The sequence below is a fragment of the Nicotiana attenuata genome, chromosome 7 (assembly GCF_001879085.1).
Source record: "Nicotiana attenuata strain UT chromosome 7, NIATTr2, whole genome shotgun sequence".
Lineage (NCBI taxonomy): Eukaryota > Viridiplantae > Streptophyta > Magnoliopsida > Solanales > Solanaceae > Nicotiana > Nicotiana attenuata.
Window position 1 is genome coordinate 3098267 of NC_031995.1, and position 72089 is coordinate 3170355.

A 72089-nucleotide genomic window follows, 5' to 3' on the forward strand; every position below is an offset into this window, starting at 1 on the left:
TTCAGGAGCTCCTGGATAAGGGGTTCATTCGTCTGAGTGTGTCACTGTGGGGTGCTTCGGTTTTGTTTGTGAAGAAAAAGGATGGCACAATGAGAATGTGCATTGACTACAGGCAATTGAACAAGGTGACAGTGAAGAACAAGTATCCCGTGCCCCGTATTAATGATTTGTTTGACCAGCTCCAGGGGGCAAGGGTATTCTCCANGCATTTGGTCAGGTAACAATGACTGACCAGTCAGGTAACAATGTCTGACCAGTGGTAACAATGGCACTGTAACACGCGTTTGGTCAGGTAACAATGGCTGACCGGTCAGGTAACAATGGCTGACTTACTGGTTGAGTATGATTGATTTTTAACTATTTTCAAAAAGATTTTCTTCCTATGTTTCACTGGTTTCTACTGTTTATCTGATGTTGCTGCTTGAGATAGCATTATTTGTGCCCTTGTGGAATTTTATGTTCTCAGTCGTTATTTATTTTTATTACTCCCTGGGTCTGAGTACTCACATTACTTCCTGCACCATGTGTGCAGAGACAGGCACAGCTGAGTTCGTACCTGAGCGCTGATTTCCTTCCAGACCAGGCGGACTAGGAGAGACGAGGTAGCTGTCGACGTCCACAGCCCCGTTTCTTCCTTATCTTCTGCATATTTTATTCATCTTCAGACTATGTTTCCAGACTTGTAGTATTTTCATCAACTCGGTAGTAGCTCGTGACTTGTGACACCCCGATCATCGGGCTGAGTTTGGGGTGGTTTTTCCCCCGTTATGTTTCGTTTATTTCCGTACTTATGATTAATCAGTATCTACGGTTTAAACCTGTTATGCTAAGAAATTGTCAAAAGCAGTGTTGATTGTTCTGTTGGTTGGCCTTGTCTTCACGAGAGGCGCCATCACGACCGGGTGGGAATTGGGTCGTGACAACTGGGTCATATTCTGTTACCCGGTAATTAACCAATTACCCGTATAATTTAAAAATTGTCATAAATTACTTAAAATTCTACTTATTTTTAATATACTTTATACATTATACTACCCTGGTCATATGGTACCTTGTATGGTACTAGTTCATAATTATCGGGGGTTATCGCTCGACCCGTATTTTATCCCAAATTGGCCACTTGGACGAAAATTCGTTTTCTTCGACTTGATTCTCCTCTCACCTTCACAAATTTATTTATCGCTTGTTTGAAATAGCATAATGCTTATAATCTTCAAATAATCTTTTCCTTGGACTGATGTCATTTACCTTACGACAAATTCAACGTACAATACTACAGGGTGCAACATCGTCGTAATTTAATACTGCGAAGCGTAACATCATCGTAATGTAATACTGCAAGGCGTAACATCATCGTAATATAATACTACAGGACATAACATCATCGTAACATAATACTGCGGGATGTAATATCGACGTAATATTGTGGGGCGTAACATCATTCCCCCCTTTGGAACATTCGTCCTCGAATGTTGACTGATGCTCTTATCATTTTCATAACTTATAGCTCTTGTGAATACCTTAATACTCTCCTTTCCATTTAGGCCTCTTTCTCACGCCATGACTTGTGATCGAATTCCTTCCAATCTCGTAACTGTTGCTACCTTCTATCATGTAGCCTCTACGATACTGACCTTGTAAGTGTGCCTATGTGACTCTTCTCTCCTTTTTCCTCTTAGCTTTTAGTCAATCTCTAGGCCTTACTTTGTAAATATATATAAGGCTTAATAGGATGCCTCTCTGGGCATCTATAGGTGTACTGAAGTTCTTTGCTCGACACTTTGTAGAACTTGCGAATATGGCTATATCTTATTCCATAGACCTGGTTATCCATTCGTATGACTTTACTGCATCTACGTAGGTCATACTATACCATAATTCTTACTTTAATTTACCGTTACTGAGGTATGCTTACCAAACTCCCGGTTACTTTTGTTGCTTATCTTTTAGGTATAAATCTCAGTCCTTTGATGCTCCTTCATTACCGTTCGTCTTAAGAATGATGGCCTAATCTCATGTCATAGTTTGTAAATTGTATCTGTCCATTGTTAATTCACTTCAATGTTGATCTACAACCCTCCACTTGAAGACTTGAAACTTCTTACGTAATACATTGTCGCTAGGGCTTCTGTTGCATTGAGGAATATTTGAAGTGATTTCCATAATCGTATTTGATAGTGTCTCAATGTGATTCACCTTAAGGGGGGGTATCCTAATCTCGTGCCATCCGCGAAATCTTTTCTCCTTCTCTTTTTTTTTCTTTCTTCAAAATATTATTCAAATGAAGGCCCAAACGTCATCCTTTATCTGTCACAATGACACCCTCATTTTATTACCAGGTCAGCGCTCCATTTCTTCTAAATGCTACTAGTCTTAGATTCCTTTGAGCTCATTTAGGCTATACTGAGCTTTATATAATTCATAGAACCCATCAGCTTTCTCTCATTTTCGTGGGCTTAATCCCGAGGGATTATTAATTCTTGTCACCTTCTCGCTCGCCCTTTCTTATCCTTACTCCTGTCTTCCTACAACCTTGTCGCTCTACCATACTTTAGCTTGCGACCCATACATATCCATTTATACTACTCATACCCTCCTTCAACTTCCTTGCACCATATATTTCCTTATGTTATTCTGGAACATCAAGCAAAACATCAAATCGTCTCTAACTATTCTTTATTCTCTTAAATAGACCTCTTGGTACCTAAAAACCATAGGCTATAAGATACGTCACTGACAATGCCGCTATCATTCCTGGATACTGAATCCCAACGCTTCTAATCTTTTACCTGAAGTATGGACCACTCTCATCCTTCTATACTTGAGTAATTTGTATGTTGTTCACCTTTACCTTACTTACTTTAAAATATCACCTCACATCCTTCTATCTCTTTTTCATAACCTCCCTCCCACACAGGTACAAATCACATCCACCATTTGAAGCTCTATTATAATACTTGCACCTCTGGTGCCTATACAATCTGGTGGGAGCTCCATACTGAATTCTTATGAAGCTGGTATTTTTCTAACTGGCTTTACTGTAGAGCCATTATAGAATATGGTTCTTGTGCTATCTCTCTTGCACCTCTAATATTAAGAGTGATTCTGCTGTGTTCTTAACCATGATTCCCATAACTTTTGGGTCCAATAATCGGATTCCTGATTTGCTTCGGTGATGTAACTCTTTAGTTTCCTCCTTTTTCTAATCGGCCTTTATGTCGGCTTAAGTTATCTCCCAATCTGTGGTTCATGGTATTAGTTATTCTGTTTAGCCTTTCATGGGCACTGAGGAATATGCATGATACAATCCTTTAACAATTTAATCCTTCGTTTATGACATGGGCTTAATTCCTTATTTTAACGTATACCAGAATCTTCTACGGCTGTATATGCTGCATGTATAAAACTCTGAACCCTTAAGTTCATTCATAACGAAACCAACTTTGGATCATTGATCGAATAATTTCTTTCGTTCCATCTTAGCTTTCTTTCAACATAAGCTATTACTTTTCCTGGTCTTTCTGCCCCCTTGCTGCGTCCATACTTAGCTTATCTTAGTGCCCAACATGCCAGAGTTTTCGTGCAACTCATATGATCTCGAATTTTACTTTTAATTTTACTTCCCGTTCATTAGCCATGGTAGGTGCCACTTTCCTTTGGAGTGCTTACAATGTTGTTGCGAGACTGTTGTTACATGACCATTTCCTCTTTAGGTCGTTGTGCTTAGGTTGAAGCCTTCTTCCTTATTTCCTCAGCTTGTCTTTTCGTTGTAGTACTTAGGGAGAACCCTTGACTCTCGTAAATATGTGAGCTTATTACGGACCTTTTGATGTCCTTCCTTGCCCATAATCATCCATAGTTGCTGAACTCCGTGCCCTTGTGCTTGTAGGATTGCTTCTGAACTGATATTTTGGCTGCCTTCCCAGTGGCACTTTCTTTTATCCCCGTAACAGTCATACGGTACCTTTAACTACCCCGACTCCTATTTGAATATATCTCAAGTATTATAATGATATTATTGCGAGGCTGAATTCTCTATGTTGGGGTTTACTACATTTATCTTGCATGATCTGCTGATTTGTCTGTAACTTCTTATCTAGTCATGACTAGGCTCTTCTTGAATCGACTACTAACTACTTGTCGGCCCATTCTCATATCCATATTCCGCGTATTTCCTTGTATTAACTTACCTCACGTACTGGCTCCTTATCTATCAATGACATCTCGGGCAAGAACATTTTTTTTGATGTCGTGCTTACATAACATTCTGAAATCATAGTTTTTCTGTAACATTTGGATAAGTGCAATCTCATCCCTTTCTCATTTTTTTTATCGCATTCTTCCTTCATCATTCCATATTACTAAGACTTGAAGCTATGACGACCTGCCTATAGATGTTTTTCCTCTTCATCTTTGGCGTCCTTTCGCATCATCAATGACCCTTACTCGCCTTGTGGTAACACTTCTGTACCAAGGATAACAAAATTCCTCACTCGCGATGGTGACACTTAGTGTAACTGGCACATACAGTCCCTTAAGCTTAATTTTGCTCATATTGCTTGCTTTAAGGAAGCGTCTCCCTGAATGACCATTCTCTGAATTCATCATAGATCTTCTTCTGTTGTCCATTCTATTATTGCCGGAATGCGATCTGAAATTCTCACGATGCCGACTAGTATCAAATCACTCAGTCCCTAATTCATGTTTAGTTTATCTTGTTCACCAGTGCATACTGATTTCTATTTCTCTGGGGTCTAACTTTTCCTTCTGTTAATCACGTTAGATTCGCGAACTTATTTCTCGAAATGGGGATGTGACTGTATGGCCTATACTCTTTTGTTGTCTTAAGGCCCATCACCTTTCGTCTCTTTCTTCATTTGACTATAGGTTCTATAACACTCTACCGTTGTCATCCATGTATCACATCTCATTCATAATTCTTCCTTATCTATCTTCTCATTACTCTGCTAATATTTATGCCTATCCCTTTCTTGTGAAAACTTCAACACGATATTTTTTTGCTTTTAGCTCTCCTTGATTCATTTATCGGCTCTTCGGGTTGCTCAACATCCTCACTCTACTAGGGACGAGAGTCACACTAAGGTAATATTTATCCCTTCCATGCTTTCAATGCCTAACTTCTGAATTTTTTTTTGATCATGCTAGTATTCACATCTAATTGTAATATTCTAGAGTGCAACATTTGGGTGTCTCACAAGGAGATCTATTAGCACATTTGCAATATCCTTCGGCAATGTCAACTAACGCAAACAATTTATCCACCATTTTCGGTCACTCTAACCCCAGCCGGATCGTGATATTATGTCCTTCTATTAAACCAAATATGTTAGCTCCCATAGAGAATAACTTAGATCGGTATGGCCAATTATACATACCTCGCACCCTTCTTCACCTTGCTTCTTTTACTTGCTGAAACTTGTCTCTAACTTCCAATTCTGTTATTCCTTTTTACCGTAAGAGTAGATAAGTATTCTTTCCTTAAAGCTCCTTATCAAGAACCTTACACCTTTTAGTACACGCATGATCTGCTGAAGACCTCGCATTTACTCATCATAAGCAAGATGCAAAATCGAGTTCCTCTAACTCTACACTTTCACAGCTATATCTCTTATCGATCATCTTTCTGAACGTAGGCATCGTCTTATTATGAATAAAATAGAAGTTCGAAATTTGAATTCATATAAGTGAGCTCTACCACACGATCTAGAGTAAGAAGAAAGAGTGACAGTCCTAAATGCCCTGTAGCCTCATGCTTATAAGTGTGGTGCACGACACACCCATAAACAAGACTCTACTAGACACGGCTTGTAGATTCCCAAGGACAGAACTGCTCTGATACCACTTTTGTCACGACCCAAACAGATGGGCCACGATGAGCACCCGGTACCTTACTTAACCGAGTACCAACATAACGTATCTTTACATGTCATACTATCATAGATAACTGAGCCGGAAGGATGCCGTGAGATAAGTAAGATACAATATATAATACCAACTTATGGATAAGACGTAAGGGCCTATAAGACCAAAATAACCACTCGTATACTGAACCTAGGCCGACAAGGCCATACAATCTTTTACGTACATGACATCTGTCTAAAAGCCTCTAAGAATACATAATTTTTATAAAGGTCGGGACAGAGTCCCACCATAAAACAATACACGTCTAAAATCATACTAACCAAACGAGCAACTCCGAAGCAAATGGAGCGCACCAACATTTTTCGCTGAGCTGATAGCCTACTTGGAGGGCTCTCAATCTGTCTATCGGGAGCTGCGGGCATGAAACGCAGCGTCCCCAGGAAAAAGGAACGTCAGTACGAACAATGTACTGAGTATGTAAGGCACATAAATAAGTACATAACAGACATGGAAGAAATATAGAGTAAATGACTCAACCTGTAAGTCTGGATAACACTATAAATCATGAAATAATTATAGTGTCATGCATGTGTATGAATGTCATGTCGTGCATATGTACATGTTTCATAACATCATCAAGCCTCTGAGGGCATCCCATAATATCATCTCGGCCACTGTGGGCAAAATCATCAACATATACCAGCTGATCAGGTGGTGGTACGTATATAACGCCGTAACCTTTTTCCCATATATATATATATATATATATATATACATGTGTGTGTGTGTGTGTATAAACACGCGTATATAACACTATTTGATCATGGGTCAATTTACATGTATAAATGAATTAAATGCATGAAAATATCTTAATAATCTCAATATTCCTTTCGGATAAACTTTTGTCAACTTCGTATTATTCTCAGACCGATGAACAGATGATAAAATAATATGTCACATGGTGAATCAAGAACACAGAGACCCCTAGCATTTCTAAGAATAGAGTTGTTTATGAAAATTGTGCGTTTGCTCGTTTCTTCTGTATAACTTGGATCATGTCAAAAAAGAAAGAAGGGATAGCGTTAACATACCTGGAGTCAAGAAAAATCCATATGATGTTCTTGGAAAAGGTTCCACCGTACTCCTTTAGAATCGCAAAATTTTACGTTGCTAAGGTTCTAATAATTCTCGTTGGATTCTATTTCTTGGAAATGGTTGAAGAAATCGCGTTGCTAATGTTGTTGTTGCAATTTGTAGGAATTTTGTAAGAAGTCACGTTGCTATGTTTGCCAAAGCTTCACATCTGATATGTATTGAAAATGCTGGAAACATTACTAACTTTGCCAAAGTTTCACATCTGATTTGTATTGAAAATGTTGGAATTGATGTGTCTCATAATTGGCATTTTAGGTTGCCACCTAATCCAAATGACTAAGAGTCATTTGCTTAAGGTGTGGCTTGTTGCCATGTGGGGGTGGGGGATTTTAGTCTTTATCCAAACTTATTAGTTAATTAGGCAATAATTAATCAATTATCCACATAATTAAGAATTATCTTAAATTACTTAAAATACTCTTATTTTTAATGTACTTTATACATCATACTGTCACGGTCATATGGTACCTTGTATGGTACCTTGTGTTGGGTCATATGGTACCTTGTATGGTATTATGGCGTTTTACAAAAGCATAGTTTCTAAGTCGTGGGTGAAAAACTGAAGTTAGATTTTCTAATACAAATAGCATCTTTAGGAACAACCATAAATTGTATGTGAGTTGAATTTTCACTGCTCTTCCATGATTATAAGGGCAATTTATTAGTATTAACATTCTAATAGTGAGAGTTACTGCCCATACTAATTTTATTATAGATATTATATCTAGTACAACTCAAACTTTAATCTAAAGAAGAACAAAATATCATTTTCTTGACAACATGTTTTTCATTCATTGAGTACTTACTGAAAATGATTCATTACACATTGACATCCCAGCGAATCATGTTAAATGTACTAGTGTAGCCAATGAATCAATTTCCTTTTGCGTGGCATCCTGAAAGTAATACCTATAGTAAATCTTAGAAGCTCCACTTATATTCTCGCCTTCCCAAGGAAAGGCAGTAAAATGTCACGACCCCATCCGGCCCGATCGTGATGGCGCCTCTCGTCAAGACAAGGCCAGCCGACATAACACTCACATTAACTCCTTAAGCATTAAGAGTCATTTTAAGCCTTTAATCAAATAATGTTTCGTACTAACTTCTAAAATAACAGTGCGGAATAGAAAAAAATACAAGCCCGACATCGGGGTGTCACTAGTCAGCATCTATCAAGGTCTGAATACAACAAGAAGTCTAAAATAATGTACTAAATACAGTAATAGCAATGTGAGGAAGGGAGCGATGCTGCAAACGTCATGCAGCCACCTGCTAACTCTGATGACTCCGCGTCTGAGCAAATCAACACCCGCTATCGGGTTCCGATATACCTGAATCTGCACACGAAGTGTAGGGAGTAATGCGAGTACTCCAACCCAGTAATTAATAAGAGTAAATAAAGACTGAGCAGTAGAAAATAATGAATCCACATTCGCGTTAGGCTCAATAAACACAACAGGCTTTCAAATCATAATACGAGTCAACATTCCCTTTTAAAATCCAGCTTTTAGTAAAAATTCATTTTTGAAATGCTTCCAGTAGTTTCAGTAGGGGTTCAATACCATCTAAAATAATAATAGAGATTAAAGCAATAATCGGCCCCTCGGGCAAAGCATCGTTCGTAAAACAGCCCCTCGGGCAAAATAGTGATCATAAATACTTCATAACTTGAAAATCTCCATGGAAATAACCAAATGCCAAATCAGTGATTAATTTCTGAACATCTCATAAACCCTAGTTTAAATAAAAGCTATTTTAAAATATTTGTTCAACCTTCCGACAGAGGCTCAATATAAAGATGAGTGAAAACAGTCAGTAAATTAACATGTTCGATAGAAACACACTTTAAAGAGGAGTGAAATCAATAAGTTCATAAACAGGCCTCTCAGGCAAACAGCACTCATATGCATAAATATATCTATCGCCCCTCAGGCTAGCCTCTCTGTCACTCGTGACTCAACTCTTACCAATCAGTACTCATACTCAGCATTCACGCTCAATAGGTACCATATAGTAACCGCTGCAGCGTACAACCCGATCCATATATCGCTGCGGCGTGTAGCCCGATCCATATACTTCATCGACGGCGCTCGTCGGGGGTGTGCAGACTCCGGGAGGGGCCCCTTACGGCCCAAGCGCAATATTGTTGCGGCGTGCAGCCCGACCCGTATAAGTATTGTTGCGGCGTGCAGCCCGATCCATAGATATATAATCCTCACAACTAGGCCCTCGGCCTGTCTCAGTCATTAACCTCATAATCAGACCCTCGGTCTATCTCAATAAAAATAGGAAACTCAGCCCAAAACAGTTTCCACATTTTAAGAATATAATGATAAAGCCAGATTTGAGTAATAAACAGGGAACACATGACTGAGGACATGCTTTCAAACAATTAGAGTGAGGATAGATAGTAAAAATGCCCCTAAGGGTCTCAACAAGTCGGCACAAGGCCCCAGACATGGCATACAACCCAAAAATATAATAACATCAAACAATTAACTATCAAATACGCATTAAAGTACTCGTTCGGGAAGGACTAGGTCACAATCCCCAGCGGTGCTCTACCCCACGTTCGTCATCTAGCGTGTAAGTCACCTCAAAGTAACACAACGATGTGTAATCCGGGGTTTCAAACCCTCAAGACAGTATTTACAATCATTGCTTACCTCGAACCAGTGAAATCTCTAGCTCGTGATGCCTTTGCCCCTCAAATCGGCCTCCACGCGCGTCGAATCTATCCAAAATCAGAACCAATACGTCACAATATGCTAAGGGAACAAAACCCAAGCGAAAACAATCAATAATGGGAACAAATCCCGAAATTACCCAAACCCGAGCCCCGAGCTCACTTCTCGAAACTCAGAAAATAGATTCCTTATCTCCTCACGAGTTCATACATACTAAAAGTTCTCAAATCCAACCTCAAATGGTCCTTCAAATCCCTAAATCAAATTTCAAAATCTCAAGCCCTAGTTCTTAGATTTTAGGCTTAATTTCCATAAATTTCTAGGTTAATTTCACAATATAATCACGCTTTTAGTTCATAAAACTTACCTCCTATCAATCCTCCTCGAATCCCTCTTCAATTTCTCCCAAAGAGCTCTTAAAATACCCAACAATGGAGGAAAAATGACTTAAGCTCGCGGATGAAATGTTTAAAAACCTTCTGCCCAGCTACTGACTTTCCTTCTATGCGATTGCAGCCCCAGGCCCGCGATCGCGAAGGGCAAATTTTCCAAGACCCCAAAATCCTCTATGAGATCGCAGCAGCCATCACGCGATCGCGAAACACCTTCTTCTTGCCTTACGAGAACGCGAGGCCTACATCGCGAATGCGAAGGCCAAATAGCAGACCAGTCCAATTCCTTCTATGCGATCGCGAGGGACATCCCACGATCGCGAAGCATTAAAAACCTGCAACATGAGAACTGCAAAATCTGCAACCCTCCAACTAAAAAATTAGCTCGTTAGACCATCCGAAACTCACCCGAGGCCCTTGGGACCTCAACCAAAAGCACCAACGCATCCTAAAACATCATTCAAACTTGTTCCAATCATCAAAACACTTCAAACAACACCAAATCCATCAATTCACATCGAATTCAAGCCTAAGCTTTCCAAAAACTTCCGAAACTCGCTTTTGATCAAAACCCCAACCAAACGATGTCCGAATTACCTGAAATTTTGCACACACATCCCAAATGACATAACAAAGCTATAGCAACTCTCGGAATTCCATTCCGACCCTCAGATCCAAATCTCACCTACCAACCGGAACAAAACTCAAGCGAAAACAATCAATAATGGGAACAAATCCCGAATAACCCAAACCCAGCCCCGAGCTCACTTCTCGAAACTCAGAAAATAGATTCCTTATCTCCTCACGAGTTCATACATACCAAACGTTCTCAAATCCGACCTCAAATGGTCCTTCAAATCCCTAAATCAAATTTCAAAATCTCAAGCCCTAGTTCTTCAATTTTAGGCTTAATTTCCATAAATTTCTAGGTTAATTTCACAATATAATCGCGTTTTTAGTTCATAAAACTTACCTCCTATCAATCCTCCTCGAATCCCTCTTCAATTTCTCCCAAAGAGCTCTTAAAATACCCAACAATGGAGGAAAAATGACTTAAGCTCGCAGATGAAATGTTTAAAAACCTTCTGCCCAGCTACTGACTTTCCTTCTATGCGATCGCGGCCCCAGGCTCGCGATCGCGAAGGGCAAATTTTCCAAGACCCCAAAATCCTCTATGAGATCACAGCAGCCATCTTCTTGCCTTACGCGAACGCGAGGCCTACATCGCGAATGCGAAGGCCAAATAGCAGACCAGTCCAATTCCTTCTATGCGATCGCGAGGGACATCCCGCGATCGCGAAGCATTAAAAACCTGCAACATGAGAAGTGCAAAATCTGCAACCCTCCAACTCAAAAATTAGCTCGTTAGACCATCCGAAACTCACCCGAGGCCCCCGGGACCTCAACCAAAAGCACCAACGCATCCTAAAACATCATTCAAACTTGTTCCAATCGTCAAAACACTTCAAACAACACCAAATCCATCAATTCACATCGAATTCAAGCCTAAGCTTTCCAAAAACTTCCGAAACTCGCTTTTGATCAAAACCCCAACCAAACGACGTTCGAATTACCTGAAATTTTGCACACACATCCCAAATGACAAAACCCCAACCAAACGACGTTCGCTTTTGATCCCATTCCGACCCTCGGATCCAAATCTCACCTACCAACCAGAAATCGCCAAAAATGTTAACTTCGCCAATTCAAGCCTAATTCTAAACCGGACCTCCAAAACCAATTCCGATCACGCTCCTAAGTCACAAATCACCCAACGAAGCTAACCAAATCATAAAAATTTCAATCCGAGCTCTTATACAAATACTCTTAGTCAAACATTTCAAATTTAAAGCTTTCAACCGAGACTGTTCTTTCAAATTCATTCCAGATTTTCCTGAAAACCAAAACCAACGATCTACATTAGTCATAATACATTACACGGGGCAAGTCATGCCCGGGAACTGGCGATCAAAGTGCAAAAGCTCAAAATGACCTGTCGGGTCGTTACATCCTCCCCCACTTAAACACGCGTTCGTCCTCGAACGTACCTAGAGTCGTTCTACAAGCCAACCAATCACTGAATAACCTTACCATGCATATACCCGGGGGTGATCCCACGTCACCCTATCTCATATAGGTCCGATAACACAATATAACTGAAATTTCACAATCCATCCTAGTCCATAAACCATATAACCACATTTCTGCTTCTATTTCTGTAATGCTTTCAAACTCTCACATTTATACTGTGAATAAATCTCACAACCGGCCCGGTCGTGATGGCTCCTCTTGTGAAGACAAGGCCAGCCGACATAACACTCACATTAACCACTTAAGCATTAAGAGTCATTTTTAAGCCTTTAATCAAACAATGTTTCGTACTAACTTCTAAAATAACAGTGCGGAATAGAAAAAAATACAAGCCCGATATCGGGGTGTCACTATTCATGAGCATCTATCAAGGTCTGAATACAACAAAAAGTCTAAAATAATGTAATAAATAGAGTAATAGCAATGTGAGGAAGGGAGCGGTGTTGCGAACGTCATGCAGCCACCTGCTAACTCTGATGACTCCGCATCTGAGCAAATCAACACCCGCTACCGGGTTCCGATATACCTGAATCTGCACACGAGGTGCAGGGAGTAATGTGAGTACTCCAACCAAGTAAGTAATAAGGGTAAATAAAGACTGAGCAGTAGGAAACAATGAATCCACATTTGCGTTAGGCTCAGTAAATACAACAGGCTTTCAAATCATAATACGAGTCAACCTTCCCTTTTAAAATCCAACTTTTAGTAAAAATTCATTTTTGAAATGCTTCCAGCAGTTTCAGTAGGGGTTCAGTACCATTTAAAATAATAATAGAGATTAAAGCAATAATCGGCCCCTCGGGAAAAGCATCGTTCGTAAAACAGCCCCTCGGGCAAAACAGTGATCATAAATACTTCATAACTTGAAAATCTCGGTGGAAATAACCAAATGCCAAATCACTGATTAATTTCTGAACATCTCATAAACCCCAGTTTAAATAAAAGTTGTTTTAAAAAATTTGTTCAACCTTCCAACAGAGGCTCAATATAAAGATGAGTGAAAACAGTCAGTAAATCAATATATTCGACAGAAACTCACTTTAAAGAGGAGTGAAATCAATAAGTTCATTAACAGGCCTCTCAGGCAAACAACACTCATATGCATGAATATATCTATCGCCCCTCGGGCTAGCCTCTCTGTCACTCATGACTCAACTCTTACCAATCAGTACTCATACTCAGCATTCACGCTCAATAGTTACCATATAGTAACCGCTGCGGCGTACAGCCCGATCCATATATCGCTGCAGCGTGCAGCCCGATCAATATACTTCGTCGACGGCACTCACTGGAGGTATGCAGACTCCGGGAGGGGCCCCTTACGGCCCAAGCCCAATATTGCTGCGGCATGCAGCTCGACCCGTATTAGTATTGTTGCGGCGTGCAGCCCATCCGTATCTATATATGTATATATATTGCTGCGGCGTGCAGCCCGATCCATAGATATATAATCCTAACAATTAGGTCCTCGGCCTCTCTCAGTCATTAACCTCACAATCAGACCCTCGGTCTATCTCAATAAAAACAGGGAACTCAGCCCAAAACAGTTTCCACATTTTATGAATATAGTGATAAAGCCAGATTTGAGTAATAAACAGGAAACACATGACTGAGGACATGCTTTCAAACAATTAGAGTGTGGATAGATAGTAAAAATGCCCCTAAGGGTCTCAACAAGTCGGCACAAGACCCCAAACATGGCATACAACCCAAAAATATAATAACATCAAACAATTAACTATCGAATACGCATTAAAGTACTCGTTCGGGAAGGACTAGGTCACAATCCCTAGCGGTGCTCTACCCCATGCTCGTCATCTAGCGTATAAGTCACCTCAAAGTAACACAACGATGTGTAATCCGGGGTTTCAAACCCTCAGGACAGTATTTACAATCATTGTTTACCTCGAACCGGCGAAATCTCTAGCTCGCGATGCCTTTGCCCCTCAAATCGGCCTCCACGCGCGTCGAATCTATCCAAAATCAGAACGAATACGTCACAATATGTTAAGGGAACAAAACCCAAGCAAAAACAATCAACAACGGGTACAAATCCCGAAATTACCAAAACCCGAGCCCCGTGCCCACTTCTCGGAACTCATAAATTTTCACATCAATAGATTCCTTATCTCCTCACGAGTTCATACATACCAAAAGTTCTCAAATCCGACCTCAAATGGTCCTTCAAATCCCTAAATCAAATTTCAAAATCTCAAGCCCTAGTTCTTCAATTTTAGGCTTATTTTCCATAAATTTCTCGGTTAATTTCACAATATAATCACGTTTTTAGTTCATAAAACTTACCTCCAATCAATCCTCCTCGAATCCCTCTTCAATTTCCCCCAAAGAGCTCTCAAAATACCCAACAATGGAGGAAAAATGACTTAAGCTCGCGGATGAAATGTTTAAAAACCTTCTGCCCAGCTACTGACTTTACTTCTATGCAATCGCGGCCCCAGGCTCGCGATCGCGAAGGGCAAATTTTCCAAGACCCCAAAATCCTCTATGCGATCATAGCAGCCATCACGCGATCGCGAAACACCTTCTTCCTTCCTTACGCGAACGCGAGGCCTATATTGCGAACGCGAAGGCCAAATAGTAGACATGTCCAATTCCTTCTATGCGATCGCGAGGGACCTCCCGCGATCGCGAAGCATTAAAAACCTACAACATCAGAAGTGCAAAATCTGCAACCCTCCAACTCCAAAATTAGCACATTAGACCATCCGAAACTCACCCGAGGCCCCCGGGACCTCAACCAAAAGCACCAACGCATCCTAAAACATCATTCAAACTTGTTCCAATCATCAAAATACCTCAAACAACACCAAAACCATCAATTCACATCGAATTCAAGCCTAAGCTTTCCAAAAACTTCTGAAACTCGCTTTTGATCAAAAACCCGACCAAACGACGTCCGAATGACCTGAAATTTTGCACACACATCCCAAATGACATAATGAAGCTACAGCAACTCTCGGACTTCCATTCCGACCCTCGGATCCAAATATCACCTACCAACCGGGAATCGCCAAAAATGTTAACATCGCCAATTCTAGCCTAATTCTACACCGGACCTCCAAAACCAATTCCGATCACGCTCCTAGGTCACAAATCACCCAACGAAGCTAACCAAATCATAAAAATTCCGATCCGAGCTCATATACAAATAAGTCAACTCTTAGTCAAACCTTTTAAATTCAAAGCTTTCAACCGAGACTGTTCTTTCAAATTCATTCCAGAGTTTCCTGAAAACCAAAATACATCAGTCATAATACATTACACGGAGCAAGCCATGCCCGGGAACTGGCGATCAAAGTGCAAACGCTCAAAACGACCAGTCAGATCGTTAGATAAAATATAATGAAAGAATGAAACAAAAAAGGTAATTAACTTTGTAAAGCCTATGAAAATTTAGTATAAATGATCAAGCAATATAATAACTACATCAAAATTTGAACGCCCCTATAATAAATAGAGGAAGAACTGAAGCCCAATCACAGATTATAGAAGAAAATAAATAACTACCAATCTTATTAAACAACATCTATGAATCTTAACAAAAACTTGTGACATTTATACAAGCAACAGAAAGACTCTTTCTATAAGAGCAGCAATATAATTGACGGTGAAATCAGCATTCTACACATCATGAAGATTACCATAATAAACATAGGCTTGAGATACCAAACAATAAATCCAAAACATTTTGAGCATCCATAAATTATACTAAGTGGGCAACAACATACAGACCCATCACTAGATCTGTCATCATCCTATCCATTCCATAATTTCATATCAAATTCTATGTGCTCATCCAAATCAAAAAATTAAAATTGACACTAAACCTAAAATTCAAGAGCAGAAGTGTCCGAGAAATCTTAAATGAAATCCAACTTTTCTGTTCAATAATACAATTTTACCAAATTTGAAAAAAAATCCAAACAAAATATACAATATTAAACATCAAGTTTCAGCAACAAACATTTCTTACACACTCTAAAAATTCGAATTTATACAGGCATAAATAAGGAAGAACATTGACAAATAAATTAGAAAGTAAAAATACCAAAAAGAAAATCTTCAAGTTGCGAACCTCAGAGGAAATGAGGAAAATACCTAAGTTCTAAGCGCACTGAAGATACGTACGTTCCTCTCCGAAGACAAATAGACTTCTTTCATCTTCTATTTTATCTCTCAACTCGGAATCTTCTTCAACAACCACGATTTGAGCTATATTGAGAGAAGGAGGGCTCTGAATAGCTCTCACGACAACCAATAAGAATTTCCGGAGAAGGGGCTGAAGGGATTTGGGAAAATGGAGGGTTTTAAATGGCCATCACAGTTCAAGGGTTTTGGCAGAAAGAGAAGAACGATTTTGGCTAAATGAGAGAGATAACGAAAGGCTGGTTTTCTAATTTTACGATTAATGAATTAGAGGCGACTGCATCGCCTCAATAGACCTTTTTGTGGAAACTCTGATTTTCCGCTACAAATAAAAAATTTATTTTAGGAGGAATTAAAAAATTAATGTAAATTCGAAGTGACTTTAATAAACTCGCCACTAAAAATTTGCTTTCTGTAACAGCTACAGTAGTCGCTACTAAAGCTATCACTATTTGTGGCGACATTTTTCAGTCACCGGTAGAACCATACCAATAGTGTCAATTGAAGTGATCGCTACTGAAGGTCGCCACAAAAAACCTAATTTCTTGTAGTGTTGTGAACCTTGCCTAGGGGGCGTACAGATGATGACGAACCAACTACAAATCCCGCTGGCTGGGCTATGCTTGCATCACCTTTCGTCGGACAATCCCTCGTAATGTGGCCCGGATAACAACAAATATAACAAAGACCTAACCCCATACGGCACTGCCCGACATGTTGCTTACCACGCTGAGCACATCGTGGTAAGGCCGACATCATCTGACTTGAACGTGAGGCCCTGGAATTCTGACCATGCCCTGAATATGTGGAACGATCAAATCTCTTACCGCTAAACTGAGGGGGCGCGCTAGCCGATGGCTGGGCTAGATACCTCAGGTACTATTGTCTTTGACCACCTCGAAACTCACCAGAAGGACCTGAAGACCTTGCTCTCTTATTTTGGGCCCTAGCATGCTCACGATCGGCCCTCTATTTCTGCTTACACTCCTCTACACCCTGAGCGTAATCCTGAATACGAGAAATATCCATGTCTGGATGAAGTGAGACCGATAAACAATCGTTAAGCAAGTGCAACTCTAATCCCATCATGAACTGGTGAACCCGATCCTCCATCTTAGATACAATAGTGGGAGCATACCTAGCCAACAAATCAAACTAAAGACTGTACTCCCGAACACTCATGTTACCCTGCCGAAGGGTCAAGACACTATCAACTCTGGCCCGCCTAAGCTCTGGTGGTAGATAATGACGAAAAAAAGCTTTTATAAACTTCTACCATACTGCTAGAGGGGCATTCTCACCTCTAGACAACTCCCAAGACTCGTACCAATTAATTGCAACATCCTGAAGTCTATAGGAAGCTAGCTCAACTAACTCGGTTGCAGTGGCCTCTATTACCGTTAAAGTCCTCTGTATTCTATCGATAAATACCTGAGGGTCTTCGTTTAGATCTGCCCTAGTGAATACTGGAGGGTCCAAATTAATGAAATCACAAACCCTCGCACTGACGGACCTATCAGCATGACCAATACCTACTTCCTTACGCCGAACTTGCGCGACTACTAATTGAATTAATAGGTGAATAACATCTCTCGTCTCCTGACCCGATGTAGCCTGCTGATGGGCTGAACGTGCAGGGGCGGGCACTAGAGCTGGTGCCCTTCGGGGCTCTTCTGGAGAGGGCGGGGTATGTGAAATGAGAGATGGAATATCACTATGAGACTCTCCCTGAGCCCTGGTAACTCATGGCACTCCACTAGTAGTCTCACCAGCCACAGACTTTCCCTTCTAGGTGGTTGTAGTCTTCGGAGGCTTCACTAAAAACGTAATATATTGTTAGGAACATGAATTCTTATATCGCACGATCTAAGATAAAAAGAGAGGATAACATCCCATATGTACTGTGGCCTCTTGTCTATAAGTATGGTGCACAACACACCCATAAACAAGACTCTACTAGAAATGATCTTTAGAAAACCCTAGGACAGAACTCCTCTGATACCACTTTTGTCACGACCCAAACCGATGGGCCGCGATGGATGCCCGAATCCTACATGTCGAACATCCTTAAGAATGCATCTAAGACATAAAAAGGAATAACATATGTGAGGGAAACCTATCCAAAAGACATATGTACATATACATGCGGAACACAGTGGGTGAGTCGGCAAGGCTGCTATGGACAACAATATACCCTACACAGGAAGCCAACAAGGCCACATACTATCCGACTATACATAATTGCTATAGACCTCTAATAAAAATACAACTGTACAAAGACGGGACTGAGCCACGTCATACCCATATATGTATATATACAAGTATATTGTACCATAATCTTTATCAGCTCCGGATCAAGTGGAGCGAGCCAACTCTCACTGATCAAGGATCCGAAGAAGGGGGACCGTCAGCTTGCCTACCTGCACATGCGAGCATGAAGCGCATGCCCCGGGAAATAGGGCATCAGTACGAATAATGCACTGAGTATGTAAGGCATGAAAATCAGTACGTAAAAGATAGAGATGAAACATGGAATAAAGATATCCATCCATAAGTCTAAATCACTTTGTAAATTTTGAAATATTTATAATGTCATGCACGTGCATATAAATGTCGTATCATGCATAGGTATAGGTATACATAACATCATCAAGTCTCTGAGGCATCCCATCGTATCATCTCGTCCACTATGGGAAACATCATCAACATATATCAACTGATCAGGTGGTGGTACGTATATAACTCTGTAACCTTTATCCCATATACCACACACACACACATACACACACACACACAGATATATATATATATATATATATATATATATATATATATAAATACACGTATATAACACCATGTGGTCGTGGGTCAATGTACATGTATGTCACGACCCCAGTTCACCCTCCATGAACATGTCGTGATGGCACCTAGTAACTATAACTAGGTAAGCCTAACAGTGCGGAATAACAAATTAACATTTGCGGAATAATTAATTAAAACTGAACATACAAAAATAACAACTGTATATAAGGCCACTCGGCCTAAACAACTCAAAAATATGCGGAAGTCTACAACTAAATCCCAAAACCCGGAAACTCACGGGAAACACAGGCTAATAGAATGTAGTGATCTGCTCTACACCAGAATGTCTAACAACATGAAAGGAAAGAAAGGAACTATCTGCTAATGCCGGAATAGAGTAGAGACTCCTGGTCTGCGGACATAGCAGATATACCTCAAGTCTCAGCTAGAACTCTCCACCACGAGGATGATACACCTGGGAGGAAGTACCTGGATCTGCACATGAAAAACATGCGCAGGCAGGGCATGAGTACACCACAGCGGTACTCAGTAAGTGCCAAGCCTAACCTCGGTTGGGTAGTGACGAGGAAGGTCAGGGCCCTACTGAGATAACATAATAAATAATGAGATAACAGAAACAGTGTAAATAAAGTCTACAATGAGAATTCTAAACCAGGTAAATAAGGAAGAACAGTAATAGAAAGCAAGGTACAATACAAGGAAAACTGCCCTCAACAAGGAATAATAGCCGGGGATCTCTTGGTATCCCGAGGATCTCTTGGCATCCTCATCATATACACTAGGGATCTCTTGGTATCCCGAGGATCTCTTGGTATCCTCATCATATACACTAGGGATCTCTTGGTATCCTCAATAAGTAAGCCGGGGATCTCTTGGTATTCCAGTATATATATAGAAACACATGTGCCAGGGATCTCTTGGTATCCCGCACCCTCAGTCCAGAATATCTCAAGTACAGGGGGATCTCCCGGGAAGCCGTCCCGTAGTCCCAAATTAAACACACAACAACAAGCAACTCATAATCTCAGAATAATGCTAAAAGATCAGGACAAGAAATAGTAAATTCTAGCCTAACATGCTCCACAGAGTACAAATAGCACAGCTAAACAATTAGCAAGTAAGCCAGATAAACATGAGTCTCTAAGCTAGCACAGGTATAAACTTACAGTTTAAAATGAACAAGTAAACATGAAATCTCAATTTAAATACTTCAAGTAGAAACGGGTTTACAACAATTAGCTCAAGTACGCGCTCGTCACCTCACGTACGAGGCATTCAAATATTCAAAGATCATGTCCTAAAGGGAAAAGTCCCCCACACAAGGTTAGACAAGCCACTTACCTCGAACCGGCTCAATATCAACTAGAAACCACGCTCTTGCCACGAGTATCCGACTCCAAATGGCTCAAATCTATTCAATTCAATTACACATCGTAAATAACATCGCAAACACCTGGTTTTGCAAATAAATTCAAAGCTACGGCGTAAAATTAGGTGAAATGACCAAAATGCCCTTCAGGCCAACGTCTCGGAATCGAATAATTTTCACATTTTTAGAACCCTCGTACTCTCACGAGTCTAACCATATAAAAATCTCCCAAATCGGAGGTCAAATGCCTACTCAAAACTCAATAGTTTAGGCAATGAAGTTTTACCCCAAATTATCCAATTTTTTATCCTAAATTCGAATTCCAATGATGTATTTAACTATATAATGATGAAACATAACAAAAAGGGACCAAAGAAACGTTACCCAGTGATCTTCTTTTCGAAACCCACTCAAAATCGCCTAAAACTGAGCTCTCACTTGATTTCTCCAACTTATGAATTTAAAACCCTCGAATTTCTATATCTGTACAGTGAATGCCGCTTCTGCGGTCTCGGGACCGCTTCTGCGGTCCTGCCTATGCGAAACACTGGCCGCTTCTGCGGCTTCTTTTAAAAGGTCAGACCTCCGCTTCTGCGGATAAATAACCGCTTCTGCGGTTCCTGAGGGGGGGGGGGGACCTAACTCGCTTCTGTGGCTCCGCTTCTATGGTTCCCAAGCCGTGGTTGCCAAGCTGCAGAAGGAAAATTAGCAGCTGCTGCAAACTTAGAAATTTTCCTCCGTTAACCACCCGGAATTATCCCGAGGCCCCCGGGACCTCAACCAAAAGCACCAATACCACCTAATACCTTATTCAAACTTGTACCAATCTTGAAAACACCTAAAACAATGCCGGAAACCCGAATTAATCAAAGATTCAAGCCTAAGTACTTCAAATTCCTTCCAAATACGATTTCGATAAAAAACCTAACCAAAACACGTCCAAATGACCTGAAATTTTGCACACATATCCCAAATGACATGACGAAGCTACTGCAACTTCCGGAATTCCAATCCGACCCTCGGATCAAAAACTCACTATCGGACCGGAAACTTCAAAAATTCAAACTTCGACATTTCAAGTCTAAGTGAGCTACGGACTTCCAAAATACATTCCGAACACGCTCCCAACCCCGAAATCACCTAACGGAGCTAACGGAACCATCGGATTTCCATTCCGAGGTCGTCTTCACATTGTTCTGACTTCGGACCATTTTTCAACACTTAAGCTCTCATTTAGGGACTAAGTGTCCCAAAACACTCCGAATCCTAACACCGAACATCCCGGCAAACCAAAATAGCAGAAATGAACTTAGGGGAAGCAGATAAGGGGGGATTGGGGCGTAAATTCAAAAAACGACCGGTCGGGTCGTTACATCCTCCTACACATAAACATTCGTTCGTCCTCGAATGAGCATAGAGAACATACCTGAAGTAGTGAAAAGATGAGGGTACTGACTGCGCATATCCCGCTCGGTCTCCCAAGTTGCCTCCTCGGCCGGCTAACCCCGCCACTGAACCTTCACTGAAGCAATGTTCTTTGACCTCAACTTCCTGATCTGTCTGTCCAATATAGCCACTGGCTCCTCAACATAGGATAGATCTTTGTCCAACTGGACTGAACTGAAATCCAACACATGCGACGGATCACCGTGATACCTCCGGAGCATCGAAACATGAAATACCGGATGAACTTCGGCCAAACTGGGAGGCAAGACAAGCTCATAGGCAACCTCCCCAACTCGTCGCAAGATCTCAAAAGGGCTAATAAACCTCGGACTCAACTTTCCTTTCTTCCCAAACCTCATGACGCCTTTCATAGGCGAGACCCGAAGCAGAACCCGCTCACCAACCATATATGAAACATTACGAACCTTCCTGTCCACGTAACTCTTCCGTCTGGGCTGGACAGTACGGAGTCTATCCTGAATCTTCTTAACCTTCTCCAATACATCCTGTACTAACTCTGTTCCCTATAGCCTGGCCTTACCCGGCTCAAGCCAACCCACCGGAGATCTACACCTCCTACCATATAAAGCCTCATACGGCGCCATCTGAATGCTGGACTGATAACTATCGTTGTAAGCAAACTCCGCTAGGCAAGAAATGATCACAAGACCCTCCAGTTCCATGATTCAATGTTTAACTCCTCATGCACCTTACCGTGCTACCACAACTCAGTTGAGCATACCAGCTCGATCAATTCTGAAGATATTCCTTTTTGATTCAAGCAAATAAGCCTTAGAGCCCAATTCCAACATGCGGAATTTTATGCCCGACCTATTTCCAGCATATGATCACCATAACAATCACTACACGTTATACCCAAACATGGCTGCATAACTTGCTAAAGTTCACACCTCGCATCACATTACTCATCGGACCACAGTAATATTTCCTGATCGACTTAGTCAAAAATTCCACGAATCTGATGCTCTCATTGCACCCCATGACATGCACAGGCCTCACTCTAACTCTTGCAAGGCCGTCACAACGGAGAGATGTGCGAAAATTCGTTATCGACTGCCGAGTCAACCAATCACTGAGTTTATACTCCTGACAAGAAGCATTAACTCATTTTGAACCAATTAATGGTCTTTGCCTCTTAATAGATATTTCACGTAATTAGATTGCACTGATCCTAAATCCAACAATCTCGTCTCACCCAGTACGAATGCTCAGACAATAAGCCACCCCAACATGACCAAAAGTCTCATATGATGTCACAATGCGCCAATAGGCTACCAATTAGAATGCGATACAAAAAAGGAAAGTGAACTCTGAAAAGAAATTTCAATTACCCCGCTCGCGAATCATACATGCGATGCGGGCGCGCAGCTAATATGAGCCTCCTCCAGAAAATAGGAAATATAACACAATAAACAGATATGGGAAACTGTACTGAACATCACACTTGTTGCGGCGTGCAACCCGATCCGAGCAATCATAACCATGGCGGCGTGCCACCCGATCCAAATAACATACCCGTGGCGGCGTGCCACCCGATCCACACATGGAGCTCACATAAGGAGATGTACATCGAGCTAAATTGCTCATTACAACAAGATACTAACCATCAGTCATAACCATGCTAAGTGTATAACACCATTCCCTGGGGAGACATATAACGATATAATCCACAACCTCGGGCACAACTGAGGTGCGATACAAGATCTGAATCTTAAGAGCCATTCTGCTCATATAACATCATCGCCACGCGGAAGTTTAACACATAAAAATTTACCAAGCCGTCTCATAACTCATACGGCACAATACATCATTACCTGGAATAGCTGATGACAAAAGAACACGACTGTTCCTCCATAAGGAACGCTCGCTGAAATGAACACAACTGGCCTGATATAAAGCCCTGCTCACATATAAATCAATACACTAATATCAAGCCGATTTCTGATTGCACCAACTTGGCTAATAACCTTTCCAAGGTCCATGGTAACCCCCTTTTCCTCATAACACATAAGAACAACCATCATAACCGGAGCAACCTCCTCAGTTCGCAACCCAACAAACAAAGTGCCCTCCCGGCATAAATTCTCAAATTAATGATGTTACCACAATCCTCATACCTGGTTTAAATCTTTTGTCAATCAAGTTACTACATGTCACACTTATACAATCTTCCCGTGGGACACGCACCCACAATCTTCCGAAATGAATAACGGGTCCGCACATCTAAACCATCAGCCGCACTAACGCTGAAAAGCGATCAAGAATCCTTAACCAGGATGCAAAGCCTTTTTCACAACACATTGATCTCAGGTGACACTGAAGACAATACCAATTTACTTTAAACATTCCACCCTTTTTCTTGCTCATCCGAGCTCGTGACATCTTTGTCCACACCGAGCTGTTACCTTGATCTTTACTTCGAATCCCATACCACTCACTGCACCTAACATGACACATACGACTTCGGGACCGCTAATAGGCTAACACTTCATCACTTAAAAGCTTTTCACTTAACTCACTTAAGGAGAACCATAGCAACACTTAGGTGAATTGTCATAACCGTAGAATATGCAAACCTCCAAGTAGTGGCCTGAGCCACCATGGCCATTCCAGGATCCGCCTACACATGACAGGCCATATCAGAAGAGTGCTTCTGAACAACATTAATTTTGGCGACCGACAAGCCTCACACGCACCACCGCAAATCACACGCATGACTTGATCACGCTGAAGGAATTGACCCCTACCACCAATACGCCAACTCAACTATGTTTAACCAATATATCTTCCTTCGATTTACCCTGATTGCCTTAGTAATAACAATAACTCCTTTCAACACATAACACACTCCATCCGCACTCACCCCGGGTAACCTGGAACCACGAGACCATACTGTCTCAAATCCCATGAACCATTTCATACCTTCCTTGGGCGTACATTCGCACCCTCAACTGACATGCCCATTCCACTAACCCTTCTACGAATCCGAAGTCCTTTCTCATCCTTCTCTCAAGTCTGAACATGAGCCAATAAGGCCAACCATAGCACCCTTTAACAATTCCTTTGCTCCAATTACCACTTATGTTCTTTTCCCGTAGCCGAGTGACCCAGAAATATGCTAACAACCTGAAAACCTCGCAATTGGTTAACCATGCAACCCAATCATAGGCGGTGGGACTCTCCCACTTAGCTTGAAGCCACTATTACACAACTCTGGAGTTCACAAGGATTCTTAATCTCTTATTGACATAACCTTGCGCAATCAACCACCAAAATTCTCGATATCTTACTGTAGAAACCCCCTTTTTATACTCTGAATCATTAACAACATTCGCACGACTGATCCCTTCACCGTATAACCAATAGAATTCTTCGCAGAAGCATCGCCAACCACGCGACCGCTAACCTGCTCACAAGAATAACTCACCTGTAGAAATCACTCCCCGGCATCTCCCAACGCTGCTGCACGGGGCACAATCACCACGACATCAATAACTCATCCTGAGTAGGAGCTCACTCTCCAGGTGCACAATTTCATTCACCCCTCGTGGACATCAATTAAATGTGCGGCAATATTCTTCCAATTCAAAGGTATGTTGTATCCTTCTTCATTCAAGAAGCTCCTTCCCGTTATATCAAATCTTCCGCCGCATAATATCTCATACTTCTAACTAATCCGTAGGCCCCAAATCACCAATCACCAATATTCTCAGGTCACTCCAAACTCTCCTTAAGGTACGTGGTCATCCCACTGCAAAGCCCATATGCAACTCCGCCACTCTTCCACTTTGGCGGAACTCATCCCCTTAATCGACTACTCGGCCCTTGGCCGCTTATACTCGGACTCCTAGAAATTTTAGCCACTGCCCGACACTTCCCACATGTCTTTCCTCATCCTTTGCTGCCCAGCCGCTACCTTAAATAGAGTCTATCTTCGTGGCACTTGAACCCACAATTGTTGCTGACTATAAACCTTTCCGAAGGTCATCTTCCTCGAGTAGCACACGTCTTCACCATCCGTGAGAGAATAGAAGGCAGAAGTTTAGGATTGTGATGTCAAAAATCTCGCACGACAGGGAATCAAATAAAGTGAAATTTTCCTAACGGCTACAAAGCCTCTCGTAGATAAGTACAAACGTCTCCATACCGATCAGCGAGACTCTAATAAACCGGCCTGTGTTCCGTGACTCCTATGAACCTAGAGCTCTGATACCAACTTGTCACGACCCCAGTTGACCCTCCATGAACATGTCATGATGGCACCTAGTTCTTACAACTAGGTAAGCCTAACAGTGCGGAATAACAAATTAACATTTGCGAAATAATTAATTAAAACTGAACATATGGAAATAACAAATGTATATAAGGCCACTCGGCCTAAACAACTCAAAAATATGCGGAAGTCTACAACTAAATCCCAAAACCCGGAAACTCACGAGAAACACAGGCTAATAGAATGTAGTGATCTGCTCTACACCAGAATGTCTAACAACATGAAAGTAAAGAAAGAAACTATCTGCTAAAGCCGGAATAGAGTAGAGACTCCTGGTCTGCGGACGTAGCAGATATACCTCAAGTCTCAGCTAGAACTCTCCACCACGAGGATGATACACCTGGGAGGAAGTACCTGGATCTGCACATGAAAAACATGCGCATGAAGGGCATGAGTACACCACAGCGGTACTCAGTAAGTGCCAAGCCTAACCTCGGTTGGGTAGTGACGAGGAAGGTCAGGGCCCTACTGAGATAACATAATAAATAATGAGATAACAGAAACAATTTAAATAAAGTCTACAACGAGAATTCTAAACAAGGTAAATAAGGAAGAACAGTAATAGAAAGCAAGGTACAATACAAGGAAAACTGCCCTCAACAAGGAATAATAGCCGGAGATCTCTTGGTATCCCGAGGATCTCTTGGTATCCTCATCATATACACTAGGGATCTCTTGGTATCCCGCGGATCTCTTGGTATCCTCATCATATACACTAGGGATCTCTTGGTATCCCGGGGATCTCTTGGTATCCTCATCATATACACTAGGGATCTCTTGGTATCCCGCGGATCTCTTGGTATCCTCATCATATACACTAGGGATCTCTTGGTATCCCGAGGATCTCTTGGTATCCTCATCATATACACTAGGGATCTCTTGGTATCCTGAGGATCTATTGGTATCCTCATCATATACACTAGGGATCTCTTGGTACCCCGAGGATCTCTTGGTATCCTCAATAAGTAAGCCGGGAATCTCTTGGTATCCCAGTATATATATAGAAACATATGTGCCAGGGATCTCTTGGTATCCCGTATCCTCAGTCCAGAATATCTCAAGTACAGGGGGATCTCCCGGGAAGCCGTCCCGTAGTCCCAAATTAAACACACAACAACAAGCAACTCATAATCTCAGAATAATGCTAAAAGATCAGAACAAGAAATAGTAAATTCTAGCATAACATGCTCCACAGAGTACAAAATAGCACAGCTAAACAATTAGCAAGTAAGCCGGATAAACATGAGTCTCTAAGCTAGCACAGGTATAAACTTACAGTTTAAAATGAACATGTAAACATGAAAACTCAATTTAAATACTTCAAGTAGAAATGGGTTTACAACAATTAGCTCAAGTACGCGATCGTCACCTCACGTACGAGGCATTCAAATATTCAAAGATCATATCCTAAAGGGAAAAGTCCCCCACACAAGGTTAGACAAGCCACTTACCTCGAACCGGCTCAATATCAACTAGAAACCACGCTCTTGCCACGAGTATCCGACTCCAAATGGCTCAAATCTATTCAATTCAATTACACATCGTAAATAACATCGCAAACACCTGGTTTTGCTAATAAATTCAAAGCTACGGCGTAAAATTAGGTGAAATGACCAAAATGCCCTTCAGGACAACGTCTCGGAATCGAATAATTTTCACATTTTTAGAACCCTCGTACTCTCACGAGTCTAACCATATAAAAATCTCCCAAATCGGAGGTCAAATGCCCACTCAAAACTCAATAGTTTAGGCAATGAAGTTTTACCCCAAAGTATCCAATTTTTTTATCCTAAATTCGAATTCCAATGATGTATTTAACTATATAATGATGAAATATAACAAAAAGGGACCAAAGAAACGTTACCCAGTGATCTTCTCTTCGAAACCCACTCAAAATCGCCTAAAACCGAGCTCACAATTGATTTCTCCAACTTATGAAATTAAAACCCTCGAATTTCTATATATGTACAGTGAGTGCCGCTTCTGCGGTCTAGGGACCGCTTCTGCGGTCCCGCCTATGCGAAACACTGGCCGCTTCTGCGGTTCTTGAGGGGGGGGGGGACTAAACTCGCTTCTGCGGCTTCGCTTCTGCGGTTCCCAAGCCGCAGAAGCGAAAATACCAGAAGGAACAAAATACCAGCTGCTGCAAACATAGAAATTTTCCTCCGTTAACCACCCGGAATCATCCCGAGGCCCCCGGGACCTCAACCAAAAGCACAATACCACCTAATACCTTATTCAAACTTGTACCGATCTTGAAAACACCTAAAACAACGCCGGAAACCCGAATTAATCAAAGATTCAAGCCTAAGAACTTCAAATTCCTTCCAAATACGATTTCGATCAAAAACCTAACCAAAACACGTCCAAATGACCTGAAATTTTGCACACACATCCCAAATGACATGACGGAGCTACTGCAACTTCCGGAATTCCAATCCGGCCCTCGGATCAAAAACTCACTATCGGACCGGAAACTTCAAAAATTCAAACTTCGGCATTTCAAGTCTAAATGAGCTACGGACTTCCAAAATACATTCCGAACACGCTCCCAACCCCGAAATCACCTAACGGAGCTAACGGAACCATCGGATTTCCATTCTGAGGTCGTCTTCACACTATTCCGACTTCGGACCATTTTTCAACACTTAAACTCATTTAGGGACTAAGTGTCCCAAAACACTCCAAATCCTAACACCGAACATCCCGGCAAACCAAAATAGCAGAAATGAACATAGGGGAAGCAGTTAAGGGGGGATCGGGGCATAAATTCCAAAAACGACCGGCCGGGTCGTTACAATGTATAAATGAATGAAATGCATGAAAATATATTAATAATCTCAATATTCCTTTCGGATAAACTTTTATTAACTGCGTATTATTCTAATACCCATGAACAGAAGATATAATAATATGTCACATGAGGAATGAAAAACAGAGAGACCCCTAGTATTTCTATGATAGAGTTGTTTATGAAAACTGTGTGTTTGCTCGTTTCTTCTGTAAAACTTGGATAATGCCATAAAAAGCATGAAGAGATAGCATTAACATACCTGGAGTAGGGAAAAATTCGTATGATGTTCTTGGAAAAGGTTGCACCGTACTCCTTTAGAACCGAAAAATTTTACGTTGCTAAGGTTTTAATAATTCTCGTTGGATTTCTTTTGTTGGAAATGGTTGAAGAAATCACGTTGCTAATGTTGTTGTAGGAATTTGTAGGAATTTTGTAAGAAGTCACGTTACTAACTTTGCCAAAGCTTCACATCTGATTTGTATTAAAATTGTTGGACTCGTTACTAACTTTGCCAAAGCTTCACATCTGATTTGTATTTAAAATGTTGGACTCGTTACTAACTTTGCCAAAGCTTCACATCTGATTTGTATTTAAAATGTTGGAATTGATGTGTCTCATAATTAGAATTTTAGGTTGCCACCTAATCAAAATGACTAAAAGTCATTTGCTTAAGGTGTGGCTTGCTTCCACGTGGGGGAGGGGGGATTTAGTCTTTATCCAAATTTATTAGTTAATGTCCCATTATTCGATAATTAGCCAATTACCCACATAATTAAGTATTATCTCAAATTACTTAAAATACTACTTACTTTTAGTATACTTTTATAGTATCACAGTCATATAGCACCCTGTATGGTACTGGTCTATAAATATCGGGTATTATAGCTCGTACTATATTTTATCCCAAATCGACAACCTTCAACAAAATCCGTATTCTTTGATTCGTGTACCCTTTATCCTTCATGGTACTTACTTATCACTTGTTGTAAATAGCATAAATACATTATCCTCAAGATAATCTCATCCCCGAGTGTATGTCAATTAACTGAAGACGAAATTTTAACGGACGAGAAATGCGAGACGTAACAGGTTGTGTGATGGCTATGCCGACGGTTCATCACATCAGTTCAAACTATAATGATAGACTTGAATGAATCACTGTGTAATCGAATTTCATGAATCATTAAGTGTACAGAACATGCGTGGTTTCAACAATAAAACTAACAACTAAGGTCATCAAAACAGACAGATCAAATGTAAGATATGATCTATAATAAGAGACATTTTTATTGAACTAAACAGTGTGGCATAACATCACAAATATAAGGATAAATATAGCATAGTTCAGCATATGTGAAGTCTTAACAACATCAGGAAAAGCATAAGAGCATAACTCAATCGAGTTAGCTAAACATAGTGGTATAGCTATCATCAACTTAAGGTCTAGCTCAACTAATCATAAAATGTTCAACATGATTTGTTCCTAGGAGTATCAACATCATGGAACCATTTTATCTAGCTATGTTATGGGAGATGAAATTCATTAACAACATAGATTGGATACCAGTATTAGAACAACATAATTCATCAGGAAATTATCAACTCAACAGTGAAAATGGCATTCAACAAATAGAACATAACGAGTATAGTTATATACCGCTGATGTATATCATAAACGAATGGTGATTAATAGGATAAACATCACAAAATTGCACGATTAAGAGATAGAGACAGGGTCAGTATACACTGACCTTCTGTAGAGCAGTATACCAAGTAGGAGCCAATTGTTAGCCGTTATCCAAACCAACAAGATCCCCTCATAGAGATTGAACTCGAGCAGCTATAAAAAGAAGAAAAGAAAAATTAGAGGGGAACTATTGGAACTTAAACGTAGCAGAAAAACATGAACTTTTAATTCTTTCGGTGTATTTGCCGGTGATGTTAAGTGTATATTAGTATTTATTGGGTGAATACACTAAATGCCCTAATTATAATGGCATTCAAGCCACTTAGAATTTTGATTGAGTTGGAACTGATGTTAGAGAGTGGAAATAGATGGATGATGGTTGCAATAGAGGTGAAATCAAAGAACTACAGAGGGGAAAAGTAGTGTTGGATTTACCTGGGTACGAGGAGAGAATGAGTCGACCGTTGAAGCCATCAGTCCATCGGTCAAACATTAAGGTCCAGAGGTCACCACGTTTGACCTATGGATAAAGAATAATGGTAATGAAGCTGAAGATAATGGTCATGCATGACTTGATTTGAAGGAACAGAGGTAGGACAAATGAAATCCCAGGTTTCACCTTTAGGTCTAGGGCTTCTCGGTTTGCATTTGAATTGAGGTAATGAAAGGGAAATTTAAGGCGGGATTCGTGGCATTACAATGACATGAGGGATGATTTAGGTGACTTGCACAAATTTGTGCAAGGTTCGAGATTGATGGAGGTCGGGGTCTTGAGAGAAAATAGAGTGAAAGAAGAAAGGGTGGCAGAGGGTCTCGTGGAAGAACAATTAGGGTTAGTGGGGTTTGGTAAGTTTAATGTGAAGGGTGGTATGTGAGCCGTTGGGTCATTTGATCAACGGTTATGATTTTTTGGAGTTGGGAGAATAGATAAAAGTTTATTTTTGGAAAATTAGTGGCCGTCTGATCTTTGTGAACCAAGGTTGAGATAAGATTCGACTATGGTTTAAAAATAAAATAAAAGAAAACGGGGATTGAGTGTGGACCATTGACGAATTGAATCAACAGCCCAGATAATTTTGTGCTTCTTTTGTGAGTGTAGAAGATGGGTGACGTGTCGCAACGCTATTGGTTTAGAAGAGATGGCACGAATTGCCAACTTGGACGAAGAGAATGGTTTCGGACCGGGGTCAAGGTGTATTATATCGTTTATATTTTATGAACATAGGTATTGTTGTAAAAAATTATTTGCTACAATTATTGTTAATTAATAAGTGTAAATAATTTAATTTAAAAGGGGAGAGTCAAAATTGATCGTCAACGACGCCGCAACGGATTAATGTTTTGGTTATATCATTCCATCTTTACTTGCAATTTCCTTATTTGTTTACAATATTTATTTGCATAACCTCTTTATATGTTGTATTGTTGACTGAGAAGTGCATGTTGAGTTACTGTGTGCACTAATGTGATTTTTTTTGTGATTCATAACTTGATCATTTTATGCTTTTGTACTTGTTGGTATTATGAACTGTACAGATGATTAACGTGTATCATTTATAATTCTTGCTCCTATTACCTCGCTGAGGTTAGTTATGATACATGCTGATTACATGGGGTTGGTTGTACTCACACTATACTTCTGCACCTTGCATGCAGATCTTGGAGCTGAGATGCTGTGGATGTAGGAAGCTGGCATTGAAGACGTAATTGCTTTTCGGATATAGCTACCACTTGTCCTTGATAGGTTTAAATTTTTAATCTGTTTATGTATATTCCAAATGGATGTTGTATTTATTTTCACACTAGCATTTAAAAATCTAAGTATTAGTGGCTCATAACTTGTTAATACCAATACTTGGGTTATTGTATATAAATTTAGTTATTTCACTTAGTGATTTTTTATTATTTTCATTAATGTTTGGTTGACTATTGCTTGGCTCACCTAGCGTGTTGGGCTAGGTTCTATCACGACTAAGTGGATTTTTTGGTCGTGACAAGTTGGTATCAGAACTCTAGGTTCATAGGTTTTATGAGTCATGAGCAAGGGTCTTGCGGATCAGTATGATTATGTCCATACCTATATTCGAGAGGCTACATGTCTTTCTCTCTTTATCGTGCAATATTGGTTCAACTTGAAGCATAAACCTTTGATTTCCTTCCATCCAATCGTACATTATGTTGATCACTCAGTACCAGTTGTGCATCCATGGTTTGTGATGTCATGGATGAGGTGCGAGATGTGTTCTTAGTGTTGTGTTTGTAGGCCAGTCCGGGGGACGTGTGGCCAGGTCCAGACCGCAACTTAGGCTCATTGGTTTCCGTTGTGTGAGTATGTGGTTTTGGAGTTATATGTCTTGGTAGTATCCCCAGGAGTGGGATTGATGGCTCAGTAAGTGGTTGGATAGCTATATGATGAGTATTATGTAACTGAGGGATGTACTTAGACGGTCTGGATGTGACGAGAAGAATTTTTCTTGGGATGCAAAATGATTGTGGATGCTTGATTTATGTCTTTATGCGTTGAGCAGACTTGAGTTATGAGTGTGTTAGGGATATTTCAAATTCACATTTATGGAATAAAGTAGACTCTTATGTCTTGTTGACAAATTTAGCCTCGGGAAGATAAAGTTATTGCATAGTGGTTATTACCGTAACAGGGTCGTAGAGGGATACCGATTTGAGGCTAAGCTGGTGGTTTATCTCCTATGGGGTTGTCTACGGATGTGTGATTCTTATGATGTTTTGGTTGAGAGTTTTCTTTCTTCCAGTGGATTATATGTGTTGCAATTTGAGTTTGGATCGCTTGAGGAAGTTGGATTGACTTTCACGAGAATGAATGTGTGTTTAGCAAATGATTTGAGGTATTTTATGATTAGAGCAACATGAGTATATGAAGGGTTTTATTGAATTACAGTGTGAGATTATAGAAGTTATGGAGTAAGATCATTGGGGATTATTAGATATTATGTTCTATGGATTCGAGCCAAGTGGAGGAGTCTTCTATAGACGATCAAGTTGCATGGTCATGTGTTAAATTTGTTTTGGTATGAGGCATATTTGTGGATCAATTATGACAAGAAAGTGGCTGGCTTCGAGGTTAGTGCAGGGAAGGAAAATTTTCCAGATGCATGATGTATTACACTTTATGGATATATGGAAATCTTTGACTAATTCGGGTTTGTTATTTGTGGTTGACGTAATGTGCAAGGAGAAGGCATTCACTTAGTTGCTTAAAGTTAGGTTGCTTCTTTAGGTGTTTGTATGTTGATGGAGCACAAGGTGTTCTGCTTGTATAGGTGGTGCATTGGAGATTAGAGCAGAGTGGATGACACTCGAGAAGATTCTATAGAGTTCAAGATTTATGTGGTAATTGAGGGTTCCTCGAATTGTATATGGCTAAGATCTGAGAATTGCATTTGATTTATTTAGACCTGCGATATTCCTGTATCATTAGTGATTCTATATTTCAGTATCAGAGAGATTAAAAAAAATAGCTTCAAATTCACTGAAGGACTCTTTAGAGTGGACAGTTCGATCTCTGTACTATTGGGTGTTTATGAGGGAATACAATGGTTTATGGGCCTTAGGATGACATGTTTCATGCTAGGATCTCTTCTGGTGTTCTTGGGGTTAATGATAGTGTACTGGTAGGGAGAAGGGTCAACTTGAAGTCAAGACGAGAGGGACTAGAAGAAATAGGTTAGCTTGGTAGTGGTTCGGGTCGGCATGGTTATAGAAATGATCGGTTCTTTTGGCGTAGAAAGGCTTTGTAGGTGTGTTGTGGCAATGCTCTTGTACTTGATGATACATGTGACTTTGCTGATTTAGTATGATTCAATTTTGATGCCATGATTTGTGCCAATCGGTTCCAAAGAGTTCTCGATGATTTTGACCACGACTTGAGATGGATATCTTCCTACAAGTATGAAGAATATCTACGTGTGGTGATCTTCTCCTACATGGGGCCAATTGAAAGGTTTCTGGCTGATGGAATATGTATCCTTCTTGTGAATCAGAGTTGATTTTGGGGTTTTTGTGTTTTCGTATTATGGCATGTAGATGCGATGCGACGTGTGGGATTTGAGATTTGCATGTACAAGTTTGCTGTTCAATTTCAAAGGGAAAGTCATGGGTTCTAGACAACATAGGTATTTTCAAATGCTTAAAAGAATGTTGACACTACTTGATATCACTTAAGAAAGGTGCGCATTTCGGAATATGCACTATGTTTGGACTTGCAGATGTTTGACTGGTATTATGGTAATTGACTATTGATGTTAGGATTTTTCTATGTGGAAAAGAAGAATTATGGAGGTATTTTGCAGGAGATGATTGTGTATGAGGGATATGTCAGTCATTTGACTGGTGGAGTTGGGATCTAACATGGAGATTCTTGTATCTTAACGACCCGGCCGGTCGTTTTTAGAACTTACGCCCTGATCCCCTATTAACTGCTTCCCCCGTGTTTCTTTCTGCTATTTTGAATTGCCGGGAGGTTCGGCTTTGAGTTTCGGAGAGTTTATGGGACACTTGGTCCCTAAATAAGAGCTTAAGTTTTGGAAATTTGACCCTAGGCGGAGCAGTATGAAGACGGCCTCAGAATGGGATTCTGATGGTTCCGTTAGCTCCGTTGGGTGTTTTCGGGCTTAGGGGCGTGATGGGATTGTATTTTGGAGGTCCGCAGCTAATTTAGGCTTGAAATGTCGAAAGATGAATTTCGAAGTTTCCGGTTCGATAGTGAGATTTTGATATGAGGGTCCGAATGGAATTCCGGAAGTTGGAGTAGCTCCGTATTGTTGAATGTGACGTGTGTGCAAAATTTCAGGTCATTCGGGCGAGGGTTGATAGACTTTTTGATCGAAAGCGTATTTTGAGCAATTTGGAGTTCTTAGGCTTGAATCCATCGTTAATCCGAGGTTTCAATGTTGTTTTAGGTATTTTAAGGATTGGTACAAGTTTGGACAGTGGTATTAGACTTGTTGGTGCCTTTGGTTGAGGTCCCGGGGGCCTCGGGATAATTTCAGGTGGTTGACGGAGGAATTTTGGAGTTAGAGTTGTAGCTTCAGCTGCTGGTTTTCTGTCATAACCACAATTGCAGTTTGGGTCCCAAGGTGCGGCGCCGCAGAAGCGGCCATGTGGTCGCAGAAGCGGAATTTGGAGAGCTCAGCAGGAAACACAGAAGTGGTGGAATTTCCGCAGGAGCAGTACCGCATCTGCGGAAGGGGAGTCGCAATGTGGAATCTGGGCCTTAAGTGAAAAGTCGCAGATGCGACCATTGTTCCACAAATGCGGGACCGCAGAAGCGGTCCCAGCGTCGCAGATGCGGAAACAGCTGGGCAGAATGTTTTAAATAGTCGTCTTGTCCGCGATTTTGGAGTTTATTTCTTCCACTGTTTGTCGTTTTTGGAGGTTTTTGAAGAGGATTGAAGAGGGATTCAAGAGGAATCACTTGGAGGTAACATTTTTTGACTTCATAACTCGTTCATATGAGATTAAAGACCTAATTAGTGGTGGAAAATTTGGGAAATATGGGTTATTAGGGCTTGGGTTTAAGAGACCTTAAAAGGGGTATTTGAGGGGTCGATTGAACTCTAATTTTAGTGTCTTTGTTATGTATAGACTCGTGAGAGTATGAGGATTCTGAAAATATAGATTTTACCCGATTCTGAGACGTGGGTCCGAGGGGCTTTTTGGTTATTTTATCTAATTTCATGTATTAGCTTAGAATTTAATTGTAGAATCAGTTACTTGAAGTATTATTTACATTATACGATTGAATGAATAGATTTGGGCCATTTAGAGTTGAATACTCGTGGCAAGAACGTGGTTTCAGGTTGATTTTGAGCTAGTTCAAGGTATGTGGCTTGCCTAACCTTGTGTGGGCGACCTTCCCCATAGGATTGGTATATTTGTTAATTGAAATGCCTTGTATGTAAGGTGACAAGTGCGTACTTGTGCTAATTGTTGAAAAATACGGTTTCCATTAAGAACTTAGATATTGTTGTTTCCTTTCCTATTCACATTACTTGCAAGTTAAGCCTATTATTAGCTTAGAAAAGCAGGTCTAATTGATTTAACTTCTTATTTGCTCTACTGTCCTAATTGAATTATGTGCGACATGCTAGGTTAGAAACACCTGCTTTACCTTGGTGTGAAATTTATTGATTTGGGAATCTTGTTGCTGCTGTGTATTTATTTTGGGACTACGGGATGGTATTCCGGGAGCTCCCCTGTATCTTTAATTTGGGACTACAAACTTGCATTCTGCGAGACCCCCCTTCACGTTTATGAGTTGGCGTACAGGACTGCACCTGGGAGATCCACTAAATATTATATTTGGGGACTACAGGACGGTATCCTTGGAGATCCCCCGGTTGTTATCTTTCCGTTGAGCTGTATTGTTTACCGTGATCACTTGTTTTCTGTTTCTTTACATCCTATGTTGCCCTTATTGCTGCACTCATTTATATTGTTCTGTTCTATACTATTGATCCTACATTATATTTAATCTCAGTAGGGCCCTGACCTTCATCGTCACTACCCGACCGAGGTTAGGTTTGGCACTTACTGAGTAACACTGCGGTGTACTCATGCCTTTCATGCGCATGTTTTTCGTGTGCAGATTCAAGCACCTCTACTCAGACTTACCATCCTTGAGGCGAGACGATTCTACGATGACATTGAGGTATATCTGTCGCGTCCGCAGACCGAGGAGTCTCTCTCCATTCTCTCTTGTAGTGATTATCCCTTCTATCTTTACTGTTGATGTACACTTTCCGGAGTTAGAGCATTTTACTATATTCGTAGCTTGTTATTCATGGGTTTCCGGGTTTTGGGAATATGTATTAGTTTTTTTTAGAATAACGTTATGTATGCCGAGCGGCACTCTTAAACGTTGTTTATTTACTCTATCTCTGTTTTAACTTGTTTTTCTTCCGCAAATTTGGTTTATTTTTCCGCATTTTAGGCTTACCTAGTCGTAAAGACTAGGTCCCATCACGATGGCTCACGGAGGGCGAACCAGGGTCGTGACAAGTTGGTATCAGAGCTCTAGGTTCATAGGAGTCATGAATCACAAGTCGGTTTATTAGAGTCTCGCTGATCGGTACAGAGACATCTGTACTTATCTACGAGAGGCTATGTAACTGTTAGGAAAATTCCACTTCGTTTGATTTCCTTGTCGTGCAAGATTTTTGATATCACAATTCTAAACTTCTATCTTCTATTCTCTCACAGATGGTGAGAACACGTGCTACTCGAGATGATCAGGCACCCGCGTCCCCTACAGGAGTCGTCAGAGGCTGGGGTAAAGGCCGAGGACGCGCTCGTGGTGCAGCCAGAGCACCTGCGCGAGCTGCCGCCGAGGTACCACCAGCAGCACCAACTGGCGTCCAGACACTTGATGCGTCTGCTACTACGACTCCGGCACTCTAGGAGACTTTGGCACTATTTATGACTATGTACACCACTCTAGCTCAGGCAGGGTTGCTTCCCCTTGCTGCAGCTACGTCACAGGCCAGCGGAGGAGCACACACTCTCGTCGCCCGCACTCCTAAGCAGCGAGTGCATGTTGATCAGGTAGCAGAGGCTATTGTTGTATAGCCGGTAGCCCCAGCTCAGCCCGAGGAGAGGGCAGTAGTTTCAGAGGAGGAGCAGAAGAGGCTTTAGAGGTTCAAAAAGTATCAGCCTCCGACTTTTAGCGGACTAGCCTCAGAGGATGCCCTTGGATGTCTTGAGAAGTGCTACCGTATCCTCCATACTATGGGCATATCTGGATCGAGCGGGGTTTCCTTCACTACCTTCCAGTTTCTAGGAGTCGCCTATCAGTGGTGGCGTGCTTATGAGTTAGACAGTCCGGATGAGGCAGCATCCCTAACTTGGGCTCAGTTTTCAGATATGTTCACGAGGGAATATGTCCTCTAGGGTCTTAGAGATGCCTGGTGCGTGGAATTTGAGCATTTGCGCCAGGGTACTATGACCATCTCGAAGTATGTTGTCCGTTACACCGATTTGGCTAGACATGCACCAGCTTTGATCTCTATGGTTTGCGAGAGGGTTCGCCGGTTTATTGAGGGGCTTATTCCCAGCATCAGGTCTAGCATGGCTCGTGAGTTAGAGATGGATATATCTTATCAGCATGTGGTGAGCATTGCTAGGAGGATTGAGGGTATGCATGTTAGGGATAGAGAGGAGAGGGAGGCCAAGAGGTCTCGAGAGTCAGGCCATTGTTTTGGTGCCTGTGCCCCAGCTGCAGGTCGTCATGGTAGAGGTCATATGAGTCGCCCTGTTCATTCAGCTCTTCCAGCAGCTAGTGGTATTCCAGTCCCACCTAGGCCTCAGGAGCCTTATTATGCACTTCCAGTATCTAGTGCGCCTCTTGCACGGGGTGCTTCCAGTGGTCAGTCCAGCAGACCTGGCCCGAGCCAGTCACAGCTGCCACGTCCTCCCAGAGCTTGTATTGAGTGTGGTGACACACGCCATATGGTGAGGGATTGCCCCAGACATAGGAGGGGTGCACCTCCACAGACTTCTCAGCCACAGCATTCCCCGCAGAGTTCTCAGGCTATGCTCCTAGCACCAGTTACTACCCCACCGGCCCATCCAGCCAGAGGTGGAGGTCGGGGAGGTAGAGGTCGCCCTGAAGAGGGAGGCCAGGCCAGATACTCTGCTCTTCCTGCCTGTACTGAGGTTGTCTCCTCTAATTCTCTCATTACAGGTACTATCTTGGTCTATTACAGAGATGCATCGGTTTTATTCGATCCAGGGTCCACTTAATCTTATGTGTCTTCTAATTTTGCTCCGCATTTGGGTGTATCTCAAGATTCTTTGAGTTCCCCTATTTATGTTTCTACTTCTGTAGGAGATTCTCTGGTTATGGACCGTATTTATCGGTCGTGTTATGTTGTTCTTAGTGGTTTTGAGACCAGAGCCGATTTATTATTGCTCGGCATGGTTGATTTTGATATTATCTTGGGCATGGACTGGTTGTCTCCCCATTATGCTATTCTTGATTGTCACGCCAAAACCGTGACACTGGCCATGCCAGGTTTGCCGCGTGTTGAGTTGAGGGGTGCTTTAGGTCACACTCCCAGTAGAGTTATTTCTTTCCTTAAGGCTCAGCGTATGGTTTAGAAAGGTTGTTATGCGTATCTAGCTTATGTGAGAGATGTCAGTATGGATACTCCTTCTGTTGATTCAGTCCCAGTAGAACGGAATTTCGCTGATGTGTTTCCAGCTGATCTTCCGGGCATGCCGCCTGATAGAGACATTAATTTTGGCATTGATCTGTTGCCGGGCACTCAGCCAATTTTTATCCCTCCGTACCGTATGGCTACTCCCGAGTTGAAGGAGTTGAAGGAGCAGTTGCAGGAATTACTTGATAACCGTTTCATTCGGCCCAGTGTATCGCCTTGGGGTTCTCCTGTCTTATTTGTGAAGAAGAAGGATGGTTCTATGCGTATGTGCATTGATTATCACCAGTTGAACAAAGTGACAGTGAAGAACCGTTATCCTTTACCTCGTATTGATGACCTATTTGATCAGTTACAGGGTGCTTGTGTGTTTTCTAAGATTGACTTGTGTTCTGGCTATCATCAGTTGAAGATTCGGGAGCCAGATATCCCGAAGACTGCCTTCAGGACTTGGTATGGTCATTACGAGTTCCTTGTTATGTCTGTCACACCTCCTTTTTTACACACCTGGAGGGTATATAAGGGAGTTTTTCCACTTTAAGTAACATTATTCGAAATGGGATTATTTATTTTATTTAATCAGAGTCGCCACTTGGGATAGTTTATTTGGTGTCCCAAGTCACCAATTTAGTTTAAAATCCCAAATCGAGGAAATTCGACTTTCCTTTTGAAGTCTGCGAACCAGAAATTCTGTTAACTCGGGAGAAGGTGTTAGGCACTCCCGGGTTCCGTGGTTCTAGAACGGTCGCTTAAACTATTATAATTGGCCTATTATCTGATTTTAATACATGTTTTAGCCTATGGTATACTTTAAATTATTAGCCGCTTTTAATTAATTTTAGGAAGATTCAATGTTATCTAAAACATGTCTTGAACCACGTTACAGGAAATGCACCCGCGGTCCACGACACATTTTATTTAACGTTGTTGAGAATTAGAATTGGGTCACATGAAATGTACACCCGAGCTTAATAAATAAGGAAATCATTTAAATAGCGCGCCTAAAGCAACTACACAACTTTCAAGTTAATAACAAGGTTTGCAAGGGCCATGGAAAATTCAACTGATGGCACACCTCGATTTCTAAAGAGTTAAAATTAATTAGGTGAGGGCCATGGGTTTTGGGATTTTATTCTCCATGGCACATCTCAATTTCACTTTGATTAAAAGAGTCTTTGATTTAGTCTTTAAGGGCCATAATTTATATGTTTGGCTATTATGGCACACCTCAAACTTAATTAAAGGAAAACTAGTTAATTGATTTAAAGACTAAAGAGATTTCCTAATTTATTTTTAAGCAAATATTTAAGATAAACTTTAATAACCAATGGATTAACAATAAATAAAACCAGGCATTTGGTTGTTAAATAGGGCCTAAACTGGCAACAGGCCCAATTGTCATGTGCAAAGATGCTTATGACAATCACATGAAGCAGCTGGCTTGGCGTGAAGCCCAAACCAAGAGCAAGATCAACACAAGGGAAAATTGGGAACAACTGGGCTAATGACAACAGCCCAGATTCGTGATTCATTACCATTGATTGAAGCAAATTGCAATTTTATGAAAACCTGGAGATTAAGACAAATGCTAACATTTATTGCCAACTTAAAACAGATACAGAATGCACTCTGAAGCCAAATCACATTCTATGATGATTATGTAATTCTATTGCTATAATAACTCATACGCAATTATTTCATTTCTTGAAATCTAACACAGTCCATGACTTATAACCAAAACACTAACATGATTCCCAAACAAAGAATGCATTTACTAATATGAACCCTAACTGAAAATTCTGATTTCCAACTTATACATATCACTTTAACAAATTCAAGCAAATCCCCAAAACAAATACTAACCTCAATAAACTTAAATAGATATGAAGCGAGAATATGTAGTTCAACTTAAAACTTCTATTACAGTAATCCCACAGTCCTTACATGTCCAAACAATAACTTCAATGGCTTTACAAATTAACATATCAAATCTAAACAACTCTCCTACAGACCAGATTTAAGCTAGTAACATAAATGAACAAGCAAAATATAGGAAGAGAAAACTAAACTACTGCAAAATTGAGTGAGTTTAAAAGCATAAAAGGGACATTTGATAAACACGGAGGCCATAGATTTCCCATTTAATCAACAGCTGCAAATCCTTTTTTTTCATCATGTCAAGTGAGGTTCAGTAAATACCTGAATACAGCAAAAATAAACCGGAATAATAGCCTGAGGTTAGGAGAAAGCAGCAAGCAGTAACTCAGCAAAAGAGGGAGCAACATCAGTAACTCAGCAGAACCAAACAGCAACAAACCAAGCTTTTAAAGCCATTTTTGAATCTAGAATGACCAGAAATTATTGAGAAAATTTCGACTATGGAGATTTTTAGAAAAAACAGGAAACAAAAACCAATTTCTTCACCAAAATTGCAAGAAATCTCAATAGTTTAGAACCAACCGTTTTTAATAGTTTTCAGTGTTATATTTCTTTAAAATCTGACTTGAAAATGAAGAAACCTCCCTTTTATAGAGAAACTCTAGGGCAGCAGAAATGGGTTTCAGATTTTGCCCATTACCCCTTCTTTAATTTTCATTCTTGCTAGTTAGTCCCTGAATTTTTGGCCTGCTTGCTAAGTTAAATCCAAACCCCACCTTCCAGGTAGCTTCCTAATCAGTTATACAAGATTCCCCTTACTTAATTTTCCTAAACTAACCTTTAACCCTCTATTATTTACCCTCAGCAAACCAAATGGGTCAAGCCTGACCCAAGGCCCAAACCAGAAATGAGAGGGTTTCCCTCGAAATTGGATCGGAAACAACCCCAAAGCCCAATCAAATGGCCATCCCAAATCAAAAATTAACTCTAATGGCACAGAAAGAAGAAGAAAGAAGCAAATCCAGAACTACAAAATTTCGAAATCAAAACACTACTGAACAAACAACTAAATAGACAAGAATTGAACCAAATTAACAAATCTACACTAAACCTAATTAACCTTAATTAAAAGATTAGAACGAGAAGGACATTTCAGATGAATTTAATCAAAAATGATAAAACAACCGACTTACCAGAGAAAGGAAGAAACAATGGCGAAATCCAATTCTTATGCATGAACCAAACAGTGCGCAATATCTCAACCCGGTTTAGCGTTTCAAATGAGGTTTGGAATGAGCTAAACTCAACGCTAGTCAATTGTTATTAAGAACAATTGATCAGTATAAACTTCAACTCAAACCAAACCCTAAAGACGCTTTAATTCTGGAAATGATACAAGTTAGGGCTTGACCTTAGATTTGAAATTTGAGTGGATGGAGAGGGATTCGAGGGAAGCTATTACAGGTTTTAGGAAGAGGGTAGGCCAGGGGTTATGGGGTGTTAATTTGGGGCCGATTGAGCTACGCCGCCGGCTGGTGGAGACTTGAGGATTTTGAGGTGGCCGGTGTTTTAGGGTTTATGGTCTCTGAGGTTAGAGATGAAGAGTAAGGAAGTACGAGGTTTTTCTGATGAGAATAAATGAAAGGCTGAGATGGACTTAGAATGGACGAACTCGAAACTGTGTCGTTTGGTTAGGCTGGGATTCGGACCGGGTACAGGGTGGAGTTTGGGGTCGGATTTTGAATGGGTTGGGGGGAATTTAATTGGGCTGTTACAATTTGGCCAAAAACCAAAGCCTCTGTTTTGATTCTTTTTCCTTTTCTTTATAATTCTAGTTTCCTTTTCTTTTCAAATAAAAAATAAAAACCTAAATTAAATTCTTAAACTAAATTAACCTACCAAATTAGATTAATTACTAGTCATAGTATTTACAAAAATTAAATAACTCCTAAGTTAAAAGAAAAACTGTAAAATTCAAAATTAAAAAGTTAAAATGCAAAAATGAGTTATTTTTTTGTGATTTTTTCATTTTTGTAAAACAACTAAGTTACTAATTAACCTACAAAATGTAAAAAAATAAATCCTAAATGCAAATGTAATGTATTTTTGTATTTTCATGAATTAAATTAAACGTGCACAGGAAAAAGCAAACAATTAAGAAAATTCTGCAATAATTTCAAAAATGGCAAACAATTAAAAGAAAAATCTAACTCTTTGGGACTCTGTAGGAGCAATTCATGTGGGGCAAAAATCACGTGCTTACGGCTGCCCCTCTTTGCCCGGAGACACGAAGGGTTTTCGGGCAAAGATAATATGAGCAATTATGAGGGATTTTTGCCCGTTTGAAACTGTGTGGGAAGCATTTTTGAAAGAGCCTGACCGAACCTTGCTGTAGAGGTTGCCTACATATCCTTGGCTATAAAGGAATCAGGCCAGTGTAGTTCTGGAAGTTTCGGTAGCTGGGACAACTAGGAAGCTGTGATTTCACTGTTGTTGCTGCTGCTACTGCTTGCTGAACTCCTTATTACACCAAAATGGAAAATAAAAAGCTAAGCTAACTAAGCCTATCAACTACGAGTTACAAGATTCCTATCTATAAATCTTTTGAAGCTTGATCTTGAGTCTTGTATGGTTCTTGCTGCAGACTCCGATCTGAATCCTGATGCTAATTAGCTGCGGCTGGTGGTTCATTCTTCAGCTTTTGGATCAAGGCGGGACATGCAGAGTTTGTGACTTCAATCATATCTTGAGCAATCCGCATTTTTATCCGCTTATGCACTTTGAGTTCACTTCTGTTTTTATTGCTCTTTTCTTCTTTCTTTATTTTGGATTGAGACTCATTCTTTTGGTCGTCTCGAACCCTGTGCCTCTAGGTAAAACCTACTCAGACACCAAAACAACAAACGAACGAAATTTTGCTGCCCCAGTTTTCAGTACGAAAATTTCATGAATTATTGTAACAAAACTCTAAACTCTCATTTTTTTTGAAAGCAATAAATTCAGGTTTGTGTATCCTTGGGGAAGAAGAGATTAGGGAGTGGAGACTCTATATCTAAAATGAAATCAACTAGGGAGTGGAGTCCCCGTGTTGGAAAAAGGCGACTAGGGAGTGGAGACCCTATGTCTAAAATAATCTCAACTAGGGAGTGGAGACCCTATGTTGGCAAAAGGCGACTAGGGAGTGGAGACCCTATGTCTAAAATAATCTCAACAAGGGAGTGGAGACCCTATGTTGGCAAAGGGCGACTAGGAAGTGGAGAACGTATGTCTAAAATAATCTCAACTAGGGAGTGGAGACCCTATGTTGGCAAAAGGCAACTAGGGAGTGGAGACCCTATGACTAAAATAATCTCAACTAGGGAGTGGAGACCTTATGTTGGCAAAAGGCGACTAGGGAGTGGAGACCCAATCTCTAAAATAATCTCAATTAGGGAGTGGGGACCCTATGTTGGCAAAAGGCGACTAGGGAGTGGAGACCCTATGTCTAAAATAATCTCAACTAGGGAGTGGAGATCCTATGTCAGGAAAGCGTAAAAATAGAGATTGGGGTCCTAAGCTACCTTTTTTTTTTTAAATTTTCTTTTTATCTGTTTTTTTCATTTTTTTCTCTGTTTATTTCATGGAATGAGTAAATGCAAGAAAGAGTTTGGAGGGGACTTCCCTTTATGGATCGTTGCTGCAAAGTTGTTTTCAGCGCTTGCGCCATTTCTTTTGGCTGCACCTGCTTCTTGCATAGTTGCTTTGAATTGCACCTGTTTCAAGGTTTCCAAACAAAGAACAATTGTTAGTTTGAAACGGTGGTTGGTTTTGTGGCCTTGATTGTTTCAATCACTTGATCTCAGCCTGGCTTCTTTGATGAAGATCTCAACTGCAACTGTTTGTTCCCTGAGGACCGATTAATTTCCAGCCCTGGAGAACCTTTGATTTTTCCAGACTTTACCATGATGGTTGGTCGGTGGAACTCAACCTTTTCGACTTCACTTTCCCTTCGTAGGCCTTTCCCTTCTGATTTTTTTTCTTTTCTTTTCTTTTCTTTTCTTTTATTCGGAACATTGGGAACTTTTTGGCTCCTCAAACGTTGCCACAACGGCTAGTCGCGTGGGACTTAACCTTTTCCAACTTTATTTCGCCTTCGTAGTCCTTTCATTTCTGGCTTGTTTCTTCCAACTTTAATTTCAGATCATTTTGATACCTTGGCTTTTAAAACTTTTGCCGAGATGGTTGGCCACGTGGGACTCAACCTTTTCAACTTCATTTGCCTTTATAGGCACTTCGATTTGATTTTCTGCTTCCAAGAGTTTTGACTTCGAAGCATCGGCCGCCATGGTCAGTCGAGGCCGACTTACGCCCCTGATGAGGCTGGGTGCCTTTTTTGCACATTAGCTCGCGCCAAATGAGAACCCTGTAAATCAGTTTTGCCATCCTTTCTTTGTCTTAGTTTCGGAACAGTGTTAGACCGAAAGGGATTCAAGGAAAACAAACAATGGAATGGGAAATGAATTTAAAACAAGAAGAGTCCCTTTCGGGGAAAGGAAAGGACTTATCTGGAGTACATGCGGACCTCATTGAACATGACATGCCTTTTGGACTGGATGCCTGATCTGTGTAAACCGTCCGACTCTCAGAAATTCATCACAACTTTTGCCTCAAAATCGAGAAACCTCGCCAGGACTCTGTCGGTTCTGATGGCTATGAGGATCCTCTTTTCGATCAGGGGTGCCCTTTGCGGGTTTTCAGGAGCTGACTTTTCTTATTTATCTTCTCACTGTCGCCTTATAGTGCCCGTGTGGTTTTTCACTAACAAGACTCTCTCATTTTGATTTCTTTGCTTACTGTCGCCTCACGGTGCCCGTGTGGGTTTTCATCAATAAGACTCTCTCATTTTATTTCTCCCATTTTGACTGTATCGGACCCAAGTAACTGTATTCTTCGGTCCTTGAACATTCTCACCGATTGATTGGAAGGACTTGAACAGGGTTTGGGTAAGAAATGATTTGGATTGAGTTACAACTTTAGAACCTTTTGGGCAGGATCATCGCCGAACCATTATAATATCTGCCCCAGTTTTACTTTTTTGGGGGACTTTGAATTTTTATTTTGATGTGACCGAACCCCAGAGAGGCTGCCTACGTATCTTTTCGGAATCAAGTCGAACGTAGTTCAGGGAAACTTTGTTTTTGATTTTTCTTTTCTTTTGTTTTCTCTTTTTTTTCCTTTCCTTTTTCCTCTCTCTTTTTTTCATTTTTTTTTCATTTCATTTTCTTTGTCTTTTCTTCCTCTTTTTTTTTTCATTTCATATTTTCAATCAATCTTCTTTTCACTAGCACTCTCAGGTTCCAAAGAGGGTAATCAAAGAAAGGTAATCGACTCAAAGAGTTGGCAAGGGATGATAGTGTTTGGGTAGAGAGAAAGAAAGCCTTCTTCATCCTAATCGGAGAACATTAATTCTATATAGAGGATCCAACATAGTACCTTTCGACTGCATTTGCATTTCCAGTTGTTTCTGGGACATTACCTTTGATGTGTCCCAAGTACAACGCACCCTTTTGACAGTATTCTTGTTGTAATGTATGGACCTTTCCAATATGGAACCAATTTTCCTTCAGATGTTTCAACTCTTTGTTTTATTTTCTTAAACCTTATCTTCATTGCGATCTAATCCTTGATTAATTACTTCGAGGTCTGACAGCTTTTAGGATCTGGGCATGAAGTCCGCAAGCATGTCATGTTATTGAAATCTGCATTTAACAGAACTAAAAGAGAATAAGAAAGAAAAATGACAAGATTAAGAAAGGAGACATTCCTGACCAATGAAATATTAATTTCATTTGATTTTTTGATTTTTTTCCCTTTTGTTTTCTTCCTTTTTTTGAAAATAGAAAGGTTTACATCGAAAAGTAAGACAATAAGTTAATACATCCGGATCACACCCTGAAATAATCCAGACGCTGAAAGGATAGCAAGACTGGCTACCGAGACTCCCGACTGATGGGGAACTTTCATGCTTGGCGATCATTTTTTGGCTTTTCTTCTGTCTCGGCAATGGCTGCAATGGCCTTCAATGCCGGATCAAATTCCTCAGCTTCACAAATCATTCCGACTATTGGCCTGATGTTGTGGGCAGGCAATAGATTGTTCATCACATCAGGAGCTTCTTCATCCCCAAAAATGATTCTTTCAGCTTCAATCAAATCCTCAACTACCCTTTTGAGGGTCCAACATCCTCTGTACTGTGTCCCACTGCTCCAGAGTGGTATTCACATATAGCATCAGCCCGGTGCGAGGGGGACTCGGGGTTTGGCCGATTCGGGGCCACTAGCTGTAATAGATTTAGCCTGATTAGCTTTTGGAACAAGCTTGAATATGATTCATCAATAGGGGTGAATTGATTCTTTCTGAAAAGCTCTCTTGGGTGAGGATTGTACTGGGGAGCATTTGGTTGGGGATTATATGGAGCTTGGTAAGGATGGGCATTTCTTGGAGGTGGAGCTCGATTTTGTGGATAATGTTGTGGCTGCGGGTAAGGTTGCGCATTCATCACCGCATAGGGAGGCGGTGCCACAGCATAAGCATCATCTTGAAGGGGAGAATAGTGTGGTGGGATGATAGGGGGAACATATGATTGGCTGAATGATCTGCGAGCCCCCCTCGAGCTTGGCACCATCATGGCTCCCTCTTCAAACCCATTTCTGTCATCAAACCCTCCAAACCATTCTGAGAAGCCTGTGATGTGGCCTTAAAGGCAGCATGACTCAAGATTCGGCCCATTTTAAACCGTTTTCAACTATTTCCCCAATTTTGATAGCCTCAGCGAATGACTTACCCACAGCAGACATCATGTTCTGGAAGTAGTCAGCCTCTTGGGCCTGCAGAAAGACCGTGACCATTTCAATTTCGTCCATTGGAGGCCTTACCCTGGCAGCTTGCTCACGCCATTTGACAGCATATTCGCGGAATCTTTTCACGATTTTCTTTTTCAAATTGGACAAGGAGTTTCTATCGGGAGCGATATCCACATTATATTGGAACTGGCGGATAAAATCTCGCGGTATATCGTCCCACACGCGCCAATGAGTAATTTCTTGATCCGCATACCACTCAGAAGCGATTCTGGTGAGGCTTTCCCCAAAATAGGCCATTAGCATCTCCTCTTTTCCACCAGCACCCATCAATTGGTTACAGTATCGTTTCAGATGAGCGGCCGGGTATCCACGCCCGTTGTACTTTTCAAATTTTGGCATCTTGAAGCCAACTGGAAAGTGGACATAGGGAAACATACAGAGGTCAGAGTATGAGACACTCTTTTGGCCACTCAGACCTTGCATGTTATTCAAGCTTTGTTCCAGGCTCTTCATCTTCCGAGCAATTTCCTCTTGCTCGGGATGTTTAACAACCTTTTCTTGCTCCACCGAAAGATCATATCGTGGAGGTTGAGTGAAAGAGTACGCGCTCACATATGTTATTTCTGATTGAAGCTGTGGACCTTGAAAGGGGAACATTGGAGGCAGTGCCCTTGGAGCCGGTGCCTGGGGGCGAACCACAGAAGTCATGTTAGGATTATTGGAGGGCATTGGAGGGTGCCCACATGGGATGAGCGGGTTGGGCACAGGGGCATTAGTAACCTCACCTGACTTGGGGATCAATTCAGTGAACCCATGGATTGCACTTGGCGGTTCCCTACCATTACACCAGGCGTTCCACATTTCCAATATGCGGAGACGCAGCATCCTATTATCTTCAGCAACTGCTGATTCTAGCTGCAGAATAGCCGATGCCAGGCTATCCTCAGGACTGATGATCGGTAGATTGCTTGCGGAGGCCATCTGCGCCTTTGGATCTTTTGAAGGAGGGGAGGCTAGACTACCAACAAAACCAACCACCAAAACCTGGCTAATATGCACATCCAACAACCTTGTTAGTTTTGAAACATTTAACATATAGGAAATCACACGTCGGGATGCAATGCACCTAACAGTTAAATGCTTCTACCGTGTGTTTGAACGGTTGCATGTTTCATCCCGGCCTTAACTAGCCCTTTTCACACAGTACCTCTTTTCTTCATTTCTGCCTCCCTTTAATCACTCTTGATTTTTTTTTCATCTCGTTTTTTCCGCTCTTTTATTTTTTGCACTCTCTTTTCTTTTTTGTTTTTGTCACTCTTTTATTTCATGTCGCTCTCTTGTTTTGCTCTTTTGTTTTCACTTTATTTTTCAGTTTATTTTATCACTCAACTAATTTTATGGCTACAATCGAATCCGATAGGGATTTCCTACGTATCATGACCCCACATGAATCAGATCTTGCGTAGTTCGGGAAGATCGAGAATAGAATAAATAAACTAACTCTATTTTTTGGAATTTTTGAAAGAAATTCCTTTAAAAGAAGAAAGGAATTTGTTTTTTGGATATTTTTTTTATTTTGATTTTTCTGTTATTTTTTGAAAGAAAGACTTCTAAAAATTCATTTTCTTTTGATTGGAACTTTGGGAACTTCAAAAGTAAAGAGAAAATATTTTTTGTTAGAAATTTTATTTATTTTATCTTTTTCTAAGGAAGAAAGAAAATATTTTTGGATTTTGGATGTTGCCTCTTAATTTTCGAAAGGGGGACTTTTAAGAAAATGTTTTGGATTTCTGCGTTTTTTTTATTTATTTACAAAAGTACTTCTAAAGAAAAACGAAAATATTTTTGGACTTTTTCAAAATTTTAATGGACATTTACAAAAGAAAGACTTCTAAAGAAGAAATGAGTATTTTGGGATTTTTGTCTCTGATTAATTTTTTTGGATTTTTTTTTTTGGAAAAATACTTCAAGATGAAGGAAATCCGTATTTTGGATTTTGATCCTTTTTTTGATTTTTTGATTTTATTTCTTTTTCCAGATGAAAGACTTCAGAAATAAGAAAACTGTTTTTGAGTTTAAAAACTTCTTTTTTTTTTTTGAATTTTCTAAGGAAAGATTTCTAAACAAAGAACTAAAAAAATCTTTTTGGATTTTTTAAAAATTGGGGTCGGAACTGATGAGGTTTTCCTACGTATCTCACATCCGTGAGAATCAGAGTCGCATAGTTCGGTCAATTTTGACGGAACAAGGGAACATGGAACTTGAAGATTTTGGGCTCATTTTGAAATGATTTTTCTTTTTTCAGAATTTCGGCAGAGTTTCAGATTTTTCTAAACACCTGTCTCTCGCTTTTTTTTTAAATTTTTATTTTATTTTTTTTTATTTTTTTTTTCTTTTTTTTTTTAATTTTCTCCTTATTCTAGAAGCCGGTCAACATGCAAGCCGGAACAAACAGATGCACAAGTAGTACGTAAGATGCATCAAGATGGTCTTTTCAATTTGGGTACACCTGTCCTAGACGGACCCAAGCCTTGTGTTGAGTCCCCTAAGTCAAATGCACGTGATGAAAACAAGCTTTCCTACTAGGGATCCGGCATGAGGCTTTGTTATACTAGGTTTAAGAATATGGGTGTATTGTTCTAGACCTGGCTTACCCGAGCAGACAGCTTGAGCCGAGGGGGGCCAGCGTACCGGGAATACAGAAGCTTCACTGGCTTTGCAACTTGTGCGAACCTCATTCTAAAATTGGGATAAGACTGTGCCTGCAACATTTCGAAAATAACTTGAAGGCTAACCTCCCGTTCTTTCCTAGTTGGGGTTTTCAGAGCTTCTTGTTAACCTCCTTGGTGCACACTCCTGTTGGTGTGTGAGCTTATATCGACCTGTTGGGCGTCGCGTGAAACTGCGTCCACTGGAATCAGTCCTGGTGCATTCTCAAGGTTTTGTGGTGGCACTCCAACACCTGGAACATCCACACCGTTCTCTCCGTGGTTCTCAAGATCGCCGTTTTCACCTCCACTTACAGAGTTAGACATTTCAACCTTAAATTGATGATCTTGGACAAGAAAAAGTGTGAAAGATAACTCGCGTTGTGTTGTAAAACCAACAAGAAAATAATCACCATTATCTTTAGCCTCACGGTGGGCGCCAAAGTATTTACCATGAAAATGGTAATCACAATTAAATTTGATTATGGGATTCTATAAATACGTGATCTATTTTTATTCTAGTTGTTATGCATTTGATGCTATGCGAAAGACTTAGAAACGAGATAAGAGTTTAAGAACAAGATGATAACCAAACTGTAAGGTTGGCAATCGGGGCCTCGAGCTTGTTGATTTGGGGGTCTCGAGTTCGATTCTGATACTCGACTAGGAGCTATCGAGGGCGATTAATGTACGACGAACAGTTATGATAAAATCAAGGGTGGCTCTTTATGGCCAATAATAAGTAATAAATGAAGAACTATAAATGAAGACAATAAATGGAAGCAATAATATCAAGAGAATGTATTAGAGTGTTCTTGTCTATTTAGTATGGAGCAACAGATGTTTACAAAATGATAAGGATCCCCCTTTTATATAAGGGGGAATCCCAATATAGAACAAAAATCATTAATTAAAAAGATATGAGGCAGTGTAGCCACCTAATACCTAGATACGGGCAGGGCTAGATCTCTAGGCTTTATCAGCCTCAGTTGCACGCCTAGGGAACTTCCCACCGTTTTAACATAGCCGTCGACTTGCACTGTCTCGATGTTGAGCGTCAATGATCCTTCGGGGAGAGTCTTTACCGAGGCCCCGAGCCTTCAGTGAGCTTTGCTTACGAGGCGTTATAACGGCCAAAAATCGGACCCTCCAATTTTACCGCATACAGATGGTATGCCAATGCTTGTGCTTTGGCTACCTTCTGAGTTACATAGATGATGTCGAACTCACTTACCACTATCTGCCATTTAGCTAACTTCCCGGTTGGCATGGGCTTCTGAAATATGTACTTCAGAGGGTTCATCCTGGATATGAGATACGTGATATATGCACAGATATAATGCCTCAATTTCTGGGTTGTCCAGGTCGGAGCACAGCAAGTGTGTTTTAGCAGGGAGTATCGTGATTCATAAGGCGTGAACCGCTTAGTCAAGTAGTATATGGCTTGCTCCTTTCTTCCTGTCTCATCATGTTGTCCCAAAACACATCTGAAAGTTCCATCTAATACGGATAGATAAAGTAGCAAAGGTCTCCCAGGTTCTGGCATACCAGAACTGGCGGTGTACACAGGTATTCCTTCATTTTGTCAAAAGCCTTCTGACAATCCTCGGTCCAACTGGTTTCAGCATCTTTCCTCAACATTTAAAATATGGGTTCACATATTACCATGGACTGTGCTATGAAGCGGCTGATGTAGTTGAGGCGTCCTAGGAAGCTCATCATGTCATTTTTGCTCTTTGGTGGTTGTAATTCTTGGATAGCCTTAACTTTGGATGTGTCCAACTCGATTTCTCAGCGACCGAGGATGAATCCCAATAGTTTTCCTGTGGGAACCCCGAATGCACAATTTACGCGGTTCAGTTTTGGATTGTACATCCTTAACCAGTCAAAGAACTTTCTCAAGCGTCCTATGTGATCTGTGGCCCTCTTGGATTTGATGATGACATCATCAACATACACCTCTATTTCCTTCTATATCATATCATGGATGATGGTTGTCATGGCTATCATGTAAGTAGCCCCAGCATTCTTTAGACCAAATGGTATCATCTTGTAGCAGTACACTCCCCACAGTGTAATGAAAGTTGTTTTCTCTGCGTCTTCTTCGTCCATCCAAATCTGGTGATAACCTGCGAAGCAATATACAAATGATAGTTCATGCTTGACGCAATTGTCGATCAGGATGTGTATATTTTGTAGTGGGAAATCGTCCTAGGGACTTGCTCTATTTAAATCACAATAACCAACACACACCCCGACTTTCTCATCTTTCTTCGGAACCAGTACAATGTTAGCTAACCAGGTTGGGTACTCAACTACTCTAAGGACTTTGGCTTTGATTTTCTTAGTGACTTCCTCCTTGATTTTAAGGCTCATATCTTGTTTGAACATTCTGAGATTCTGCTTTACCGGCGGACACATTGGATTGGTAGGCAACTTATGAGCCACCATGGATGTTCTCAGATCGGTCATGTCATCATATTGCCATGCAAAGATATCCTCATATTCTTTCAATAAACGAATGTACACTTCCTTCTCTGACGGTGATAAGTGAATGCTTATGCGAGTCTCCTTGACGGTTTCGGCGTCTCCCAAATTGATTGCTTCGGTTTCATCCAGGTTGGACTTTGGTTTGTTCTCAATGTTCTCAACTTCCCTAACAACTTACACAGGTATTTCATCTTCTTCTGCTGAGTCACTATCCTTATATTGCATTGTCTCATTACATGTCACAGTCATCGGTTCATCAGGAAATGTAATAAGAATGTAGTAGAAGAAAAATGTGAAAGATAATAATGAATACTAAATAGCAATGCATTAATTAATTTTTAAAATATCCAAAACAGGTACGTCTTGATGACTCGAGAAATTATTTTGAAACAAAATACGTCTTTAAAACAAAATTACTGCAAATATCATAAATGCCTAGCATGGCTATAAAACTAATCAGGCTAATTGCCAAGCTACCCAGGAACTTGACGGGCCCGGGATGGTGTGGCAGTCCAATTCTTGAGAACAGCTCCCGTCTCCACAGTTTGAATGGTGAGGCCTTCTTCCTCTTCCTCCTCAATTATACCATTGCAATCCATTTTATCGTCTTCTAGGAATAGGTTTCTCAACCCAGCCAAAGTTTCTTCCTCTACAAATCCCCATATTGTATCGGCCTAATGAAAAGTCTGACTTATGTGTGGTATCGGCTGCTTGGGAGGATAATAAGGACCACGCCATGTAGGCGACCAATCATCATATTCCTTCCATGTGTACTGATATTCGAGCCCGAAAGTTGTGCGATGACGTTTCAACTGTATCGGTTTAGTAATGCCCTGCAGTTTCTTCGCCAGCCTTTTACCGGGTTCATACCCAGTGCTTTCTATTTTGTTACTCCACAATTTTTCCTTCTTAATCGCGTTCACATGCTCATTGTGGTGATAAGTTTCTCCACCCAGCCTCCTTTTATTCTCGATAACCAGGATAGTTTGACTGGTGTAAATGGGGTTACTTACATCTTCGTGAATGATTACCTCCTGTTGATTCCATTCGAACTTCACGGCCTGGTGTAGCGTGGAAGCCACAACCCCAGCGGCATGTATCCAAGGTCGACCTAGTAGAAGATTTTATGTGGCCAATATGTCTAGCACTTGGAACTTAACATCGAACCAAGATGGTCCCATCTGCAGACAAAGGTTAATCTCCCCAATCGGGGCCCTTTGGGACCCATCAAATGCTTTCACATTCATACTTCCTGCCCGTATCTCATGGAAATCTTTGCCCAACCTTTTCAGAGTAGTCAATGGGCAAATGTTGAGGCTAGAATCCCCATCAACTAGGACCCTGGCAATGAACTTGTCTTCAAACTGTACCGTGATATGCAGTGCCCAGTTGTGACTCAACCCTTCACGCGGTAGTTCATCCTCGTGGAAAGTGATCATGTGACTCTCCAGTACATGCCCTACCATGTTGTCCATCTCTCAACTGGTGATATCGTTGGGCACATAAGCTTCATTCAATACCTTCATCAGAGCATTCTTATGCGCCTCTGAATTTTGCAATAGTGACAAGATGGATATCTGGGCGGGGGTCTTGTTTAAATGATCAACGATAGAGTATTCCCTCTCCTGTAATCTCCTCCAAAGATTGTTTGGTCCAGTTTCACTGATAGGTTGTTTGGTAACAACCTCCTTGCTTGATCCTCCCAAATTTTTTGGTGTATAGATCCTTCCAGCTCTGCTTATGTCCTGTGCGGAACCAGATTCTTCCATCTTTGCTTTTCCTTTTTGCCTAGCTTGGGCAACGTAATCCTAAGGTATGGCGTTGGACTTGAAACGAGGCGTGGTTGCTACTGTCACTGTGAAAGGTATGTCCACTTCTACCTTGAATGGAACAGGTATGGCTGCAGGTGGTGTTATTCTACCTCAAATGGAATTGATGTGCTTACCTCAACCTCAACTGGCGTCTGTACCTGGACCACAATAGGATTGAGAGTGATTGCGGGCTTCTTATATTCGTCGCTCTCTTTGATATGTCCAATTGATTCAACGGGATCCCACTCGTCATCCTTTTCTATCACATTGATCCCTTCGCCCCTATGATCTGGAAGAGGAATTTTGTGAACGTTGTGTGCAACTTCCTTCACCTGTATGACCTTGTTATCAATCAATGGCTGAATCTTATCCTTCAAAGTTCAGTACTCGCCAATGGTGTGCCCCTTCATACCAGAATGGTATGTACAGGTTTTGTTTGGGTTAACCCATTGAGATGAATTCCCCATTACCACAGCAGGAATAAGGGCGACACAACCAGCGACCCTCAATCTTTCAAAAAGACGATCGATGGGTTCAGGAATGACAGTGTACTGTGTAGGTGGTTTGCGATCAAAATTAGGTCAGGGTTTCTGGTAATTTGGACGAGCTGGAGGTGAATGATAGTAGGCTGGCTGGGTGTTATAAGTGTGCTAGGCGGTGGCGGGTTGAGAATATCTGGGAGGTGAGGGTTTGTATGTAAGAGGAGGTGTTTGGTATGTGAATGGACATTTTGGGCCTTGGGCCACCATTACTGTCCCTACTTGTTTCTTCTTTGATATGCCACCTGATTGCAATGCTTTGTTCGTTGCCTGCAGTGCTTCAAAAATTTTCACTATCCCGCTTTTAATGCCTCTTCAATCCTTTCTCCGAGTTTGATGATATCGGAGAACTTATGATTCTCAATAACCATTAGCCTTTCATAATATTGTAGGTCCTATGCCTGGACAAAGAACTTTTTCATCTATTCATCGTCTAATGCTGGTCTGACCTTGGCTACTTCTAACCTACATCGAATAGCATACACACAGAAAGTCTCAGTTGGTTTCTTCTTTAGGTTCTGGATATAGAAGACATCTGGTGCATTCTCCGTATTGAACCTGAACCAGTCCATAAAGTCTGATCCATGATCACCCAATTGGCACGTTTCTTAGGATCCTAGCTTATGTACCAGGATAGGGCATCTCCGTTAAGACTTCTCATGAAGAGCTTCATTTGAATCCTTTCATCCTTTCCGACCCCCACGAGCTTGCCACAATAAGTTCTCAAGTGAACCTTGCGATCACTCATTCCATCAAACATTTCGAACTTAGGAGATTTGTAACCCTCCGGCAGTTCCACATGTGGTTGTATGCACAAATCCTCATAGTTCAAACCTTCTATCCCTTTACCTCCTTCAACACCCTTAACGCGACTTGTCAGCTTTTTGAGCTCCTCGGCTATATTCTTGATGAGCAGGTCCTTCTCAGCGGATTCTGGTGTATAAGAGATCAGTTGAGTTGAGTGAGGTAGGGTCTCTATGTATATGGGGTTGTTTTGGTAGGTTCCAGGGATTTGGGTGTAGTGCTGGTCGTTGGTCGAGTTTTGAGGATTGGGAATAGGTTGTGGTGTGCGATAGGTAGTGGTTTGTGGGAACTGGGTTAGTTCATGATGGTGTTGTGGAGGAGTTGGTACCGGTAAAGGATTGGGATTTGAGGTGGTGTGGTGTATTGATGGGGTGCGGGAGGATTTTGTGGACGTTGGTTTGGCGTATTTTGAGGAGGTGCTAGATTTTGAGCATTTTGTTGGTTAGCGTCTGGGACATTCAGGGTGAGGGAGAGGTTTGCCAAGTTGCAGACCTGCTCAAGTTCTCCTTGTAACTCCAGTATGTTTTGCTCTAATCGTAGGACCAAATCATTCTGGGCCGAAGTACTCTGACTATCTAAAGTTTCAATATTCTCAGCATTTTCTTTTCGGATACCACTCAAGTCATCTATCTTAGCTTTTCCTCTGCTTTTCGGATTACTTGGAGGAGGAGGAGGTGCAGGGCCTCTAAATCTGGTGTGATATAATGATGATGCCACCATGTGCGAACCGACCTTAGGGGATGGGAATAACAAAAATAAAGAAAAACAAAAGGTTAAAAAGTCAGTAAGGATTTTAAAAGTGTTTGCAGTATTTAAACACATATTGCGAGAATGTAAATTCGTGTCCTAATTCGGGAGCCTCATTATGCCAGAGGTAGGCCTAGCAACAAATAGATTTGGAGAATTTCAGTGACAATAATTGGCTCATTTCATTAATGTAAAAATAGATGAATCTAAAATGAAACTAAATAAGATAAGCCACTAATGGCACTTGGCCTTATTAAATTTGAAAATGAAAACAAACCTAATCTACTTGGTCCCAGAAGGACCTTCTCCAGGCTGGATGTTTTTGGCTTCGTCGATCAAATTCCCCAGTTCTTGCAGGTTCTGCAGTAGGTATGCCCTTGCTAAATGTCCTCCTTCACTTCCTTCGGTGTTCAGGCAATTTCCAATGACCCTTTTCACATGATTTTTATCACTTGATGGAAGATCCTCCCACAAATCTAGCAAAAGTGGTAGTATTTTATGGACCATGCCGAACCTAGGGACTTCGTGCCTCATTTTCTGCAAAACAAAATATGGTTAGGCCCTTTCCCCTTCCAGATCTGACTATTTATAAAACAATGATTAGCATTTTGGCACTTATTTCTCCAAAATTAATGCATACAATCGTGGTTGCGTCCGTTGGGATTATGGAAAACACAATGGACTTTTCGACAAGGCTTGTCTTAAAGGGTTATTATGTGGAAAATATATTAACCCGGCTAGATTTGACCATGATGCATGTACAATTAATCAGAGTAAGGTTTCTAGGGAGGTCTATACTTGAACCCTCAAGTGGAACTGTCGACTGCACCGCTGATCGACTAGTTTTACCGCAAATACGCCTTTCCGAATTTAATGGTTGATATATAGGAAAGGCGCAAACACTCATAAAGTGTTACTATAGGATTGATTACGCACGAGTGGAATATGATGTTGAGCATGATTTATGCAACAATAAATAGCATGTTTTCACGTATTTGCACGTTAAAAATGATAAATGCAGTATTTAATAATTGAAAGACGTTTAAGAAAGTAAACAATGAGACAAGTAAGTTTCTGTAATAAAGGAAATTGTAAATGCTTGAAAAACAAGGAGTTTTGAAGAGTCGCCACCTAACGGATTAAGGTGCATTAGGGCACCTAGAACAAATAACTCGTGTACTAGTTTACATCACCAGAGATTGGGTAAGGGCTCGAGTTTACCTTAAGGGGAAGGTGTTAGGCACCCCTCGAGGTCCACAACGGTGGGTCCCAGTCAAACTCAATTTAAGCAAATTAGTCATAAAGCAATTTAAACAAATAGAGATTATTTTAAAACGGGAATAAATGGGGTCCTAGGTTCTTTAGCCTATAGGATCACTTCTATGCAATACTTGGTAATCATCCCCAAGTTGGGGTGCTACATATAGCATTAACGCACATGTCATCATATCCTTTACTACTCGATTACCCTCAACTTAATTATTACCTAAGCGTTCTAACAACATCGAATATGTATCCTATGCGTGCACTACCCGTCCCTTACCTATGGCCCTAGAGGTGTTTAGGACCTCTATTTAAGGTGGTACTAGACTCACCTATGGTGCTTAAAAGGATAAAACTAAGCGACAAAAAAAAATAGGACTGTCACATAAAAGATCACTTAAGGGGGCTCATATATACCTCCACAAATAGACAAACAAATGCATGCTATTCAAATAAGCAGTTTTAAAATGATTAAGGTCTTATAGGCTGGATATCTAAACGAGCACAAAAAATGCAGCAGTTTTATTTAGGCAAGGCAGTGAATACTTATCAGTTAGCCTACTGATTTTTATCACTTACTGAAGCTGGGACCGTTTATAAGCCGTCAAAAAAACACAGTTTTAATTATCCTATAGGCTTTCCTAGGTGATAACCGGGCAGAAATCTATAGACATGGTATCTAAACGTTAATCAACACGCAATTATAAACCAGTGACTAATTTAAACAGGCGTATTTTTATCGTTTAGACCCTATAGGTATGCTTTCTAGGTGCAGAAATTGAATACAAGCGTTATTTCATGGCATAGAAACTGATTTTATACACGTTCCCTATAGGCATGATATCTAAGTTGTCAAAACTGATTTTAAATATGATTTCCTATGGACATGATATCTAAGTATTCATGCTGATTTCAAACATGATTTCCTATGGACATGATATCTAAGTGAGCAGAATGTTATACGAGTTGATAATTCCAAGAAAAAGATCCTAAAGGCCTGGTTTCTAATACACATTGAAACTAGTGAATATGCATGAACATGAATTTTGATACAGAATTAATAAACGTCATATAACAGGATTTCTATGATGTAAAGTGGAAATTCAGGACAAATATGAAGATAAGGCCTATAGGCATGGTTTCTAATGCATATAAATAATCACAACAATCCTATAGGCATGATTTCTACCCGATCCAAACAATGATATATAAAAATCACTCCCAGCTTTACTAATAACTCCATATTTGTTTTTACAAGAATTATAATTACAGACCAAAACAAATGAATCACATAATGAAAATTACTATACTATAGGGAGCCTTGATAGGCCCAAAAGTAAACCTGGAAGCCAGGCCTTCACTCAATCCTGGATTCCAACAGGCAGTCCATAATACACCAAATGGGCTTTTCGTGTGTCAAAGTTCTCTAGGGCCTCAGGGACCCCGGACAATGCTCACACCAGAACCTTTTCAAAGAAGTAGTTTTTGTAAACAAGTTTGGAAAGGCCAGCCCCAGTGTGTCAGAGTTCTGAGGAGTTCCATGGGCTCCTAAGCAGTGCTCACATTGGAGGGGGAGGATCCTAGATATCTATTAGTAGGAGTTGAAAATAGTATATGAAAGTATGAGATAGTTTTAGGAAAAAATAGTTTGGATTTTAATAGTGAGTAGAAACAGGTTACAAGATTAAAACTACAAACAAGACCATATTCAGCAGATTGAGTTCAAACGTGTATTCCAGCAGTCAAACAACAGACAGAACAGTGTCGCGATCAATTCAAACAAGGTTCCACTTTGCCTGGGATTGACTTAGTTCATTAGTTATCACTAGGTGAGCATATGGACATGTATTAAACAGGGAATAGCATGCTGGGATCAGAGTCCCAATCTAACAATTACAAAAAAAAAAGGCAGTAGGGGTTGAGAGCATAGAAATCATTAATCAGGAACTTGTTAATGTAAACACATAAAACATGACAGGAAGGAAAGCATGCTAGTTAAGAAACAAGCAGACAAGTTTCCTGGATCAAACAGGAACACACTAAAGTGTACGAACCATATTGACATATTGCACAAGACAAATTCACAAGAGTTAAGGTATGCTAGTTAACATAAACATAAAGCAGGTAGAGGCGGGTTGATATCTAAAACAGATAGATTACATAACATACTTAATAGGACATAGTAATAGAGATAGATATACTGATTAAGAGCAATAAACAAGAAGCGCGTAGGTCTAATTACATAGCACATTGAATGATAATAGAATTAGCCATGCTGATTAAGAGCAATAAACATGAAAGGCATAAGTCTAGCTACACAGAAGTAGTCATGCTGATTAAGATCAATAAACAGGAAGCACGTAGGTTTAACTTCATAGCATATTGGATGATAGCAGAAGTGGAGGCATACCAGTTAAGAGATAGCAAACAGGAAGGTGAAAGTATTCATAATCCAATAGTCTAGCCTTGGCTTTCAGCCGGCTGGACACTGCATCAACACAATTAACAGAAAGATTTGCAATAGAGAGTGTGTGTGAATAAGAGCAAGAGTTTGTGTGTGGGTGTGACTTTCTAAGTGTGTATATATGTTTGAAAGAAATCAGAATGGGGTTTATATAGCACTTAGCAAGGTAAAACAAATAAGGCAAAGAATAATAGTGTTCATAAATAAGGTATACAAATAAAATTCAGTCAGTTAATTGGGGCTAAACCCAACTAATTAGTACAAACAGAATCCGGGAAAGACACTTTAAAATAAGGGGAATTGATTACTATCCCCGTACTGGGATTCAAATAAGGTAGAAATAAGTCATAGGCCATTTATAGGTCAGTTAGAGTAAATCAAAACCTAGAAATTAGGCTAATAAACTAATTAAGGCAAGTAATACCAATTAGGAGTCATAAATAAGGAAAATAAGTAAAAATCACAAAGAAGTACTAATTTCAACAGAAAGATATGATTCCAAACCCTAAGTAGGTGGATAAAATCAATTATCCTCTGTTAATTGACAGGACGAAGAATAACGGGCAAATATTGAAGCGAACAGTGAAATAATTAAACAAACAAGGTGTCACGCCCCAAAAACTGAGGAGCGCGACCGGCGCTCAACCGATTAAACCCGACTGAGCAAGCCTGTTAGGTTTTCATTCTACCTAAACTAATTCATGAATAAAGAGGAGATGAACTCCATTAATCATACTTTGTACATATATCATTAACGACTTCCATTTCATTTCCATTAGCAACTTCATTCATAATTTTCAAAAATATTACAAGTTTTCTACATCTTTGCCAAATATTAATATTTCTAATTCAATTCCCCATTATCAAACTCTACCCACAACCTGTCTACGGAACCTCTAAATACAACTTAAGAATAATATTGAAATGCCGGCAACAAGGCTCCGGCTATACCTGAAAATACAAAAGCACATGATAAACTGATGAAACAGGACCCCGAAATGAAGTGGGGCTCACCAAGTCAGCTGAAAGGAAGATGCGTCACTAGCTGCGACCAACGCTGCCTGCTATGGAAACACCTACATCCATTTAAAGACGTAGCGCCCCCTGTAAAAGGGACGTTAGTGCCGTCGAATAGCACTAGAATGTATAACTAAACGCCATCTCATTAGAAAGAACTATCATACAAGAACAAAGAAATCATAAGTATTCAACAAAATCTTTAAACAATCACCACGTCATCAATTAAAAGGAATCACATAGCTTTCACATAATTTTCATACCTCTAGGTTGGGACATTTCAAAACTTTTCATCATCTTCACAATACCACCGCTTTATTGCGCAGAGTCCGCTCACGGCGCGATCGGCTAAGCTACCTCATTTGAGACATATACCTCAATCACTATTTCTTTGTCACCTTCCGGGTTCAATATCAACATATTACCACCATGTGTGTAGCATGGCATCCGATCACGGCCCGATCGGCTAAGCCGTCTTACCAAGACGTTACCTCAATCACAATTTCATCTTCACTTTCCGATTTGAATATCATCACAATACCACCATGTGTGTAGCACGGCGTCCGATCACGGCCCGATCGGCTAAGCCGTCTTACCAAAACGTTATCCTTTTCTATTAATCATTCACTTCAATTTTTGGTTTCACATGTATTAGTTCATCGACACTTGGGGCCACAATTATCACATCATACTTGGCACTAGGCCATATTTCATAACTCACATTCCAATCACTTTCACTTTCAACATCAAACCTGCAATTTAAGATAATGGGCACATACAAGAGCAATTCAAGTAATAAGCACAAAGAGGAATTCTCATGATTCGGCATAATAATCACAATTTAAATTTGACTTGAAATCTAGGAAATTTAGCATATAGTTTACATTCTTCACATATCCCCAATTACCAAAAATTGCACACTAAACACATTGAGACACACCTTTCACATATATTCTTGCAATACCAAATCCTTTGAAATAACAAATACTACATAAACCAAATTTCGGACTTACAACATATGCGGGGACACCATGGGAGCTCAATTTCTAAGAAGAGGGGGTTTTAGCCATACATACCTCAAAGAGCTTTCCATTAAGTTTCTACAATACAACAACACCTCTAGCAATAACAATCTATAAGGAGACATCGGAAATCGATTAATAATTAGGAAGATTACCCATGGTGTAACTCTCTTAGGATTTTGATCAAACACCTAACATGTGAAGTAGACTACAAGGTTTAGAAATTGCAATTCCTTCCTCCCTCAACCAATTTTAACATGAACTACCCATATTATTCTTTAACATCACATACTACAACTTAGTCCCACATGCATGGCCTATTTCTAACCCCCCACAACATATTTGAACCTTTAACCTCTTGCATGAAATGTTGGAAGTAGGACTTACCCGGATGGAGGACAATCTATGGTTATCTTCCTTCATTCTTGAAGACTTGAGCAAGATTTGGATGATTATGAAGCTAGGCCCCTCCTTTCTCTCTCTATATGCTCTCATCTCTCTCTAAAATCAGTAGAAAATGACCCCAGATGAAGCCCTTCAACCTATTTATGAAAATGGGGTCGGGTTATAAAAATAGGAAAAATAAACCTCCGAAACAGGGTCTGCGATCGTAGAATGGACCGCAAAACAAGAATGCGGGCCGCATAATGCATCGCGAAATAGGTGCCTAAAAACTGGGCAACACTGGCCCAATTTGCGACAGATCTCCGATTGCATAGTCAAAAATGCGACATATTTGCGATCGCAGATTCGACACAGGATTGCATTTTTCCAGCCTTTGGTAATTTGATCATAACTTTATGTAGGAATGTCCAAATGATGAACGGTTTAAAGCATTGGAAACTAGACTCGAATACCTTTCATATGATAGGTTGTTAATCACATAAAACCTTAGACATACTTAGATATGCTCGTTCAAAGTGTGGACTTATGCAAACTCATTTGGAATTTTAGCCCATGAAGAAATTTTCTAACGTGACTTAGACTTAGGCCTCCCATTAGACCCCACATTACTTATTATATGACTTATACACTTTTACCAAATCCAAGTGATGCCCATCATGTTAATAGCACATAAAACATTATAATTAGCCTATATGGCACCACAAAATCCTAATTTATTTAGCGAAATTTTTTGGGGCCTTACATTGGATTAGAACATAGGCATGAAAAATTAGTAGCACCAGTAAAGATAATCAGATGCAAACACTGAGTAACCTTAGAACCTTTTTACAGAGAACTTTAGGGGAAAACCTAATTTTAGAAAATATTAAAATGGATTAATAATAAGAGAAAAAAAGGGTTTTCAAAGAAAATACCAGATAAACTTAACATCATCTCATATTCTACAAGGATCTGAATAGACTGAAGTAGAAAGACATTAGGGTTTTCAAAAATGGAGCGAGATGAAAAAATACAGTTAAGAACCGGAATTTCAAGCCAAAATCATAAAGATAACTATACTCACAAACATAGCGATGAACACAAGGCAGGTTCATCAAAAATGAAGAGTTTAGGTCGACTCAGAGTTGAGTCTTTTGAGATTCCTTCAAACCATGAAGGAATCGAACAAACAGAAGAGGTAAGACGCAGGCGGGGGCCTGAAATCATAGAGAAATCCCATGGAATGGGGTGTTTCCAGGTGACGGCGGCTAGGGTTAATAGAGAGCTTGAGATAGGAGAGAGGAGAACATGGAAACAGAGGCGCGGAATGGGGAAAGTGACTAGAGTTTGGGGGTGGGAGATTAATTAAAAATGGTAGCTATTTCCTGGACCGTTGATCTCTGAGATCAACGGCTAGGATTTTATTTGGGGGGTGGACGGTTGTTACAAAATGATAGGGCATTTGGATGTGGTATTTTAATTGGGCTGGGGGTAATGTTTTGGGCTAGGTCCGAAATTAAAATAAATTTAAAGAGGCTATTTGTTAATTACCCAATTAATTGATAAAATATTTTATGAAAATAGCTAATAAATGATAAAAAATGCAGTTGGTGCATAAAAAAGATTTTAGATAATTGCATAATATTATGAAATTATAAAAAGCTATTTTCTAGTGAAATAAAGTAATTATGCACACATGGGCTATTATTGCAAAGCTATTGCAATTATAACCCTAAAAATGTAAATGTGGCTATTCATGAAATAATGAAAGATTAGTATTAATATGAATGATAAAAATTAAGCAGTAAAATTATTATAAAACCATTTGTGATGCAATTAGTAATTTTTTATATAATAAAATACTGGAATAAATTAACAAAATCCTTAGAAAAATGCAGAAATCATGGAAAGATATCAATTGATGCTCATGCATGGTTTTAAAGATGAGTATGCATTTTTGAAAATAATATAGGGAAAAATTGGGTATCAACAGTGGGCACTAGGATAAGCCATGTATTCATGCAACAAGTGACGGCCATGAGAACTAATTGCTTACTTTTAAAGAAAGCTGAGAAGTCACGAAAGGAATTATTCAATCTACGACCCGTAGTTAGTTACGTTATGACCGCACTCTAGATTTTGGAGTACTATCCATACAACATATATGTTGACATTCATACAGTTATGGGAGACTTCAGTATAGGTTATTAGAATGAATTGAGTCCACATCACAGACAAGGGCTTCATTGTTAGAAGGTTATATCATGGATGTTCTATACCGTCTATGAAAGGCTAAAGTAATAACTAATATCCTGAGCTGCAGATCGAATGATAGCTTAAGCCTTCATAAAGGATGAGAGAGAAGAGGAATCTAAAGAGTTAATCAGCTAAGTAAATCAGGAGTTTGATTACTAGACCAAGATAATTATAGAAATTGTGATTGAGAACATTGCAGAATCACCCTTAATATCAGAGCTACAAGAGAGATAGTAAAACAACCATATTCTATAATGGCTCTATGATAAATCAAGTTAGAAGAGCACCAGCCTTATAAGGAGTCAGTATGATGCTCCCACCCGATCGTGTATGCACTAGAGGTACAAATATTATAGTAGAACTTCATGTTGTGGATGTGAATTCTACCTATGTGGAAGGGAGGTTATAAAAGAGACAGAGATACGATACGAGATTTAATGGTAAGTAAGGTAAAAGTGAAAAAGGTATGAGATACCCAAGTGCGGAAGGTTGTGTATAGTCCATACTCCAGGTAGAGTGCTAGAAGCACTGTGATTCTGTATCCAAAAATGATATTAGTGTCGTCAGTAGCATATGTTCCACCCTATAGTTTCCAAGTACTGAGAGGTCTAATTAAGAGAGTAAAGAAGATTTAGAGACATCGTGATGTCTCGCTTGAGGTTCTAGAATAATATAAGGAAATCTATGGTGCTAGCAAGTTAAAGGAAGGTTGCGAGTAGTATAAATGGGTATGTGTAGGTCATAAGCCATAGTATGGTAGAACAAAAAATTTTTACGTAGACATGATTAAGGATAAGAAAAGGTGAATGAGAAGGTGAGGCGAATAGGTAAGGCCTTAGGATTAAGCCCATCAATACAAGAGAGTTGATGGTTCCTGTAAGTTATAAAAAGCCATGTATAACCCTAATAAATTCGGAGGAGTTCAATACTAGGAGCATTTGGAAAAGAGGGAATGCTTCCGTGGTAGTATAATAAGGGTTGTAAATGTGATAAATGGTAAGTGGATGAAATTTAGGCCTTCGATTGACTAGTGATTTAGAGAAAAAAGGGTTTCATGAATTGTACATGATAAGAATACCCCCATAAAATGAACTACGTTGGGATGCTATGAAATACAGTTAATGAAGTATTGTATCGTCCCTAGGTGGATCAGGCAAATAACTTCAGATGTTCCCTAATGAGACGTGAGCCCTAAGGACAATGTATTGCTTAAGAGGTTTCAAGTTATTAGTGGTATATTATAGATCAACATAAAGGTGAATCAATAATAGGCAGATAAAGTTCCAAAGTATGAGATGACATTAGGCTGCCATTCTTCTTAAGATGAACATTAATGAGGAAGAACTAAAGGACTTAGATTTATACATACAGGATAAGCAAGGAGAGAGTAAGCTGGAGTTGGGTAGCAAACCTTGGTAGTAATAAAATGAAGTAAGTGATATGGCATAATATGACCTACCTAGATGTAGTAAATTCATAAGGATAGATATCTGAGTCTATAAAACAAGATATGGCAATAGTCGAAAGTTCGACAAAGTACCAAGTGAAGGACTTCAGTACACCTATAGATGCCTAGAGGGACAACTTATCATAGTTATGTATATCTTCACAAAGTGAGGCCTAGAGATTGGATAATAGCTGGAAAAAAAAGGAGAGAAGGGTCGCATTGTGTAGGTTGCACGACAGAGGTAGAAACAGTAATAATATTGGAAGAATCCCGACCAACGGTCATGGTGTGAGAAAGAGGCCTAAAGGGAGGAATGCCCTGGGCTTTTGATTTATTCACAGAATAGTTTCCTAGATGTCAAGGATAGTATAAAATTATTTGTAAAAGCTATAGTTTATGGGACTGATAAGTGCATCAGTTAACATTCGAGGACGAATGTTCCAAAGTGGGAAATGATGTTACACCCCATAGTTTCATATGTGAGAGTACGTCATAAGTCAATTGATGTAAGCTCTAAAATGGAATCATCTTTGAAAGAACATAAAGTAAGTTAATCATGTTAACTTGGAGGTTACAAATATTTAAGATCATGTACTGCAAGTAGCAAGAGGGTTGGAAGGCACAGAAGCTAAAGCAATTGAAGAAAATAAGTTTCGTCAAAAGTCGACATGTTGGGAATATTATAACATGTACTTTTGGGGTAAGACTATGGTGTTCAAAATGATAATGAGGTTATGTTATGAGTTATTTTTGTCTTATGGTTGTCGTCTCTTTGTTTTGAAGTCACGTGAGTTGTGCAACTAAAGTTGGCAAAGATCACCACAAGTTGCATTAAACCGTTTATCGATACAACATCGGAGTAGAGAGATATATGTAGTTTCGTTAGACCGTGCAGACTGCATAGGTGACAACTAGGTATGTCACTGAAGATTTTTGAGCAATACATTTTGTGTGTCATATGAGGTAATTTTCCAACATATTATATACCAAATTGAAGGTCTTGGAATTTAGTTTCTAACGCTCTTAACCGTTTGTTCATAAGATATCCGGATAAAAAGATATATGTATCAGAAGAAGGGCCAATGCTAGGGTGCCAGGTTAGCACCTCTTTGACTTTTCAAAAGTTGATATATATAGGGGTTTACTCATCTTTCTCTTCGTTTTTCATAGACCACGACGAGAGAACCCCCAAAAACTTACCCTTAAGCTCTCTACAAGGGTTCCAAAGAAGATTAACATCCTGGGTATGAAACCAAAAAGCGATAACATTAGAACGATCCCTACGTATGTATCGCTATATCGCCTCTCTTTTTCTTTGTAGTTTGAGTTTTGGAAGGTACTTCATAGTTAAGAAAATGCATACTTTCTGTATTTAAGCTTTTAAATGTCAAGGAAAGTTGATAAATTCGTTTCTTAATAATTAGAACTCATGGGACGGTGATCCGAAGCCGTGAGTTTTATTTATTTCACTTTTAGTGGACTGTTTTGTAGTCCACTCATGTCGGTGTCACGACCCGAAATTCCCATCTGTAGGACCATGATGGCGCCTAGAATTCACTTTCTAGGCAAGCCAACGTTAGAGGATCTTCCGGTTATGTAATTTGTTTCGAAATCCAACCTCAATTTGAGGTCTAAATTCCAATTTTACAAAAATCCCTAATTCTACCCAAACCCCTAATTTCCACCATGAAAATCCTAGATTTTATGTTGAAATCTTATGAAATGTAATGGAAGATTGAAAGAAAGTAGGTTAGAATCACTTACCAATGAATTTGTTTCTGCTATCATCGCATTCGCGATGATTTGTTCGCAAATGCGCATTGTGGTCTTCCTCAATTGCGACCCCTGTGATCGTAAATGCGAACCCTAGCTGACCCACCCTTCTTCGCAAATGCGAAGATTTCCTTCGCAATTGCGACTGAAATAGGAAAATGAAATCTTCGGAATTGTGAATAGTAACATCGCAATTGCGAGGTCAGAGATCTGCACCAGAATAGAAGCATACCAGCATTGTTTCTAAGTCCAAATTCACTCTGTAGCCTATCTGAAACTCACCTGAGCCCTCGAGGCTGCAAACAAAGCATGCACACAAGTCCAAAAAAATGATACGAACTTTTTCGCACGATCAAATCACAAAAATAACACCTAAAACAATGAATCAGACACCAAATCAAATGATATTTTCAAGAAAACATATGAACTTCTATTTTACCAACCAAACGCCCGAATCACGTTAAACTAACTCTGTTTCTCACCAAATTTTATAGGCAAGTCATAAATATAGTACCGGACCTATACCGGGTTCTAGAACCAAAGTACAGACCTGGTATCAACAAAGTCAGACATTGGTCCAACATTTAGATTCATTAAGCCTTCAAACTTTAATTTTTAACAAAATACAAAAGCTCCAGCTAGGGACCTCTGAATTCAATTCCGAGCATATGCCGAAGCCCCAAGTCACGATACAGACCCATTAGGACCGTCAAAATACGAATCCGGGTCTATTTTGTCAAAATGTTGACTAAAGACAGCTCAAATAGATTTTTAAGGAAAACTTTCATATTTTATAAATTTTTAACACAAAATCCTTCCACAAAAACCTCCATAAAAGCCTTACACAAAAACCTCCGCACTGTGCATGCAAATCGAGAAAGGCTAAAGTGAGGTATTTGAGGTTTTGAAACACGGAATTAGGGTTTACAACTCTAAATGGCCTATCGGGTCATCATAGTTGGCCTTTTGTGCTGATGTTTTATAGAGTTTTGGATGAGAAAAGGTGTGGAGAAACACCATATAACGATAGAATAATGAGCTTGTCGTTTGTCGTTACATTTTTTAGGTTGTTTGACACTACTTTGGTTGTCGTTTTATGTATGAAGTGATTAGGGTGTATGGGTTGTTTTGTGGTATATTGTGATGGAGATAAGGTTGGAACATTATACATACATGTTGTTATTGTTGTGTTCTTATTGTTGTTGGTATATATTATTGGAGGAGTGCCTTGTTATAGTGGAGTTAAGGTATCTTAAGTTCTAAACCTTTCCTTTATTTTGGCATGATCCAGTACCTACATATGTATGATAACGAGATATAAAGAGAAGTTTGTATTCCTGAATTTATGTACACTGTCATATTCTCATAAATTATAGAATTCTCCCTTATCGGGACTTCATATTCAGTTTAGTATTGACTTCTTTCAGCCAAGAGAACAGAGAGTTTATATATACAGTATTACAGTATTTTCACCACCATCAAGCTATAATCGATGGGTAGGCCCCTATTGGGCAACCTCAGATTATATGGTAAGTTATATACCGAGCCTACTATGGCCGAGCGCCTATGAGCAAGCCCTGAACAGCCGAGATACAGAGCCTAGTATGGTCGAGCGCCGATGAGCGAGCCTACTATGTCAGAGCAGTTACACATACCGAGCCTTAATGGGATGGACAATTATTTTACTAACTATATTGAGAGAGTCGAGTCAGTATCAGCAGGTAAGCACATTTTCATATTATCTTTGACTCCCAGTTACTTTGAGTCATTATATTATCAGTTCAGTTCAGCTTTCAGTTATTGTATTGTCTCGCATACTCGGTACATTATTTTGTACTGACGTCCCATTTGTCGAGGATGTTGCATTCCATGCCTGCAGGTCCTAATTGATAGTTGGATAGACCATCCTAGCAGAAAGAGTGAAACATCAGCTTGGTCGGTAAGCTCCACTTCCTCGGAGTTACCAGGTCTAGACCATAGAGTATATTTTATATATACAGGTTTGATGGGTAGGTCAAGGCCCTGTTCTGACCATGGTATAGTTCAATTGTCTCTAGAGGCTTGTAAACGAGTCCTGTATATTTTGTATATCAGTAGATGTTCATGGCAGCCTTGTTAGCGTGCACAATTTCATATATATATATATGTGTGTGTGTGTGTGTGTGTGTGTGTGTGTTTACCTGTCAGATGAGAGAGACGATATTTTTAAATGATTCAGAATATGGTTTCATCGTCCTAAGTTGAGGTTTACCCCTCTAAAGTTCACAGTTACAGAGTGGTACGACCGGCCGAGTATGGCATCGTGTGCCAGCCGCGCCTCCCCAGGTTTAGGGCATGACAGAAACCCCTACCCCCCCCCCCCTCCCCCAAAATTTATCTCAAATTCCGTATTTTGGATGTTATTAATCCACATAGATTATTGAAATAATACCAAAAATGAGTAGAAATTACATACCCTAAAGTCTTGTATAAAAGTCTCGAAGCAAAATTGCTCATCTCCAAGTGTAGGGTTGAGAATATGATAGAATGGGCTAAAATCCTGCATAACAACATAAATATTCTACCCAACACTATCCTTCGCGATTGCGACAGTTCCCTCGCGATTGCGAAGGAAAAATTAGCCAATGCCTCAAAAACCTCTTTGCAAAAGTGGAAGAGACCATGT